Source organism: Astyanax mexicanus, chromosome 13, assembly GCF_023375975.1.
Source record: "Astyanax mexicanus isolate ESR-SI-001 chromosome 13, AstMex3_surface, whole genome shotgun sequence".
Lineage (NCBI taxonomy): Eukaryota > Metazoa > Chordata > Actinopteri > Characiformes > Acestrorhamphidae > Astyanax > Astyanax mexicanus.
The window spans coordinates 1,045,426-1,117,514 of record NC_064420.1 but is presented as its reverse complement, the minus strand read 5'-3'; the positions used below and the strand labels follow the sequence as shown (position 1 = coordinate 1,117,514).

General features: G+C 36.3%; 8 protein-coding genes across 8 annotated transcripts in view; all 8 read left to right on the top strand.

Annotated features, from left to right (window-relative positions):
• The window catches only part of hoxc13a (homeobox C13a), a 3,910-nt gene extending 1,809 nt beyond the window's left edge, over positions 1-2,101 (top strand). The window contains exon 2 of the mRNA XM_007239345.4: positions 810-2,101. Within this exon, the coding sequence (XP_007239407.1) occupies positions 810-1,066 (257 nt within the window). The 3' untranslated portion in view covers positions 1,067-2,101. The remainder of the gene's footprint in view (positions 1-809) is intronic.
• A 9,556-nt stretch (positions 2,102-11,657) lies between these two features.
• On the top strand, positions 11,658-15,283 carry hoxc12a (homeobox C12a). The gene is made up of 2 exons (XM_015603084.3): positions 11,658-12,259; positions 13,132-15,283. Exons 1-2 carry the CDS (start codon positions 11,665-11,667, stop codon positions 13,368-13,370), a joined length of 834 nt encoding a protein of 277 aa, XP_015458570.1. The 5' UTR covers positions 11,658-11,664; the 3' UTR covers positions 13,371-15,283.
• Positions 15,284-22,526: 7,243 nt separating this feature from the next.
• hoxc11a (homeobox C11a) lies at positions 22,527-25,264 on the top strand. The gene is made up of 2 exons (XM_007239346.4): positions 22,527-23,274; positions 24,353-25,264. Exons 1-2 carry the CDS (start codon positions 22,587-22,589, stop codon positions 24,583-24,585), a joined length of 921 nt encoding a protein of 306 aa, XP_007239408.1. The 5' UTR covers positions 22,527-22,586; the 3' UTR covers positions 24,586-25,264.
• Positions 25,265-30,746: 5,482 nt separating this feature from the next.
• Positions 30,747-41,350, top strand: hoxc10a (homeobox C10a). Its single transcript, XM_007239348.4, has 3 exons — positions 30,747-31,628; positions 33,765-35,460; positions 37,600-41,350. Exons 1-2 carry the CDS (start codon positions 30,857-30,859, stop codon positions 34,037-34,039), a joined length of 1,047 nt encoding a protein of 348 aa, XP_007239410.3. The 5' UTR covers positions 30,747-30,856; the 3' UTR covers positions 34,040-35,460; positions 37,600-41,350.
• Positions 41,351-42,064: 714 nt separating this feature from the next.
• hoxc9a (homeobox C9a) lies at positions 42,065-45,660 on the top strand. Its single transcript, XM_007239351.4, has 2 exons — positions 42,065-43,879; positions 44,870-45,660. The coding sequence occupies exons 1-2, from the start codon at positions 43,342-43,344 to the stop codon at positions 45,109-45,111; spliced, it is 780 nt and encodes a 259-aa protein (XP_007239413.1). The 5' UTR covers positions 42,065-43,341; the 3' UTR covers positions 45,112-45,660.
• A 3,820-nt stretch (positions 45,661-49,480) lies between these two features.
• hoxc8a (homeobox C8a) lies at positions 49,481-53,308 on the top strand. Its single transcript, XM_007239350.4, has 2 exons — positions 49,481-50,319; positions 51,613-53,308. The coding sequence occupies exons 1-2, from the start codon at positions 49,884-49,886 to the stop codon at positions 51,939-51,941; spliced, it is 765 nt and encodes a 254-aa protein (XP_007239412.1). The 5' UTR covers positions 49,481-49,883; the 3' UTR covers positions 51,942-53,308.
• An 8,465-nt stretch (positions 53,309-61,773) lies between these two features.
• hoxc6a (homeobox C6a) lies at positions 61,774-65,095 on the top strand. The gene is made up of 2 exons (XM_007239356.4): positions 61,774-63,966; positions 64,339-65,095. The coding sequence occupies exons 1-2, from the start codon at positions 63,567-63,569 to the stop codon at positions 64,638-64,640; spliced, it is 702 nt and encodes a 233-aa protein (XP_007239418.1). The 5' UTR covers positions 61,774-63,566; the 3' UTR covers positions 64,641-65,095.
• A 385-nt stretch (positions 65,096-65,480) lies between these two features.
• Positions 65,481-68,307, top strand: hoxc5a (homeobox C5a). Its single transcript, XM_007239355.4, has 2 exons — positions 65,481-67,162; positions 67,903-68,307. Exons 1-2 carry the CDS (start codon positions 66,556-66,558, stop codon positions 68,115-68,117), a joined length of 822 nt encoding a protein of 273 aa, XP_007239417.3. The 5' UTR covers positions 65,481-66,555; the 3' UTR covers positions 68,118-68,307.
• Positions 68,308-72,089: the final 3,782 nt, after the last annotated feature.

Sequence of the window (72,089 nt, the reverse complement as noted above, 5' to 3'; positions counted from 1 at the left end):
GCACTTTTAGACCACATGAAGGCAAGACACCAACAACTGTTATACAGGCGTGAAAGACTTGCAAAAATAGTCACTATTGGTAAATATTTTAATTACTTTTCCTTTTCCTGTTTCTTTTGAGGAGATATAGATAAAGATGTGTCTGTTTTCTTGTTTCTCACATCCCTTCACATTTTACGACTATCTTTTTCCTCCGTTCCACCACATCCGCGAGACAATACTATATTGTCAACAAGAGGAAATGCCACCAACCCATTATCTATCGTCTTAATGACTAGGAAAGGCTTGCTGTCAAGTTTTGGCTGCATCTCAAGCGGGAATCATGACAGGTGGACTCTGTCCTTTACCTCATTTTACCTCAGTCCGTTTTGTGAAGCAGAGTGCTTTTTTTGTAAAGCAGGACCACTCATTATCAAGAATTATTTCTGAGATTTGATTTTGACTTTGGTCTCCAATAATTATTATTTTACAAAACGTAAATAATCATCTGAAAAAAAAACGTTGTAATTTCAGTACTGTTTGTAACTTGTAAAAATATATAATAATAATAATAATAATAATAATATTAATAATAATAATAATAATAATAATAATAATAATAATAATAATAATAATAATAATTATTATTATTATTATTATTAAACCACCGACAGCAAGAAACAATTCTGGGCAAAACCATTTTCTCAACTAAGCTTAACTTCCCACTAGTAAAATTTAAAGAACTATATTACAAGCAATATAAGGATTTTAAAATAGGAATGTCAAAGAAGCGGTTGACAGTCTACGATTGACGCTCTTGTCTTTTTCAGACGTCGTCCCTCTGCAGCCTGAGGTCAGCAGCTACCGACGAGGACGCAAGAAACGTGTTCCCTACACCAAGATACAGCTCAAGGAGTTGGAAAAAGAATATGCGGCCAGCAAATTTATCACAAAAGACAAAAGACGACGCATCTCGGCTACAACCAACCTTTCGGAGCGCCAGGTCACGATTTGGTTTCAGAATCGCAGGGTGAAAGAGAAGAAATTCGTCAGCAAGTCTAAGTCGAATAACCACATGCACACCTAGTGGAATGTCCATCTGAATTTCTGAATTTTGACACTCTGATTATTTTACCTCTTCTAAAAACACGAATGAAGAACATGCACTCGAGGCCATATCTCATCCCACCCCCTCATTCTCAAGTCTTGTTCCACATTATTTAATTTAAATCCTAAACCATGCACACAACCTGCTCATGCTTAAGCTTTTGGGGACATAGGCAATGCCCCTAAACTGTGAAAAAACAACAACAAAACAAGTCATTTCAACGTTTTTTTTATATGAATGTACATATATAAATATATAATATTTAAAATCTAAGTTTAAAAGGGACACTTGAGTTTCGTGACACCTTCAGATGACACAAAAGGAACCGTGAACTTCCCCCGTGTGTTTATTAATGTCTAAAAAACAGCAGAAAAAAACATGCAAGGACCGAAAACACAAGAACGAATATGAGTAGACTTTACTTCTCAACCCGATGCTGGAGGAGAACTTGAGAACAACCTCAAGTGGCTACAGCAAACGAACATTGTGAGATGTCTCGAAGACGAACGTTCACGGAAGGTCTCAGCTTTGCTCCAAAAGCCTTCAAAAATTCCAAAAAATAACAAAACTAAAGAAAAAAAGCTCAATGTTTTGCTGTGGGATACATTACTTTCAATGCCGAAGGTCAACCAGGCTGCTAATGTTTAACTGTACAGTGCAATGCCTTTATTATTTAATTCATATTCTCGCGAATGATGACAGGGCTGTAAATCGGAATGTCTCATGATAGTCTGTGTGCCACCCCCTCCCCCTTTTCAGCAGTGAATTGTATGTATTTGCCATGCAACTGGAATGATTGTAAGCAGTTCAATTCATGTAGTATTACAGTTAATGCACAATCTTTCTTGTTTTATAAATAGAATTATATACAGTAAAACATCGGAGCTGTTCACACACCTTGTTAGTCTGTACCTCTTTCTGTGCAGTATGTGAACTGTATTGTGATGTTTAATTCCTAAAGTACTGAATGGAGACGTGTTTCTTAAATAAATAATGACAATGGAAAGAATTGGATTTATTGCATCTTGCCTGTGATTGAGTGCCAAATATCATTGGAAATCATGGTCTGTCGCATATCACATGGATACTTCAGATTGAGCGGGGCTGCAAAGGTAGAATATTGAGATAGTATTCTTTATCCCCAAGATAATAAGTAACATATGTCTTACTGAACATTTTAAACTTGTAATTTCTGTCTGTTGGGAATGCACTGGGACAACTATGAGCCCACTGCAAATTCAATGGAAGGCTACACTGTTTTTCTTTAATAATTTATTTATTTGTGATGCGTTTTAAAGAGGATATAAATATATTGTATACAAAACAGTTGATAATAGCTTACTTAACTGCAAGAAGCCCGTGTAACATAATTGTTCTCCCATGTAATCATATTACTGGTACACGGGCACAAGCAGAGCAAAGTATTTTTCAGTTATTTTTAGCAATAATAAAGTAATTGCATGTATTAGAACCACAATTACACATTCACGGTTTTTCCTACATTAATCTGCTCAAACGAGAGTTGTACTCACAGCGTAAAGCCCGGGAAAATGTAGATTTCCTCACAAGAGACAGGCAGGAACTTCAGCGCACTTAAATATAGTGATTTTTGACCTGTCGTGATTTTAGTTTTCCAAATTTTTTTTTTATCATTGCAAGGTTGCACACATCTTCGGAATACAAACTCTTGAATACAATATTTAGTTGTTTGTCACTGAACATCGCCGCTGTAAGGCACAAAACGTATCTCCATTTATGGCTTTCACGTTTTGATATGATCTTGCATTTGTGTATTTAAAATTTTGATTTAGGTGCAATCAGGAATCATTTGAATAAGAACTGGAGTCTGAGTAAAATAGCTTGGCTTCTCTGATGATCAAATGACGTTGTGATGTCCCCGACATATGCAATGTTAAACCAGATCTCTGTTGGTGAGTTATTTGATAGCAAAAAAGTAACTATTTTGAGTTTTAAGTACGTAAAGTGGCTCGGTACCTGAAGTTGCTTCAAAGCAACTTGCATTTAGTAAATAATAATACTTACTAATAAACATCACTGGCCAAAACCGCTTTACCAAATACAGCTAACTTTCCATTAGTAAATTTCAAAGAACTGTACTAATATATATATATATATATATATATATATATATATATATATATATATATATATATATATATATATATATATATATATATATATATATATATATATATATATATATTGTATTTTAAAGCAGAATGCCGAGAAGCATTTTTTCGCTTTTTGCTTTTGCAATTACTGAGATCAGTAGTTGCGGTTAAAAACTAATACGACGGGTTTTCTCTACTCTTTGTCAAAATATGATTATGAATGTAAATTAAAAATGAATTAAATCTGAAAAAATAATAAAACCTTTATAAAGTATCTGACAGTTGAGTAAGTTTTTCCTTATCTGGAAAAGCTGCAATTTAGGAGATAAGAGGATATGACGGCGACGATTTTAATACTTGAAATAGTATTTTGGTATGAACGCTTGAGTGTTCTGCATTAGTCCTATACAGAAACATAGTTGGATTCGAGTTAATAGGGATTTCCTGCTCATAGCTATATAGTATATATTCTTTAGTCAAAACATTGCAGTAAAGACTATTGAAAATAAAATAAACTATTATTATTATTATTATTATTATTATTATTATTATTATTATTATTATTATTATTATGAGCCACATTCCATTCAGCTGACGCAAATATGTATTTGTGTAAATAAGTATTAATTTTCAATGCAACAAATCAATTTTACCATAAGGCTGAAAATAAATAATCCCTCCGAAAGTTCTAAAACAACACAGCTTCAACAAGCATGACATTGGGGATTCTGGTTCATCCAGGGGTACGTTTCCCAAAAGCGTAGTTGCTAACTACGTTAGCAACTTACATAGTCTGGACGATGCAGCTGCGACGCAGGTGTTTCCCAAAAGCGTGGTTGGAACTATGGAGGTAACCACGTTAGTAACTTGCATAGTGCGAACCTTAGTTAAGCTACTCAGGTGTTTCCCAGAACCGTGGTTCCAGCGAATGTTCGCAACTACCGTGGTTCAGCTGCGTCGTTCCAACTACAGCTCTAGACCTGTCGTTAAGAGCTTAGTTGCTGGTGATTAGTGCAGACGGTGGACGGTAGGATACAGAAAGCTGATAAATCACATTAATATTGCTGCACGAGGATTTAAGATATCAAGTGTACCTATTTGTTTAATGTTTGTGTTAATTACATTAATTGAGCCACTTCACTTTTACCCATGTGCGCCCAGGTAAAATAATAAAATTCAGTCCTTTTTTTAATGTATGTCTTTAACATTTAGCTTTATTTGGCAAACATGAATTCAGTGTAGTGAAAAGAGAAGTGCTCTTTAGCTAAAATGTATTTTACAGTCTTGGAAAGATGTATGTTAATTATTCAAGCAGGCATCTCTTGAGTAAAGATAACTTGTGCTGTGAACATTTATGAAATAGTTAATAATTATTTTTTTAAACCCATTGTGCTATATGCACTCTGTGAATAAGATATGCAATAAGCAGGTGTTTTGAATTACCTAATTATCCTCTGGAGGTAACAGGGCCAGACAGAGTGTGAATAAAGAAAATTTATTATTTAGCCAATACAACGTGTTTCTAGGCCTATACAAATGTTATCAATTAGTATTTGTTAAATAATATATTACAGGAAATACGTAGAAATATGTAGGCTACATTAATATATATGTAAAATAATAACATTAATTGCCATTATGAAATAAAACATTAAGAGAATAAAACCACGACTGGGATTCGAACTAGGCTTCCATCCAGTGTCTGTCGAGTTTTGCTACCCTGTCAAACCGTATTATCCTAGTGCATATTTAATTTTTAAATATAAAATTGCTAGAAAAAGCCCCATATTTAAACATGCTTTCGGTAGAATATTTGGAAAGCCTGAATCAAAATATCAGGAGACAGTTTAGGGTTATTAGGGTGATTATAAACCTTATTTTTTTTATTATTGCTAACTTATAATTACTTTCATTATCATCAGCTGTCATTTACGCATTTGTAATACTCTGAAATAATGGCAAGGGGTTTCTGGTTGTTTAATGCAACCAAAATAACAGAATTACCATAAAAAAACAATAAATAAATAAAAAATGTTTCCACATGGGCGCTGGTGTTGAGAAGCACATCTCGATGGGTTGCACAATTCGACAGAACACCGCGCGCTGCACGTCGTAGGCGCTCTGCTGAACCACTGAGTAACACACATTTCTCATGTCTCATTTTAATAAGACTTCTTCAGAATGGTGATTATTTTATTTAAAAAATATATTGCAATAGCAAATATGTGTATGTTTTTTTTAAGTAACACTGTCTGTTACAAATAATAATGAATATATAGCAATTATTGTCTACATTTTACTTGCAGTTCATTGTTATCTTATTAATAGTATTGTTGTCCGTTATGTTCTGGTGATAATTACAATATAAATAGCCTAAATGATACATTAGTAACATATTTTTGGCATAATATTTTAAAGATTGTGTGTTTTGCACGTTTTCTGCTGGGAAAGTCTGGCCGAACACATCTGGAAACACCTTAGTTAAGACCACGGTGGTTCGAACCAACATAGTTCAGACTTCTGTGGTACCAAGAAAGTACGATGGTTTCGGGAAACGGTCGTACTTCAGATGTTAGTTAGTTTAACGATGCATCGTACCACGTTAGTTCAATGCTAGGCTCCGTCGTTGTACGGGAAACGCACCCCAGATCAGCACCACGCCAGACTGCACGAAGGCACACACCCGTGAAGAAAACAGGTACAGTATGAGATTATTTGTTAAAGCCTTGTGCAATGCTTTATAGTACAAAGTATGTTGTAAAATATATTGTTTTAATTTTTTTTCCAAACGTCAAAAAATCCAATCAAATTTCTCCTATTTTTGCATCGAAAACTTACCAAGGTGCTCAAGGTGCATTCTATTTGAAAAATAAAAACACAATTTGGCTGTTATCGCTTTCTAGACGGAGGCGCACCAGTCATACTTAAATATTTTTAAGTGAAAACAAATACATTGATATTTATAATAGATAAACAAACCCATTAAATATGATACAAAAATGCTAAATGTTTCTGTGTCATCTGGGTACATGTATATATACATGTAGAGATATATAAAGTACTCTCAATAGGAAACGTGTTCAAACTACTTCACGAGATATGATGTTATTATTTTCTTATTTGTTAATCTAAAATAGATATTGTTTTGAATACCTGCAAGGGAGCGGGTTTAAGATTAGCCGATATGTTTTTTTTTTTATATATTCCGACGGCATTGTTCATGTTAATTCACCTTCTAGATAAGGAGCACACGCTACTTAAAGCGTACGCATTAAGTAGCACTGACGAATTTAAAATTAATAGCGTAAAACGATTATATATAGTGTAAATTATCTGAAGCTAAGTATTTTTTTTATCTCAACAGTCTCACTCTGTTTGATAGTTTGTTCTTCAATGCCTTGACGTCACGGACTTCTTACCCTTGACCATGACTATGCAGTCACTTTGACCTTGACATCAGAGACTTGTGAATAATAAATAGGGGGTTGGACACTGAATGCCCGCGGTTTGTTTGCAAGCAAACAAGGTGTTATTTCCCTGTCTAGACGCCGCGAGTTAATGACGTGCCATAAATGCATAAAAAGGGGGAAATGGATATATACTATGCCTTTGCCATTTCTGACCACCTAAAGTAGATCTTTGCGGTTCCCTTCTTTTTTCTTTCTCTCTCTCTGGGACTTGCTCAACGCGCAATAGCTCTTCCGCAGTTCTCAGCTCATATAATTCAAAAACCGCCAATGGTTGAATTCTCTCATAGTGAGTCGCACATTATACTGACCACGACGGCAGGTAGAGCCTTTACGTCTCCAAAAGACAGTTCGGGAGACAGGAGACTGTGTCCCTTCATGTTATGGCCACAGGTACAGGATGCAACGTGTCTCTAAAAGCGAGGTATTACAGTTTTCTACAGGGTCATGTTGGAAGGTAGGGCTTGTTTCTTTATTTATAGCGCGGAAAAAGTCTGCATTGCTGAATATGGATGACTGGTTGGGTCTCTTTGATTTCATGAGTATGTGAATCGCAAGTTCATGAACACAGATCTGTGACTTTATTCCACTGTACGGCTTCCAAATATCTTGCGCGAACAAGAAACCATCCTCAGTTTTCAGGCTAAACATTTCTCAATACGGTTTCGTGAATCATGTCTAGTGTAATTAGCACTGCGTAGATATATCGCAAAATATTAGATAATATACTATGATAATTATATGACATATATTTCAGAATAAACATAAGACACGTTCAACATTTCAGGCCTACTTGCTCTAAAGAATGAATGCGACAGAAAATAAATACATTGTTATTATTATTATTATTATTATTATTATTATTATTATTATTATTATTATAGCAGTTGAATTATAGTAGTAGTAGTAGCAGGAAAGCAGAAGGAAAGTAGTAGGAAATAATTCAGCTCTGCGCTATGCTGTAGACAAATAGTGTTATTCAGTATTCAGTAGTATTTTAGCACACATGCATAAGTAACCACACACACATATATAAACACACACACACACACACACACACAAATCACACACACGCACGCACATATAGACGTTATGTGTATGTAATGTATATGTAATATGTGCTATCATTCGATACAGGAGAGAATATAAAAAACGTTAAAGAATAAAAAAACAATATTACAATGGTTGTATATTACCGATTAGATATTGAATTAACATATATATGAAAATCTATAAGGGTATAAAAATAAACAGTCCCGTCCTTTCCTTTCCACTGAAAAGAATAATTTTATATGCTATTGTCCACGTCACTGAAAATCTGATACAGGAGTAAATTAAAATTAACGTTTAAACCCTCGAATAACGAATTATATATATATAGTCATATCTTATGAATAGTTATAGTTATATACAAAGTACATATTCTATACGAACAAAAACACAAAACTGCAAAAAAATCCAACAAACAGTATAAAAGATAAAGGACCCAAAACCTTGTTTAAGTTGCTGCACTATCCTCAAAACTTAAATATTTATAATACATTAAATATAAATGTTTATTTAAAATCCGTTCGCCCCTCGTAGCTCAGATGGAGTGGTATTGGTGGTTTGTATTGTGTAAAGAGTGTAAAGAGTGTGCAGAGCGTTGAAGAGAAAGGGGGCTGATATCCTCTGGTGGTCGTATGGTGGAAATATCAGGAAGTGAGCAGTTTAGCATCTACATAGCTTCCTCGTGCTCACAAGTCTGCAGTCATTAAACATGCTTTTGCTTTTTCATTAAAGCACAGCGTTTGAAATGATTTTCCTGCAATTCATTGAAAAAAAACTAATTCTTGCACATGTAAAAGAAGATAAATACACAATTGGCTACATAACTGAGAAAAATACACTGTGTATTGATGGGTGAGTTAGAAAAAAACTATACTGCACTAACTGCTTAAACGAAAATAATTGAAAAAGCAACAATAATAGTTAGATTATAGTTTAAATTTAATATAATAAAATATTTGTGACATTATGTTTGATGTGCTATTATGAGAACATCAGAAATAATATTAAAAAAAACTGAGCACAGAGCATGAACACTATTATAGTTTTTTTTGTATTTGTACTACTGTACTTGTACTGTGTTGTACTGTGTGGTACTGTTTCCATATAGCAATTTTTTGGGGGACTTTAAAGCAACATTAGATCACATTTTAGACACAATGCGTACACTATGTATAATATAAGTATAATATTATTTGACATATTAAAGATCCTACCCTACGTTATACGCTTGAATTACGAAAATAAAATAGGAAAACCTAGTTTTAGTATTAGATGACGCGAACATTAAAACAGCAAGTTTTGTCTAATATAATATACTGTTTTTTAGAAAATTGTCCAATAGCCATTGCTTATTTAAAGCATACCGGCGCTACTATTATGTAGGGAAAAATATTTAAGCAAATCAAAGATGCGCATATGCATCATCATTGTTGTTATTATTATTATTATTATTATTATTATTATTATTATTATTATTATTATTATTATTATTATTATTATTATAACATTTCCCATGTATAACTACTAAAAAGTTAATATGCAAATTCAGATTTAAGTTTTTTAAATATATATATATATATATATATATATATATATATATATATATATATATATATATATATTAAGAAGCCTGTTAATGTCTATTGCTATTGTATTTAGCCTTTTAAAAAATGTATTAATTCTGATGATGAGCAACTGTAAACTTACTGTAAACTGTAAACTGTTTACCAACATAATTACACCTAATAATTCTAATAATTGAAGGGGTTTACTTACACGTCACATGCGCAAGTGATTCATAAAAAAAAAAACAATTTAAAGCACACGAAGCATCTATAATGAACTACTTCTGTTCCCCACATATTATATATGCATTTATTTATACTGTTGCGGTTATTTCCATTGTGAGTTCACTGTATTTTGGAAAATACTGCAGTAAAAATAGTGCAGGGCCTGAAAGTGAGAGAACATGTGCCTTTGGGAAACCAAAAAGGCCTTTGTTTATGCTATATTGCCCTGTCTGGACGGGAAGGGGTTTCCAAGACAATTTGCTCAGTACGACACAGACGGTGCACTAGACACTGACCTTGAACTGACAACCAATACTTTCTACGTGTTTTTTTTATTCTGGACACGTTTTCCCCATATATGAGGTAAGTCGCATTTCTTAAACAGAATGGTTAGTCTTTTGTTTTAGCAGCTAAATTGTTAAAGCAACTTTGAAGAGCATTTGTGATAATTTAAGGTGGAAACATCGACATGCTAAACAAGTAGCACCAAGTTGTGGCGCTAAATATGCAGGGGCTATGCACGTTTTTTCACGTTTTGCAAAAGAACATTTTTTGCCGATAGCACGCCCTTTAAAAGCTGATTTGCAACGTATTTTACTTAAATTTACGCGACATTAAATATTTTTAAAACTTTCAAACCAAATATTGTAGTAAATATGATGCACGTAGATTATTGCATTTGGCATTTCTATATACCTGTATTGTTGGACTGTATTTGAATAACAATGATAAAGGAAAGCATCTTTCTTGTTTCTTTTTTATTATTATTTCATGTTCGTTCCGGCTGGAAGGAGATAATAGTTTCAAGTTATCCTGTTTCCTTTTGGCAAGTGTATGTTTGCATCATTGTTAATATGCAAGCATTTGAACTTGGCAATATAAATAAGTTTTAATTGGAAAGACAAAATATAAGCAAGTGCCCTAAAATATACAATTGTTGTCAAGTTACGTAACACTACAAAATATTGCTTTAAATGTGTAATTTCCGCAACAACCAAAGATAATCAATCTCACATTCCTACACACACAGGAGCATGCGCACAAACATTATTACAATTTTTATTTTACAATTTTTTAATTATATATTTTGAGTTTTTGCTAAATTAAAATAAATAAATAAATGTTCACATGCATTATTGCATTGCATTGCACTATATATGTAGTGTATAGAAATCAAATATAGTCTGTGCCTTTTTTTACACACACACACACACACACACACATATATAATCTTAAAAAAATTAAAATGGCACAGGCTCTATTTGATTTCTATACACTATCTGCGTATTTGTAATCACACATCAATTAAAACGGTCCAGCGTGGTGCATTGGTGCATTTGGAAGCGTTGAATCATTTAAATACCCTCCTCCAGCTCGTAAAGTTCATATAAAAGAATTGCGAGATGTGTAACAATCTTGCTAGAGTTTGGCTGCGAGTATTTATAGAGGGGTATCTGGTAAAGTTGTTCAAGTGAGGTGTACGAGAGCATATTATTTGAAATATAGGCTACGCTCTTAAAATAACCTTATAGAATATCATCTTATTTTACAGAGCCAACGGTTTCAACCTGCTGACCCCGTTACAGTAAATACGAGTGTAGTGCAGCTCTGAGCATCAGTCTTTAAAACAAGCCTGTAAAAGTGGATCATCACAGCTTTATATGACACTGAATTCAACCGTAATTTGCACGAAAACAAGATGTCATGAGCACGCTCTGAGTAAAGTAAGAATATATTTTTGTGTGTGAAAGCTGTTTTTAAATAATATTTGCTGGCTAATAAATATGTTAAGGCACCTACAGGTACAGTTTTGCATATTTCTGGTAAAAAAAAAAGAGCGAACAGTGGACCAGATTGGAGAAGGCAGAGTCAAAGACTTTAGAAAATCTTCTTTCTTTTTTTTTTTTTTTACATTTTAATAAGATATTTAATAGTATTTTTAAAAAGCATATAAAATCCGTAAAACAGAAGTTAATGTTTTGTTTTGTCTAACGTAGACCAAGTGGGTGGTGCCTTGTAGAGTTCGAGTAGGGTTCCTTCACGTGATGCCGAAATGACCAATCAGGTGCGCCTCCAGGTTTAACTATGTTAAATGTCAGATTGCAATAAACTAGAAGCTGTTGGTCAGGCCCGCGGAAATGGGCGAGCATAATCTCCTTAATCCTGGGTTTGTGGGACCTTTGGTAAACATCCACACTGGAGACACGTTTTACTTCCCCAATTTTAGAGCCTCAGGGGGACAACTGGCGGGGCTACCGTCTCTCTCATACCCAAGAAGGGACAATGTCTGCTCCCTCCCGTGGAACCCATCGGAGTCGTGCAATGGATATCCCCAGTCGTACTTCGGCAGTCCCGTGTCGATTAATCCGTCGTTTAACCGGTCGTGCAGTGAAATAGCTCGTCCGGAGGAGAAGTGTTATTATGGCAACGGCGGCGGCAGCCGAGAGGCTTGCTCGGACGGAGGCAGCCTCAAACGAGAGGAGAGGGCGAGAGAAACATCTGTATCAGTAGCGTCAGATCACGGGGTTCACAATGGGATGGGCAACGGTGCCGCTTTCACAAAGTACGACTACGGCACTGAGCATCTGACCCAAAATCCGCCGTCCTGCCAATCTCTGGAGTCCGATTCCAGCTCTTCAATTCTTAACGATGGGGGGAAAACCTCCGGTAGCGACCCACAGACCCTGGTGTCGCCGGGGAACCACCACACGAGCAATATGTCCACAGGAGGAGGTGGGTGACGTTAAGAGTGCACTGTCAGAAAGTGCTCTGCTTTAAAGCATGAATTTAAGCTTTTCTCTTGGAAAACTTTTGATTTATTTATTTTACTTTGTTGTTGTTGTTGTTGGTGCTGCTGCTGGTGGTGAGGGGCGTCTATTTAAAGGCATTTATTTATCTGCACGATTTACTTGCGTGGTTGATCAGCACCACTAGGGGTTGCCCTAAAATGCTCCACGTTCACCAGCCTTAGCGTTCAGTCATTTACACAACCAGTAAACACACCATCATAAAATCACCCTGTCTCCATGCCAGTGTTTGTTTGTTTGTTTGAAGCACACATTCCCTGTCAGAAACAGTGTATTATAAGTGTAAGCGTTTGACCAAAACCTAAAATAAAAATCCAATAGTTTTACCATGTACCAAAAGAAACTTAGTAGTGTGTAGTTGTTATAACCCGTAAAATGAATTAATATTAATCGTCGCTTTGGAAGAAGGCTTTTAATGTGTCAGGAAAGTGCTAAGAACGTGTGACTAGTGTGTAAGCAAGCTTTAATTGTCGTGTTTTACGTGGATTTAACTGAAACAATAAAACTTCACAGGACGCGTGTAAACTGCTCTCTCTCTCTCTCCCTTCTCAGGGAAGGTAGTAGTATGAAAGCCTTCACGCCGGTTGTAATGTAGGCTAGGCCTGTGTACTCTAAATGAAACCTCAATTTACCAAAGTCCGTAATTTGACTGCTACGGAGGCGTTATACAGTCATGGACAAGTAATACAGTGATACAGTGATGATTCTGGAGATGTGGTGTCATTCTTTTAACCAGAGGTCTACCTCCCTCTCCCCAATCCCCCACCCCCCTACACACACCTACCCTATTCTCTATAGGTGCCCCGTGGTACCCGATGCACACCAGGACCCGCAAGAAACGCAAGCCTTATTCCAAGCTGCAACTGGCCGAGCTGGAGGGCGAGTTCATGATGAACGAGTTTATCACCAGGCAGAGACGGAGGGAGCTGTCTGACCGCCTAAACCTCAGCGACCAACAGGTCAAGATCTGGTTTCAGAACCGGCGTATGAAGAAGAAGAGACTTTTGCTGAGGGAACAGGCGCTATCCTTTTTTTAAGGGGCCCTGAGCATCGATAAGCAGTTAGCCTCCATCTACACCACTGCTCCAACGAGCGTAATGTGGCACCAGTCGCAGTGTGGTTTAACAACTAAAGTTCTCATTTGCTCCAGTTACGTTGCATTTATTTGCGTCGAAATGCAAAAGTGCATAAGCATGCAAAAAAAAATAAATCAGGGGCAAAGTGACCAAATGACAACAGAGGGGAATTCAAGAGATACCCGCTTATGTCACAATTTCACTGTAGGTACAAAAAAATAGTGGCTGCGGCGTCCAGCGAGTAATGCTGTCTAACGCTATGTATGTTGTTGATTTGTTGTGGTTATCTGTTATATGTTCCTCTCGTTCCTTTCTCAGCCACGTCACTTTCTATTTTCGCTATTGCAAATATATAAGTAATACGTTTAGTCAAAAAAAAAATAACAAGCTGTGAGATATTCCATCAATTCGAGATGACAAACCTGTGTTCGTTTTTACTGGCAGTTAAACCTACTTCGTGAGATGTCCTCATGAAAATAAACTATTTATTATCTGCAGTATTTTAGTTGGAAGTGAACATATAGCCTAATTTGAGAGCGCCAGTAATGGCTGGCCCCGACAACTATCACATGGTGTTAAGCAATGCAGTATTTTTCATGAGCTATATTGGAGCCACATGGCTATTCCTCACTAAAAGCAGATATTTGCTATTAGGAAGGGAAGCAGCGCACAGAAGAAAAGCCGTGAAATCATTATCTCTCTTCTTCAGTGTTCGCCACGTGTTCTTGGGCACGTTCACGGTCACGGGCACGAAGTCATTCCTGTCAATCGGGCCGCGCTTTAGATCGAAAGAAACTTGAAAACCAATGTCAAAGTTTGGCTCACCGAAATCGAAATGTTATTTTTCACCCTGACAATGCTTAGATCAGTGCGATATTTTTTTCTCCACCCTTTAGCTTTTACGCACGGCCTACAGACAGGTCAAGACTCAAAACTGCTGATCACTCTACTGTTATTTTTAAAGCAACGCTGGAGGATAATTTATTTCCTAATTGCACGTCCCTTGACCCGAGTTTTGACAGCGCGTTTAGGCCTACTTAATTAAGCCAGTAAAATGCGTTTGGGAGGGAAGTGCATGATTAAATTTCAATTGCGATTAATAGATTACGTCGTCGAAAAGTGAAAGAAAACGTACCTATTGAAAAAGGTACTGTGAGAATGTTGCAAATATGTGGAAAATGTTTCCCTCATTGTCTCTGAGATGTTATTTGTTATATAAAACGGAAAAAATAATAGAATTCTATATTTGCTGCATGTTGATTATGGCTCTAGTTAGCTTATACTGAAATTACTATTTTTTTCTCCGACATGGTTTATGTTTTTAGTGTTGCGCATGCATTGTTTTAAGACACTTTATTCAAAGTAAAAAAAAAAACAAAAACAATAAGAATGTCCTAAACATGTAGACAAAGAAGTGGTTTATAAAACATATTTATGAGCTATTTTATTTAATGCTTATTATTATTATTATTATTATTATTATTATTATTATTATTATTATTATTATTAAGAATACAAGAGCATTCAAAGTATAATTACATAGTTATGACAATTCCAAATCGGTGCTGCCTTTTTGTTGTCATGCAACTACAGCTTTGATCTTTGTCATTTAATTTCATTCATAATTGTATTTCTTTTTTGTGAATCTGTGGAAAATGTGTAATGTCAATATCGTCCAAATGGTCTGGTATAACTGTGTTCTGTTACATAATATTCATCTTTGTCAACGTTTATCCTGTTTTTATGTGTTCCAAAAGAGTCGCATTTCTCACGTGGTTATCTAAACCTAATCCTGTACATAACGTTACGAATTCATGAATGTATTGATGTACGTATAACCTAAGGTTTCTGATAAATAAAGACTATAAACTACACTCTAAACCACAACTTTTTAACCTTCCTGTCTGACAATACAATGACTATACTTACACCATAAACAGCTTTCTATCTGCCGTTATCAACAGGAATCTGGAATGAATATAGATCTATGCCTCGCAGATCATATTCCGTGGCTGATGTTTCCATTTAACCTTAGTCGCAAACTATAAGGGTTTTAACTTGCAGAACCAGGCACTATTTGATCTATGATCAAAACATTACTGCTACTTTTGTACTTCTACTTACCTTACAGGGCGCGCTCGCTGTCCATTCTTCGAAGAAAAGGTATTCATTCACACACACACATATAGGGTCACATTTTTCGATCGGTTTTCACACGTTTAGCTGCTTAAGATATTTTATTTATATAAATATTTCCCATATAACAATATAACAGACATACACATGTGGAACGTAATTAGAATGACTTGCTGTTATCACCATTTACACTGATAAATGTCAGCGTTATGATCTGCTTTAATAATAACGGTCTATGGGTTTGGAATTGGAGGCCCCGTGGTACTCCACCACACACTGGCTGAGTGCAGACATATCCACCTAGTGGATACTCGGACATAGCGTCCAAACCCAGGACCCAAGCCCCAGGCACACACAGCGGTTCTGCTTTGATTCATTAAAAGGCACTTTTGAGCCTGGATTTCGCTACTGTATATTAAGGAAGTTTCTGAATGACTGCGAAAAACAACCCACTTTTTTAGTATTCAGTACATTATTTATAAAAGACTGCATTCTTAGAAACTATAGGCTAATCAAGACAAACTAGGCTGGATTGTCGTTTCCTGAAAGCGAAAAACTCCTATTAATCCTTATAGGCAACATACATCCAAACGTTCTCATTGCAGCCAGCAACAATATTTAAGAAATGTTTAAAAACATTACAGAGCTTTATCTTTCATCTTGGGCCATCTAGATGAATGTCGTTTTTAGTGCAAAATTGTGTTACTGTGGGTATAAAACCTAGAAGTACTTTTAAGTTAACTGTGTAGGTCTCTGTCAAGTAGACCTATATGGGCCTGGAAGTCTTTGAAAGTGCAAAGGCTTCAAACGTAACAATGACATTTTATGCGCTGCGGCGCTTTTGACTTTGAGACCGGCTCAATCTGTTTATGGGGGCTTGTCTCCCCGGCTCAGAGGTCATTGAGTTCCGCCATGCCCTTCACACAGAACTTGTGTTGTCATGTGCTCTAGCAAGCCCTTGGTCGATCTCCACCCCACTTCACGACTAGTATGTTTCTGTATCAAGTTGTGTGTTGGCGAAAAGCGAAAGGGTGATCATTATATGGCCTGTAATTAGCAACGTACGGTTCATTTTTCGTTATTGGCGAACGCGATGTTCAAAACTTCTGAATAAAGGTCTAAATAAAAAATTAACACAATTTACCATTTTAAATGCTAACAGTCTCATACGCAAAAGTTTGTATTCGAAATATTTATTTTAGCTTTGGAAGTTGCAGATAAATTAATTTGTTAATTAGTTTGATGGATCTACAATTTAAACGAGGCACCGTAGCATTTTAGAGAAAAAAACAATATTAGCAACAAAAGTATCAAACGTAATGGTAATATTTGTAATAACAATAGTAATATTACAATTAGTAGTATTATCATTATTAGTAAATGTATTAGAAGTAACAATAAGAGCATCAGTAATAAGTCTGTAATAATGGTAGTAGTAGTAGCAATTATATCGCTGGCTAAGTCAATGTCATTTTTTTGTTTTCTGCCACGTGTGCATATTAATATATAAAATGCATTTTAATATTTATTTTTATTAACAAAATAACACACCTTAAGAATTTCACCATAAAACAGTCAGAGTTACCATACCCTGTCTTTCAGTTGAGAGAAACGTTCTGCTGGAATACTACTGTGCATAAAGTCCAGTGAAACACTTGGTTTTTGTCTACGCATATTTAAACCCTTGCTTTTTCATATGCCTTAAATGTATTTTTATTCCATCGAACAATATAGAGTGAATTCTAGTTGTGTGATTATCACTATATATCTTAAGGAGTGATTGAGAGTGCTGAGATTTTGTAAAAAAAAATGGCACAGCATTCCAGAGCTTCGATATAAAACCTACATTCTTTGAACAGTGCATAAAAGGTTTAAAATAATCGGCTATTTGCAACTGTGGGTTATTCATATACTGTTTTTTAGGGTTCTTCGGACTGGAATCCACTGCCTTGACATTCAGGGCATAATATATTCAAACCAATATGATGTGTAGCGAATGAATAAATGTATCACATTTTATTCGGAACTGTTAAAAATATCATGTACTGTGCCAATTTCAACGATCCTTTATGGGTTATGGATCAAACATGACCTTATAGACTCGGCAAAAACAATTCCAGAAATAGCTGGAAATAATTCGGAACGGAATTAAAATAGGAACATTTAGTACAAACAACAAACTAAGCAGCCTAAACACTCAGACATTTTCAAATGTACCTACCACGTTTACACAAGTTTCATTATAAACATATGCGACTTTTCAGGATAATCAGGAATAGGATGGGCCTGCTTCTTTGTCCCACCCCTGATGTTTAGGTCCGTCCTGGTGGGCGGGAACAAAACACAAATTGAAGGTCAAGTTAGTATGCACCATATATGGGTTCTACGTATCCAATACCGTAGTGTTGACACAATTCACTTTTAGAAATTCAGTGTTAAATATATACACCGTTGCATATAGTTGGTTTGTAAATGTAGTTTACAGACACGAAATGTAGTTTTTCAGTATACGATCTTTTGTTTGTACAATTTTGAAAACGTTTGGGTTTTTATATATTTTTTTCTTCAATTAGGGTGGATGCTAGATAAATATTGTCTTTTCATTATTTTATAACATTGAAATTTTACACAACAACTTTGTATTCTGCATATGCTTTCCTGATAACTATGTGAAGTAATGAATATCATGTGGATAGTTCTGACTTCAAATTCAGCAAGGCAATTGTAAACGACACCATATCCTGACAGACACTCACAGTGTTTTAAGAGGCACAAAGTATTAGTCTAGGATTAACGCGGATGTGCATGGTTACTGTTTCAGTTCTAAACAACAGACCAATGACAGAAAAGAATTTATCACCCAACAATTAACTGCGATATTCCTTATATTAGTCTTGGGCTGAATAAAAGTATATTTTGATTATATAAAAGGCTACGTGTAGATGTGTAGATTATTAAGCACAACTTTCTCTCTCAGTATATATATATCTCAAATATATATGTTACAATAACAAAACAGGTATGAAAAATAATCTTTAAACCCTAAAAGATAAGAATAAAAGAAGAATAAAATAATAAAATCTTGGATTTGCAGTGTTTGTGACCGCTGATTGTGTTTCAACACCGAAAATATCCCCGAGGCGCGTCTTCGGAACTAAACGCAAATATTATTGAAAGCAGCCACGGAAACTCCTTGCACAGTCAAGCAACATTGCTGGTGAATCAGTCGTATCTTCGTCTGATCACTTGCGTCAAATAGCCTTTCTTTTACCAGTTTCTCTCTGTAGGTCTGCGATAACGCTAGTGTAAGTCGCTGCTACCATGGAGTGCAACGCCATGATCATCGGCTCTACTTAGAACAATGAACGTTCTTTTTAAATTCCCTTTGACAACAAATTCAACACAAAACCCCACAGTGGATATTCTACTAAATAAAATAAAGTATACTAAATAGCGCAATGCAATACGTTGTGTTAGTGATATAATATTAATGTAATTCAATATTTGTGCGTATAAACAGTTTAAAGTTTAAACGTCATATTACTTTAATGTTTTTTGCATGTTATATACATGTCAGTTACAACAAGAAAGATAGCACACGTTGTGCTGCAAAGCACTTTATTAGCATGTTTAATACATTTTATGTTTTGTAAAAGCAGAACAAAAACTAAATTAATATGTTGCAATTATTTACCATGATGAATTGGTCATTTAAACAGAAAAAACAACATAGATAAAATAGCAAATTGGTATGTTGCAATGTTTTTAAAAAATCACAGCCTATGAAAAAAGCACAAAAGTAAAATGATTGACACACGCATTTATAATAAAATAAAATATAGTATAGTATAGCCTAAATTTAAGGCTAGGAATATGAGGACTAAAACTCTACTTTCCTTGCAAGTTTAATTAAAACATTTGGGACACAATTGAACGAACATTTAAAATGACTGTAGCTAAACATTTGCGTAAAACAATAATAAATGTATAATGTGATGTGCATTTTTTAAATACCGGTGGCATATGTTAACTCTGGCTGTACGCTTCAGCTGGGTGCACTCCTCAAGACCTCAGTAAAAAAGGAAAAGGGGCCATTTTTGTTGTTGCTTGAAACTATTCACAACTCATACAAGCGGGTTTAACAGCCCGACTTACATCCAATTAAATTTATCTAGGCCATGAGGGGACAGTAATATTATTACACTGCTTCCCATTCAGCCTCGTTTTCAAATGCAGACTGTGTTAGCCAGCACTGAGCTTACGCTAAAATAGGTCATTATTTAAAGCACGAAAGCTCTAAATTTGTTAAACTTATTTTGGTATAGTTCTCCTCACAACGTGGATTTGAGTGTTATGGAAATTCATGATAGTATAGAACACTTCTAAACAGTAAACACTAAATTATTATTACAATACGCATTCTGTTGCTTTTCGACGAAGGTGATTTTAAAAGACGTGTTTTTCAAGACTATCCATACATGTAAACTTTATAATTATAGACCGAAGTGGACATTGTTTAGATTCCACAGACAGCAGTAAAGCCTTTGCCTTGCCGTGGTGATGGTTCTAGGCATTACCTAACTGCATTTACAGCGCCTATGTCCTCGGCAGAGCTCTGAATATTTAAACGCATTCCTACATTGCCTTTTTCATGGACGTTGTACATTTGCTCGATGCAAATCGTGAGTCCACAATAGTCAAAATCTCCAGCAGGGGCTGACCATTTGCGAAGAAATGGTGCTTGTTTTGAGAGGGAATGAGCAGTGTCTTTGTTTGAACTTCAGGGTCCTACTGCGAGTGGGACACTTGGAAGTGCAATGTTAAATAATGTTTAGATAGGATACACAGATTTCAAACAAAACATCCAGGGATGCAACACTACCCAAGTGGTGAGATCAGCGATGCGCCCTGTATTGGGATAATAGTGAGAGCAGTCTAATTCGGGTACTTCAAACTAGGCTAGTTCGCTAGACGAAATCGAATACTTCATTCATAGTTTTTTAACTATTTTGCCTAAAGGAAAGTTATACTGCTATATCTTGCACATCTTTTTTTGTATAGTGCAAATAACTACTACGCAGATATATGTTGTGGTCGCTGTATGGACCCGTATATAAGCATGTTAACAAGAATAAAATATATGCTAATATAAAACTATTTCCGCCTTTAATTCAAAAGTAAATCCGTGTAATACTATTATTTTATTTAACCATTAAGTGTAAACTTTTTTTTCTTGGAACAAAGGCTTTTTAGTATTTTCTTCGGCCATTACGCGCTTTTATGGTGGCTGCAGTGAGAATTTTAGTGGTCAAATTCAAGTGCTGTGTCTGGACAGCTGTCTGGTTTCTTTGTACTTGGTTGTAGGCAACTTGCACGACAACCTTTTGTCTGTGTATATGGTGCTCTAAACAAACTAAAACTACCACATAACTTTCTTAAAATATGCGTGGACGTTTCTCTAAACAAAACATTCTGTATTGTCTTAATTGTTTCTGTGACCAATTGTGAAGTAAAGCGTCAATATTATAATATATTAATTAGCCAACACAGAGTAAATCAGAAATATAATCTTACCTTTACAACATCCTGATTTTCATTTTAAGTTTCATTTTAAGATTTTCATTTCAACTTTAAGTCGGCAGGAAATGTAATAATAAAGTAATTATTTAGTAAATTAAAACACACTCTCTATCTATCTATCTATCTATCTATCTATCTATCTATCTATCTATCTATCTATCTATCTATCTATCTATCTATCTACGTTTGTGTGTGTGTGTGTGTATGTATGAATGAATGTTTGTATGTATGCATGCATGTATGCATAAAGGAAGAAAGCGAGACAGTCCTCTATATTATTACCTATTATTCCTGTCATGTCAAAAGGAGAATTAAAATCCAGGATTTTTTTTTATTGAAAAATTATCGTCTGCAAAATAAATAAATAGATAATAAATCCACGTGTTTATATTGCAACAATAGGTTGGCTCTTAAAACACATTTTCAACAGTATGCACACAGTTATAAGAGTAAACAGTGTTAACACTCGTTCTTAGCTGTCATGATTTGTAAAAGGTCAGTAGGCAAATATGCATGAACTTTGCCGCAGTGATTGCTGAGAGGAGTAAGGTGAAGTGCAGTGAAAAGAGGGCCAAACACACATACGTTGTTTATTATTGTTTTATTTTTATTTTATATTTCACTTTCATTTGGAAACGACATGTGGCACGCAGAGACCAAGGCTTATATCATTAACATGTGAACACAATACATTATTTTCAATAACGAATATTTCTGTTTCATGTAATTGTTTTATTGCGTTTGTAAAACGTAGTAAATAGAATTTCACTCTTTCCTAAAATCTTAAAAAATATATATATTTAACTGTCAGCTTCATGTTGATGAACGTTCGTCCGCTGTACTGAATACATTTCAGTTTAGTAGTCAACATCTACATATGGGTAAATATATCTGAGTAAAATCTGACATATGTAGGTACCACGTTTCTTCGAAACTTTAGCTAATTACAAAACGTATCACCTTACTCTTAGTCAGAGTTAAAGAAATTATAGCACTTAAACTGTTCGCAAAAGTTGAAATTCTCCAAATATAAATTTACGTTTAAAGCTCATCAAAAAGTATAGAAACGTGTAAGAATGTTAAAACGTCTTACCTCATAAAATCACAAAGCCATCGCTAGATATAGTCTATAGGCTCTCAGAGCTTTCTATAAATAGGAAAGAAATGCTTCCTGCCATTCTCATAAAAAGTGAGCAAAGACAACAAACCTAAATGTGTTACTCATTTCTGTCGTACTCCTGTGGTGTTTTGCAAATTAATCGGTCCAATCTCTTAGATCGTACCTAAGTGAACCACTCCTACGCATCCAAGTGTTCCAAATTGATATATGACAATATCTACTTTCGATCACGTGTTACGGGGCGACTTAGACGGATTGCGCGTCATCTCGCCTTCCCAAATTTTCTCCTTCTGCAGCTCGAATCCAAAACATCTATCTATAGCTCGGGGTATAGGGGAAAGATGTTTAACTCGGTGAATCTGAGCAACTTCTGCTCTCAGACGCGTAAAGACCGGACATCCGAGTTCGGGGACAGGACGGGCTGTGCCTCTAACATCTACCTCCCCAGCTGCACTTACTACGTCCCAGAATTTTCTACCGTCTCGTCGTTCCTTCCGCAGGGGCCTTCGCGGCAAATAACCTACCCTTATTCCACAAATTTGTCTCAAGTGCAGCCGGTACGAGACGTCTCCTACGGTCTGGACCCCTCCAGCAAATGGCACCACAGAAGCAACTATGCGTCTTGCTACTCAGGAGAGGATCTGGTGCACAGGGACTGCCTTCCGCCATCCACCATGACAGAAATGCTCATGAAAAACGAGAGTGTGTACAGCCACCACCACCACCATCCCAGCTCTAATCACCCATCGACCGGCTTCTATTCTGGCGTGGGGAAAAACAACGTGCTTCCACAAGGTTTTGACCGCTTCTTTGAGACGGCATATTGTGGCTCGGACAATCAGTCAGACCATTGTTTACAAAAGAGCGAGTCGGCTAAGCTGGACAACGCGTCCCAACAGCCCAGCGACGTGTCTGGCGTGGAAGAAACGGAAAAGGAGCCGGAGGATGAGGAGCAACGTACAAATTCTGCCTCGTGTACCTCGTCGGCTACAAAGGACGCCAATGCAGGCAAGATCATCAGCCACTCGAGTAGGTACCGAAGCTGTAAATGGGGAAAGGTTAAGGGACTAGCCCGGTGTTTTGTCGGTCAGATTTTATGTGGAGTTTTATAAGCATTCAAAGGATTTTATTATAACCTACAAAGCTCTTTCCTCCAACGAAAAGAATTTTTACGATGGGAAAGCGCTTTGAAAAAAAGGGATGTTATACACAGACGCTGCTATCCCAGAGTCTGTGAAAATTTAAGAGCGCGCTATTGTGACAAATGCTAACTTTGATCATGAACTTGCGTTGGGCATTTTAGGGGGTTTTCGCGTTGGGCTGTCGAGAGTAAAAATCAATTGGGCAGAACACTGCTTTTGGCGTCCTGTGATTTTTTTTAGCAGCTTGCATGCAAACTAGGTAAGGCTTTGCAGTCCAATTTATTGTGTAATTACATATTATATCTATCTATCTATCTATCTATCTATCTATCTATCTATCTATCTATCTATCTATCTATCTAGTTATATGCTGTTAGCTGAAGAATTACTAACAGAATAAAAAGCCGTTAACTTTAAAATAAGTAAAGTGAATAATAAAATTTCAAAATATTAGGACGTTTCAGTGTTGCTTTATAATGCTAGTCGCACTAGAGCCATTTTGCTACCAGGCAATAGCGAACTGTTTAAGTGCAGATTTAACAACAACGTGTCCTTGAAATGAGATGATACTAGAGGCCCACTGCAGGGTATTTTCGCTGCTGTTAGAATAATGTAGCTTTGTAAAAAATCAATGGTATCGGCTCATGGAATCAAACCTACAACGGAAGACCCTTTAACTAAAATATACTTTGCAAATATATCGTGTATAATCGCTTGTTATAAATGTGGTTTCATATCTCCATTTCGTTTTTATTTATGTCTCATTCACATACTATGTTCAGAGACTTAAACTTAATTTAATAAAAAAAAATACAGAAAAGCATAGATTCGCTTCATGTGAACGTCAACTTCCAAGTTCACTTCGCACTTATGTGACTAGAATACAGGGGCGCAGAACAACTGTGATTTTTTGTTTGTTTTGTTTTAACTTGATTTATTAAAACTGTCCTTTCGATATTTCCTAGGTACACCTCGCCAGAGGAAGAAGAGATGCCCGTACTCCAAATTTCAAATCCGTGAACTGGAACGAGAGTTTTTTTTTAATGTTTACATCAACAAGGAGAAAAGGCTGCAGCTCTCCAGAATGTTAAACCTGACAGATAGACAAGTAAAAATATGGTTTCAAAATAGGAGAATGAAAGAAAAGAAGCTGAGCAGAGACCGCTTACAGTATTTTTCTGGAAACCCGTTGTTATGAATCTTGAACTGGTATCAGCAGACTAACAGTTAACTTTACTTGATATTTCCGTAAACCGTGGCTGGTCAAATCCAACTTTGTTTAGCACATTTGTGATAAACCTATACGTCATGCAATTTCAGACAACATTTGTGGAAACTACAATTATATAAATTTAAATAATCCAAGTTCAAATTTACGTTTCCGCTTTTGCCGTCGGTAATAAACGGCAGTATTCGACATTTGCTATTGTCATATTAACCGTAGTTGAACAATAGCAAATCAAAACTGTTGTAAATATGTAACCTATAAGAAACATTTGGGGGCTTGAGTCTCCCTTTTCTTTGTTTTTTTATTTTTTTTTTACATTTTGTTTTCTTAAACTGTGACTTGTACAATCAGTAATAATGTATTCCTTGTACAGAGACTATGCAATGTGCATTTGTGACTGTAAATATAATATCAATTTAACTTTGTTTTTCATAACCTTGCTGCTATTTTCTTTATATTGCCCGAGCAACCTCGCGCGCTTTAGCCTATTGTTCGTTTTCTTAAATTATTTGCTTTATGCTGGTGGCAAGTGATTGAGTCTTTTCTTGTCTTGTACATAAACGAGTGATAAAGATTAGACTACACTTGGTCTATGTACGATATATTATAAGTCTTCAATTAAGAAATAAATAGAAATAATGTCAAAGCCTTTGCAAGAGTATCGTGATTTCATTTCAGAGGGGCGGGGTGCTTAGTGGGTTGCATTGTATTTACCGTTTCAGCAATTTGGAAAGTGTGTGCAACAGAGCTGAGAAAACAGTGACATCACTCGAAAGAAATAACCATTCACAATCACACAAAAAATGGAAACTTTTTGAAAAAGCATTTATTTGATCATCTTGCAATTAAAACGCGTTTTTTTTGCATTTGCTTTTTTGATAAGAGGCATGCTCTTGCAACAAAAAATTAAATTGTATTTCATTGAAATGCAGAAAAGAAAGACAGGGGAAAAAGATAACCTCCTTTAGTACCTACTAAATGGAATCGCCACTCTTCTAGTCTAGACACTGCCATAAAAACAGAGGCCCTAAATGGCTATTTTCTTCTCTTAATTGCACCGTCTGTTCATAGGGAATGGCATTCACTTCCGCAGTAAACAGTAAACAAGAAAGTCTGACTATTGGAACAAAGAACTTGAAAGAAGTAAGAAAATGAACACTGCTTGGCCTGCACATACAAGTAACTGTGCTATCGCCCCTAACCTAAAGTGTAGTCGCCTCACATGCAGACTGAATCCCTTTTTTAAGAGTGGACATCTTGTATTGTCCCCGCCTCCCTTTCATTTGCTTCTGAGGAGACTTTCCTTCTCTCTGCCTCTCTCTCATTCTATCTCTCCAGTCCTCTCTCTCTCGCTCTCTTTTTCTCTCTCCAGCATTGAAATGTACAAGTGCATTACACACTGGTACTAAATGTTACGTCAGCATGATGCTTGCAACGATAAATACATTTAAAAATAAATGAATGAACTAAAAATGTGTTGATCCCCTATGTATTTAATTTATTTCAACCCACTAACACTTATATTGATAAGCTGTTTCTCTAGAGATATGCTTGTGAACAATACAGAGAAAGGGGCGCGGCCTTCTAAGATATGTCTGCACACATAGGCCTACTTCTGCAATCATTTTTTGTGGTTCTGAACATATGGTCTTCTACATGTGTTTGCAGTGTGTGCGAGGGAAAGAATAATTAAAAAAAAGTTTGTCTTTGAACTTCAATAATGTCAAGGCCTTCACCTTTAACCCGTTGCAATAAAGTGGAATCAAGGACCCCCTTTAGCCAGGAAATGTGTAGACCAGGACGCAGAACCAATGAGAGCAAGTGCGAAAGCAAAAAGGAATGTTTAAGGAGCCAAACTTTGACCCTTCACATTAAAACTACACCAGGTACCTTGGCCAGCTTTAGCACACCCAGTAAATACACTTTATTGTCCCTGTAAAATGTGCTATTATCATGCATGAAATGTGTTAGAACGGCTTGGCGTGTACTTTTGCCGTTTGGATTTTGATGCTTCCTAGTGCGATGTAGGCCCTATATTGAGCTTTTAAAAGTTATTTTAGTGGTGTTTTGAACACAGTCATGGGATTTTCGTGAAACCTGAAGGGGCGCGTGAGGCCACCCCATTTACGCAGATATATACTATTTGCAGGTATGCTATGTTACACTGATTTAATTAATATAATTGATACGTTTGTTTGTGCACATGCATGAATTCCTTCCAGCGTGAATCCACATAAAGAACCTGGCATGTACTTGTGATTGTGCGTGAGAGAGAAGATGTTAGCAGAGCTTTCATTGCTAGTGTACTTTACCCACAGATTTAAGAGAGAGAAAGAGAGAGAGAGAGAGAATAAAAGAGAGAGAGAAAGAGAGAGCAGAGGGTATGGGTGGGCGGCCCATAGCCAAGGATCAAGGCTAAGAGCTTTCTCTTGTCACACCCACCAACCTTGGCCCTGGTTGGTGACGTCGAAAAGTTGTCCACTTCCTCTTTCTCGCGCCGTGGTCATGCTGGCTGAAGATGAGGCCCTTGGCCTGTCCGCCTATCAGACCAGGGACACGATGGGTCGTCCCTGCCTCTTAGAAAGCAACATTTACGTATTTGCGCGCGTAAAATTGTGTGGTGCTGTGCAATCCCGTGAATACGGGCCACTATGCAAAAATAGCCTGCAGCTGACGTGATCGATTCATTTGACCTACATTTAAATTTTAAATTAGATTTAACACAAACATTAGTTTTGATTTAGGAGTTTATTCGCCAAAGTCCGTCAAGATAGCTACATTATGGGGTGCTGGCCGAACAAAAGTGAAATATTTAATAAATGCGTTTACATCGGTGTGTCTCTTTTCTGTATTAAAAAAGCTTTGCAGTTAATTTCCACTATTAAAACGTGGTCGAGAACAACTGTGCTGGTATAACATTTTATTTGTGTTAATCCAGTCAAGTCAACACAACAGTTCAAATTCCATTATATAAGGTGTGTAGAACAATGTGTTCAAATTCATGGGTGTGTTTCTAGCGTTGCTGCTTTAAAAGCTCTGGTGATTGGCTTTGCAGTTTCTACCGATTATCCCTGCTTGTAGAGCTATACCGACTTCCTTTCCTATGCAAGTGATGAAAAGCTGTAAATATCCACGTCACTGGTGCTCAAAAGTCATTTGTGTGGTCTTTTATGATATTAAAATTTAATAAAATGCTGATGTGGTTTCCGATTACCACTCACTGATTTATAATTGTCTTTAAGACGTTACATGAAGTAACCATAAATTCCCATTCGGCGCAGTGGGTGGACGCCGCTTTGGAGAAAGGAAAAAAAAAACTAAAAGTTCGTTTCTCTAAATTGGAAATATATTTCAAAGTAGTTGCAGTGGACAGAAAGCCTCACATACTGCTGTGTGTGGGTATGGTGTTGAAGTACACACATACACACCTATTACACATCCACACACACACACACACAGACACAGACACACACACACAAGTAAATGTACGAACCAAATAGCAAACAGATTTTTGCAAGATTTTATTAGAAGAACATTACTATGGACAATGACAATAAGGACAAAGAGCGAGAAGAAAAAAAAGAGAAAGCTTTATTCCAATAAATGAATTTTATTGAATTGTATTTCTCAAAATACACAATACAACATTAGCTTGTTTTTCAACGTGCTTTAAAAAATAAGTATTAAGCAATAAACATTAAGAAAAAAAATATTTCACAAGAATTTTACATACAATTTAAATACATTTCACAAGACCAAAGCTTAATTTTTTTTACCAATTATCTAAAATATCTATAAATATCTTTCTATACCTCTTTAGAGCATGCAAATAGAAACAAATAATAGCAGTGTCAATTAAGATACTTCACCATCTATATTTTAATAGAAACATTTAATTAAGGCATAAAAACATTTTTCAACGACTGGAATTGCAGTTTAGTATTGCGTTAGGACGCCTATAAAAAAAAACTGAAAATCACTCCTTCTGAATTACCTCTTAAATATACTTTTAGAATATATTTAGTAATTAATTGCAGGAGCATAAACCAACCGTCAAATAAGTGTATCGGTACTGGCACTGGGCATTAGTGCACGGGCACAAGATTTGACTATATTAAATCTAGGAAGAAACGATGTGCCGAATAATTTGTCGACCTAACCATTATTTTGATGCATCTATTTTGCTATAATCACTATAATCACACAGGACTTAAATTTATCAGGCAAAAATAGTGGACAGTGTGAATGACAGACAGAAAAATCGACAAATGAAAATAATCCACTGGGTCTCTTGAAAGGCCAATGGCAGTGACCTCTCAGTCGGCCGTGAGCGGGACAAGAGCGAGCAAATGCACGCTGCTCACCAAGCAAGAAAGGGAGGCTTTTGTTTTCAAATGCAAACGAAAAGCACTGTGAGAATATTAGTCAGAAGAAAATGTATTGCTATATATTTGTTGTAGTTTTACAGTTTTATAGCAAAATGTGTAACCAATAGTGAGTTTCGTGGGACAATATCATTTTGTTTTAGTCCAGAAATCCTAACCACTAAGTATCTAGATAGGAATGCATTAACACGACTTTAAAACTGATACTTTTAGATTTCACCTTTAAATTCAGAAGCACTGATTTCGATTCGCTGTGTTTGCAGTCATGGGCAAGCCCTGATAAGGCACAATAGCGTACATTACGTCGCGCGATAATAAAAACAAATGCACTCCTGCGTTTGGTTTAAATTCATTTGACATTAAAGTATAATAGGTCCTATATATATATATATATATATATATATATATATATATATATATATATATATATATATATATATATATATATATATATATATACTCAAATTACAATAAACATAAACTTAAAAACAAGCACAATATACAAACAAAAAAACTAAAAAAAGTAGCAGTAGGTTTAGTTAAATAAATGTATTGATTCAGCAATTGCCCATAATATGCAACATAATACTGCATAATACAAAAAAACGGGAATAATGTAAACGAAACCAGCCCTACCCATGACGTTGGAATTTCGTTTAAACGCAATATTAGAAAATAAAAAGCAGACAGAAAATAATCTATGTAATTACAAAAGGTACTGCTTCAGTATACCTCCAGACAATATTACAGAAAACACATGTTACAATCTTTCTCTCGTAATGGTGGATACTGTCGAATTGTCATCGGATTTTAGACAAATTCAGAGTAAAAGTAAATAAAACTAATCCCCTTAATTGCAAAACAAAACATTTAATGCATTTTGTAATTAGTTTAATTAGTCAATGCAATTTTTCGAGGCAAAAATATTTTAATGTGTACTAAATTCAATAGAATTAAATATAATATCTGCAGGACTAATGCAGCAATATATATATATATATATATATATATATATATATATATATATATATATATATATATATATATATATATATATATATATATATATATATATATATATTATAAGCTTTTAGACCTGCACAGCAATGTTTGTTTGGACCGTGTAATTAACAAAGGCTAAATTTAAAACTCACCAGCTGTCAGAATGCCCTTACCTAAACTGCTAGAAAATTGTAACTGCAGTACTTGCAAAAATTAGCTCCTTTAAATAGGAATGACTACAACCGTTTCAACTAACATACCGACGACATGACAAGCAGCCAACTGGATGACAAATATCGAGTAGTGATAAGAAGAAACATACCTCCGTAATGCGCAATAAGATAATGAGGTTCTTTCTCCAAAAACTGTATAGACTGATGAACAACCGAAGCCCGGATAGTTAAACAGGCAAAGCTGCAGTATTGTGTTGTGATCATTTCCCACCTTTATCAAGTTCGTCACTTTATTTACCTGCTTTTCTCGCTTTACCTTCTCATGCTCGCCCAAGTCACGTAACTGGAGGTCTCGCCCAGTCGACAGCAACTCTTTGTTGTCTGTGATGGGCTGTGTCTTTACTCGAGCGCGTCGACTAGATGGCGCCATTGCTCCACGCCGCAGCTCACACCCTCACTAACTTGACCCCGGTGACGTCAGCCCCGTCTAGAGCATCAAGGCCACTTCCAAAAGCCTATTGGTCTGAAAATCACATGACAAGGGCGCCTTGAATCCATAATTATGTTGCTGATATTTTCTCGCCCCCCCAAAATATGTCAGCGTCGTACTGTCCTAACCCTCTTAGACGTAAGCGGGATTGCTTTAAAACATAAAAAAAAAACACGCGCCCTCCGGCAAATATGTCATGCCCGAACAACGTGGCAGCCGGGTCCTTTCTGATGGACTCGCTGGTCGGGGGAACATCGCCGTACAGGGGTGAGGGCTATTCCACCACCAACCCCGGGATGTATATGCAAGCGCCCGCAGAATATGGCTGTCAGATGATGAGGAATGTGGGCATCGTAGGTGCAACACCTCTCTCCAAGCGGGACGAGTTGCCGCCGAGCACGCTGCCGGTGAACGTCTATCACCACCATCACCAGCAGCAGCCGCACGCACATTACCTGTCGCAGCGGGACGCCTGGACAGCGGGCTCCAAAACTTACAGGGGCGCGCAACCTGTTGCCCAGCCCCTGCACCCTTGCTCGTTCCCGGCCAGTCACGTCAAGGAGGAGGCTCTGCCCTGCCTGTACCAGGCAGACATTGATAGTCCCAAGGAATCTGCAGAGGAGCCGTCTACGACTTACATCCGCCTGGGGGACAATGGCAGCCACTCGGATAAAAGTGGCGTCTCCGCCTCCGATTATTTCCGAGGGAACCAGGTGTACGCCAGCGAGCAGGGGCAGCACGGAGACGGCTTTGCCTCGGACTTTAACCCGCTGCCCAGTTTAACGACACCAGTAGAGCCTCAGGCTACAGATGTCTATGGCAAAGACGGCAAAGCAAAAGAGGACGGAGCCAGGGAGGAGACCACCGCGGAGGAACAAGGCGCGGAAAAGAGGCAGCTCAGGAAGGAAGAGAGTGGGCCTAAGACAGACAGCTGTACAGATGAATCTGAGAGTGAACTGAAAGGTGATCCAACTAACGAGGTTTTCACACACACATACACACACACATATATATATATATGTATGTATACACAAACCGATACACACGGACACTTGTACACACTTGTTTTTATACATTGGTAGGACTTGTGCACACGTTAGTTATGATGTTAGTTAATGATAACAGACATACATGCAAAATACAAACACAAAATACTTTGCTACCATTTAAGAAATCTGCTCAGCGTCCAGTTAAATTTAACCTTTTATTGAAAGTCACGGTGAAGCAAAATGTAAATTTCTGGTCCATTCTTAAAACTTTGACACAACTTTTTGAAAGGCTAATATAATGCAATTAGAGTATAAATATTTATTTGTGTGCCTGATCAATTGTCGGTGTAAATTGTTACTTTTTGAATTATTTGTTACAAAATGTGGCATATTCAAAACCCTGTTTTTTTGTTTGTTTGTTTTTTTTTTTTAATTAGAATGTGCTTAAAACATTTAAAAAAGACATAGTTTACGCTTACTCTCTCTCTTTCTATATATATATATATATATATATATATATATATATATATATATATATATATATATATATATAATATTTAATTAACTGCAACGATTTTTTTTTAGTTTATCCATCCTTGTTTACTTAGTAGCCGACCAGGAAAAATACATATCCCGAAGATAAATGAAAACATCAGAAACAAACACACAGACACAAAGAAAATCTTTAAACATTCAAACATATAGTATTCTAAACTGAAACCTGAAGCCATCGCACTGACTGCAGGTTCAAGGTTCCAGACTGCAACGCCATTTATGGAATTAGAAGAATTAAACATCGGATTAGTTAAGAGTTTTGTTGGGCTTCCAGCCTCAGAAATGTTCTTCGTAAATTGCCGTGTAAACAGACGCAATCAGACATCTAAACGTCCCTCTGAACTGGTGTTTACGATTGCAACTGTGCTTAACATGGCCACATAAAGACACAAAATGCGCTAGGGGCACTTAGCATCTAAATAAACAGGATCACACAAGCACGCAACAAACACACGAACATACACACACACACACACACACACACACACACACACACAAACAAATCCTATATTAATTAAATGGGTGCGGAATGCCCACAGTGGCTGTTCAAATGCAATGTTGCGCACAATCCTTTAATGTTTAAGGAAGTAATGTGCAATAGACCCCGGGGCTAAGTGTGCTTCCCATGGTATTGTAAAAATAAAAAGGTGTTTCCAACAGCGACACAAATGACTTTCTTGGCTGCTGACTGTTCTAAATATAGTATTACTAGAAGTTATGTAGTTGTAATGTAATTTTATGTAGCCTTATATGTTCTAGTGTGTTGCAGTGAATTATTAAGGTAAATATTCATTCTGGAATGAAAATAAATGTATTATATTTAAAAATGTCATCAAGGCCCAGACTATAAATATCAGTACAATTGTTATAATTTAGTTACTTTCAAAAATGGAAAAAGTCACTGGCTGTAAAATCGAATGTTTATTGATTATTTGCTCGCCTCCATTTCACGTTTGGTGTGGAGATAGACAGAAATAGAAAAATACAAAAAAGAAGGAAAAGTGTAAATAAATTCTTAACATTGCTTTTGATTTCTCAAAAATATCCAAGATCAAATGAAAGATTTTCCGTTATTGCTACCTTTGTCCGTTGCGTAAATCGGATATTTTTAGCGCCGTAATTCCAACACGTTTGTTGTAATATTTTAAAAAATTGTCTAATTTATAAACTACATATACTACTTAAACACTACTTAACACTATTTTACTAATATTATTTGCCTGTACGTGGTTACAATAAACAATACTTTTAGCATGCTGATAGAAACAGCCCGGGTGCAAAATATGTTTTAGAAAACGTTTTGGTTGGATTTGTGTACAGTTTTAAATGTTAAAACAGCTAAAATTTAAAATGAATTGCTTATTGCATGTACTTATTAATTACTAAAATATATAATATATTTTAATTTAATCATATCACGTTGTTTTTTATTCCAAATAAGGAATAGGAAACGTGCATAAGAGGAATGTCATATTAAGGTTTCATACATACTGTTCCTTTCCCAGTGTACATTAAGTCACAATCTGAATATGAACACTATAATCTGTCATTGCAGATGAAGTAAAGCTGGAAAACACTACGGGAAACTGGCTGAAAGCTAAAAGTGGACGCAAGAAAAGGTGTCCCTACACAAAGCATCAGACACTTGAGCTGGAGAAGGAGTTCTTGTTCAACATGTACTTGACTCGAGAGCGCCGTCTGGAGATCAGCAAGAGTATCAACCTGACAGACAGACAGGTCAAGATCTGGTTTCAGAACAGAAGGATGAAACTGAAGAAGCTCAACAGAGAAAGTCGAGTCCGGGAGCTAACTGGCTATAACTTCAACTAAAGCCAGAATAAAACAAACAAACAAACAAACAAACAAACAAACAAACAAACAATCAAGCAACAACAAACACAAAAAATGAGCAACATTTGGCGTTACCTGCAAGTTACCTCCACACTGAAACAAATGGCGCTTGAAACAAATTAAAAACATTTATCTGGTTCAGATGTGAATTTACACGTGAATAAAAATGGATTGCAATCAGGTTTAGCTTGATGTTACACATACGTGTTATCTTATAAGACTCAAAATCACGTAAATCCAAGTATTTTTTTTTTCAGTGCATTATTTATACATCGCTCTCTCTGTCTCTCTTTCTTACTCTCTCTGTCCTTCTCTCTCTCATACACATAAAGTCCATTACAGCACAAGACGGGGACTTGAAAAGCAACCTGGAATTTGACATTAAGGAACTCTTTTGAACGCAGAATTAACAGAATTGTTTTTTCAGCACCTCAGCACAGGCCTACCTGCACAAAGCCACATAGTAAAAAAAGTCTAAATATGATACCGGTGCATAATTGGTGCAAAATGGTAGCTACCGGGAGTGTCTTGCTAAAAGCAGAAGTTGCTTTCTTATTAGCCTGCCCAACATGAGTTGTCCTTATGTCTTAGATTGCCGTGTTTGTCAGTTACGTGTGCCCTCATCATGGCGTATTCTGTATTTTGCATGCCTATTTGATGTTTTGTCCATTTGATTTCTAATCCGAGATATGAATAAAAAGGGGGTTGGGAAATCTAATGTCCTGGTATCTCCTTCCCCTTGGACATCATCTTTGGCATTTCTATTGAGAAAGAGAAATAACGGTAAGGAGAGAAAGAGAGAGAGAAAGAGAGATAGAAAGAGAGAGAGAGAAAGAGAGAGAGAAATATAGAACGTGTGTGAGAGAAGGAGAGCAAGAAAGAAAGAAAGAAGGAGAGAGAGATAAAGAGTGAGAGAGAAAGAAAGAGAGAGAAAGTAGTTTGCGTGCGAGAGTGAGAGAAAGATTGTAGCACTTCCAATAAGAGTGGGAGACCCATAACGTTGATTTAAATATTATCCAGGTGACCACAGTAAGTCAAGGTCATAAAATTGTAATGTCATGACGGTCCTGGAACAGCGCTGGGGGTGGATTTTATGATCTGCAAATATAATGTGCTGGTGCAGTAAAGATGCATTAAAAGCGCAGTGGAGGAGGGCTAATCCACATAACCGGGACTGCAACGCACCGGCCTCACTGGTGCGCTCTGCGGGCTGTCTGGCTGCTGTTGGAGGTTGTAAGCTTCCACAATGGCTACTGAGAAGCACACGAAGCTAAGAGCTGTATGGATATATGATAACGACAGTGACAATAACAACAATGACAGCGACGACGTCGACGGCCATGATAAATGTGGGAATCATACTACAGATAAACAGAACGTTTTGAGAGAAGAATGAAAAGGTAAGACACCGTATTTTGTTACTCTCCCTTGTGCTTTGATGGGAGTTATTGTGTTTACACGTTGAAATAATGCAACGGGTTGGAGAAACATGTTTTTTTATCTAACGCTGGGAAATACTTTTGAGAGATATTGATGTGATGGAACCCTTGTTGTTATATTAAGTGGTGAGTCTTAAGGCTTTTGTATGGGTCTTATGATGATTGATACATTTACTAGTGATTTTTGGGTGTATTGATGTATTTGAAACAAATATGGCTAATGTTATCTGATTTTCCTATGCTTGTAGCTACAATGAGGATTAAATTTATTTGTTTATATTTTACTTTGGTGTATTTGAACATATAGATTAAAAGACATGCATATTAAACACGTAGACATGTTTTTACAGGCTAAAGTAAAAGTTAATTTAAGTGCTAGCCTCTTAAAAGTTCAGGAGGTTGATTGAAGCTGGAAAAGAGAAAGTGGAAAAGAAAATAAGTCTTGGAGTTGAGAGCTGCTTCTAAGGCATCAAAATGTTTTTTTTTAATACTTACTCGCTGTAGAACGTCTTGTTTGTCTTCCACAGTGGATAACAGCGTTACGCGCAGCTGGTGCGTGGTTTAGGTAGTTTCATGTTGTTGGGGTTGGCTTCCTGGCTCGACAACAAGAAACTGCCTTGATTACGTCAGTTTGTCTTCATCAAGGGCGACAATTGCCGTTAAATTACACCCTGTGCAGTGAAGTCTTCGCAAATGGCATTGTAAATGAACTGAACGGTTATAGCCATGGTGGGCTCTTTTTTCTTCTTTGCTGGCCTTTTAAGTGCCCCGCTGTAAAAGGAAGAAAACGATTGTAAACCTCACGGAGTAAACTTCGGCTGGCTTAGCTTTTGAGTTCAGGTTTTGGTTTAGCTCTGGAGTCGTGTTACTAAGAACTTGCGTCATTGCGGAATTAAGATGGCATTTACATTGGAAAATACAACAAAAAAATGGAATAGTGGAGCAGGGTGCATGGGATGATCATACAGATAAATACATTGGTGGACGGATAAATGGGTGAATAGGTATATTAGTGGATGTATAAGAGGGTGTATGGATGTTACGAAAATAAGACAAAGCAAATGTATTTTTTGGCTGCATTTTGGTTTTCATTAGCAGGATAATGGTTCTAATAAAAATGCATAAATGCAACAAATGTTATGTTTTGAAAGGAAAATGTGTGTATGCGTGTGGAACATGAGCGTGAATCAATGACAACACAAAAATGTAGCTGCTTAATTGTTTAAAATCTCAACAACACAAGATATAATACAAGATACAAGTATATATAAAATACAAGATGTGGACAGAAAAAACTCCAAACTTCAATCCTAATATTACCAGCCACTGGCACAACAAATTGTGCACAAAAAGGCAAAACGTAACTTGTAAGTGACTTCCATATTAAATGTTTTCAACGATGATAATAGGCCTGTGATGTGCATGCTTTTTGAGTGAATACCATCCGTTAGTTTTTATTTTAAATATGTAACCAACCTTTATAGTATTATTATTTCTTTTTTTACTCTTTGTTTGGGCCACGTTGCTTAAAGGTAATTACAAGAAAGAAGCCCGAAATCAGACTTGGGTAATTAGCAATTGTAGCATTTGACAAAACAAGGACTTTTACAGAATACGTTGTCTATTGCCACTAAAAAGGTTGTCTTATTTGCTTAAAAATGATCATGCTAGGATGCAACTGAATTATCTTAAAATGAATTAGAAAAGGAAAACAGGTATAGACCTTATGGTTAATCAATTATAATGAAAGGTAGTATGAAATCATTTTTAGTTTAAATCGGATGCGTGGTAGAGCATCACAACTTGTGTGCTCGTTAATTTAACAATTAAGCAATTTTCCAATCACAAGATGCATTCTTTACCAGCCTACACCATAATTTCCATTGTTTGTTGTCAAACAATAATACATGCAAATACTGAATGAAATGGTGAAAGATCGTATGATATCATTTTGCCTATATTAAATATTTAAACAAAATACGATTTTCTTATTATGTAACGCCAAATTAGCATGCCTACATGGCAAAAACTACATGTTTTGCGTATGGTTTTGCGTATGGTTTTAACTATTGTTTTCTTAACCCCCTCCTCTCTGTTCAGCTGTTTTGCGACGGGAGGAGACAGTCTGGAATCCAAAGTCATTTTCATTCAGTTGAGTGAATGGGGGTCTTCTCTGGAATGCGTCACCAACAAAGAGTTTACAGCACACAAAATGACTCCCACAGGACACTGCCGCGTAGCACACGGATATAGATGCAATTTCCTTCCAATAGCCTGAGGCTTTGTAGCTCCCAAACACTGTATATTTTTTTGTCAGTGTGTGATATCACAGTGCATGGTCAAGGCATTAGCCTACTGATCGTGACTTGGCAAAATCTTAGCACTAGCTTTGGCCTAGTCGCGGAAGAAGCCAGTGCATTACAATACAAAGAGAAGAACGAGGTAAAAATTATTAACATATTATATGCATCTTTTGCAAAAACATTGTAAGTTTAAATGTTTTTTGCAAAAACATTTAAACTTAAGCATAAACATATGCCAAACGATTATACATATTGCCATGCAGTCAGGCTTATATTTACATATTATATTTGTGCCTGCACGACGCCATGTTTTAATATCGAAAAAAATATTCCAAGATTGTGTGTGTGTGTGTAAGCACACTAAAAAAAAGTAAAAAAAGAGTTAAAAACAAAGTACTTTCTTGTACTCAAAGGTACAGTTTTCCTTATTGTACCTTCAACAGTATAATATTGGTCTTTGCAGGATCAGATTTTCCCTCTAAAGTAAAAAGTCTTTCTAAACAGCAGGAAGTACAGATTTGTACCATTTATCAGCCAAAAGGTACATTCGGTAATCTGTTTCACTGTACTAATAAACATGCATATTTTAATTATACGTTTTTCATTTGAAAGCCAGACAATTTTGAATCATAAAGTTCTTGATACATGTTTAATTTATGATAATGTTTATAATGTTTATAATCTTTATTGGTGCAAAAAACATAGGTACCAAAAATGACTTACTTTGTTGTAGCTCAATATAAGGTACAGCCCCAGCGACACGCTCTGTACTCTTTTAAGTACAAATCTGTACTTATTTTTCTTAGTGTGTGTGTGTGTGTGTGTTAAACTATTATATTTTCGGTAAAGAGGTCAAATAAAATCTGTTAACACAGATATATCATACAGTGGTATAACAAACGGAGAATTCTGGGTCATACATGTTTATATAATTTGTGTTTCAGTTTGTGTATTGCAAATACAATCTGAATTAAAGAGACAGAATTTCATTTAGGATTTTTTTTGTAGTGTTTATTTGGCATGGACGCACTATTTGTATTTTGAATAGTCAATGGCGTGACCTAACCTAAGTTTCTCAGGTCAAATAACCTGAAGAAATGTAGGGCCAAACGCAATACGTTGTTCAACGTCTATTTTGGAATTGGAAACGAAGTAAGGAATACATTTATGTGGTTAAGTATACCTATTTTGGACTATACCAATGTGTACTATACCAATCGTAAACAGTGCCTTAAAACGTGCTAGATTAGACATAGGGTTAAGGCCTAAGGACCATCATACACTTTCGTTTATTTGTTTATTCCTGTTACACACAAACTACAATTGAGGTCAAAAAAATGCAGGAAATTGCATGATTAATGTTGCACAGTTTTCCCCTCCCTCACAATACACGAATAGGTTGTTTATTCCTACAAGCCTACACATGCAACATGTAACTATGACATAAAACCTCGTCCACTGAATGTTACTTTCCCATATATGGTTGTAGGTGCATATTTGAACGTGGCCCCTGCGCAGTTTTAGGTTAGGCTTATTGTGCTATTCTTATGTCAATTTAGTACAATCTAGATTCCTAGTGTCGCTTTTACTCAAAGGATTGTTACTGGCCCTTGAAATACGTACATTGATATAAGTGTATGTAACTGTATGTGTGTCGTCTACTATTAAACAGCATTGTTTGATATTATTCTGGTACTTCATCAACTTTATTTAATTAAATAATAATAATTATCCTGATTAAGAATAAGTGGACAAACCTAATTATATGCTAATTCTAAATAATATGCGGAACGGTATTTTACTTCTTCCTACTTTAAGTAGAACCAATCTAGTATTAACTGATCTTAATACCACGCAGCTTTACTTAATAGCAAGTAACAAATTAATTATCATATTTCATAAATTTCAGGAAAAAAAAAACAATAAATGTTATAACCCAAATGCAGATCTTCAGGCCTTTCTCACGTGGAGATTGATTGTTAAACACCATCCTATTACTACTCGATGTCTCGAAGCTAACATTTCTTAATAAGCAATAGATTTATTTTAAGAAAAAGAGAGAAATCAAATTGAATATATTGTATCAAGGACAATAATGCTGAGTTAATCAAGCCGCGCGTGTAGTAATGTTGACACATAAAGGGAGGTGCCGTGGTGTTTAACGACCTTTTTAATCATCGTCACCGTCGACTGGCATCTGAAGGGTAAGCCATGCTAAAGTGAGGAAAGTGTGAATGCGCATAAAACATTTTTGTTTTGACTTTTTTTTAGCATTTACAGAAAATTATTTCGTTTAACGTGTGTTAATTACCTTGTACCGCTTTCATATTATTAGCAGTATGGGTATATATTGCTGCTTTGAGTTAACAAAGAGCCAACAGCGTAGCCTGAGCAACCGGTCTTGCACATAATGTGCACAAACTTATTCTTAATCTTAAAAACAAAATCAAAATTTCTTGCTGTTGACGTCACTGTAAAATGGCCGCTAGATTAAATATGTTTGTGAAGCACAAGCAAACTTACCTACAGCTTTATTAGTTATGTAACCCAGTAGTTCTTATGTGAAGTAAAATAAAAAATGTAATACTTACTTTTCCTACATTGAAGTTTGAATAAACTCTACTGCATGCTGTATAAGTATATTACCTTTTAGCCATGCATTTTTTGGTAAAAGTGATTTATAATTTCTTAAATCTCAAACAAAAAACAGCTACCGAAGTTACAGTAAAGACTTTCCAAAAATGTGTGCAGAACAGTAGCGATAAACGTGCCGTTAACTTTGCTTACACAGAAGAAGACTGTCTAGCCGCACATACGCTTGTGCATGGCAATGAGACGAGACTGCACAGAGAATTGTCAACACTGCACCCACTTTATGGCCTCCGTTTGAAACTCTACCTCACCATAAATATTTATTCTTAAAAATGTTTTCTGTAAAATACACACTCACGCTAGTTTAGGTGGTTCACAACACCGGCAGATATAAAAATCACAAAATAAAGTGCAAAATTAATATGCATTTAAAATGAATTTAAATTAAATTAGGCTGCAATTCAATGCAAGTAATACCACATTCGCTCTTGTACACATTGACATTTAAGTAGTGCGCCTAGCATATTTTTCACATATATGATTCAAATAATTGACGACGTAGCGTCACAAAATTAAGCATTCTGAAAATAATCTAATTGTGATATAGATACACACATATATATTAATGAATCAATTTAATCAATCTTTGTTCTGTTATTTATTATGGCACAGTATACAAATAACGTACACATTTTTGCATTATGAATTTTTTATTTGTCTAATACCCAACATAAATCCACTAAGCAAATCGTTACACAGGAAAATGAGAAACAACATAATATTCGCCACTTCGTACAGACAACCAGAAGGTGAGGTTAAAAAAAACCCAAAAACATTAGGATTAAATTTGGAAGGCATGTGTAAATCTGTACAGATTCTGAGAACTCATTAAAACCTTAAATATTATAGGAAATATATTTCTATTAAATATCAGTCGCACTGACATCCACGGTGTCGTTCTACTAGGCTCTGATTTGGTACAGACTAAAGAAACATAAGTGTTGCTAATAACAGTGAGTTCTTTTTAGACAAAAATGCATTATGTTTACTCCGTTTAATGTGTTTTCATTTTTAATTGAACTTATTTAAAATGTAAAACAGTGTCTGTCTCCAAATTCTGATATCACAGAAAAATATATATTATATTGGAAACCTCAGGCAAATTAAAGATGCATAATCATTTGAAATAATAAAGTGATACATTTGTTAGTAGAGTTTGCTATTATTTTGGCAAGTCTGTATTTTGATACTATCTGGAATGTTATAGGAAAATAGAAAAGAAGCCTGACCTCATGTGGCCAGCTCGAGGTGGGGCCCGAAATTGACTGTTGACTGCTGACCAAAATCAACACGTTACAATGTAAAAAAAATACATTTGGAAGCAAACGATGCAAAACATTTTTTGTCATAAAAACTCCTTCTTTAAATCTTTAAAGGATTATTTATACAGCTTGTAGCTTCTCACAAGCGTTAGTTTTGCCCTACAAGTGTACACCGATTAGTTAAATCCGAACAGAAACAAAATCAAATTAAACGTACTATTACACAAACTATGTATGTATTATTGCATAAATGATTTAATAATCACAAGATGTTTTTGAATACTACGCTATTAACGACACTATGTCAAATATGCGTATGAATATGAACATGCCTTTATTTTTTTTTATAAAGATTTAACATGAAGTTTACCATAAATGTGTTTTTGTTCAATTGTAGAAGTTATCTTAACAACACACGGGAGGTAAATATCGGTTTCATCTTAATATAAGTTCACTCTGTATCTGTTAGTATATTTGGTTTCAATTCCTAATTATGTCTCTTAAAAAAAATTACCCTGAAAATACTTTATTTTTCCTAATGTGATTGAGTTTACGCGCAGACCTACTGCTCAAATAAGCAAGCATAAAATGCTTAGAATTGTTTTACAGACGAATCCCAGCTTTTAGTATACAACACAGCACTACCCTCCCACCCCCACTCCCCGTCCTCCATGCTGTCTTCGACGTTTAGGTTTGATGAGACTTGTTTCACAAGCGCGGTGTTGGTTTTATGTTAAGCTAGAAACTCAACTGCAGTTTTATTAACGACACGTTTATGAACAATCAAATGGTCCCCATAAAAATTTATTGAAGGACATAAAAGCATGCACGACCACTTGCCGAATATAGCCGCTGTAGTGGCCAAGTTTGCAAGCGTCGTTCTATTCCCACCTCTGCGATTTTTTTTAAGTCCATTTTATGAGGGACATCCCGAATTGTGTTTATTTGAAACTGGTGGAAACCGAGGCCTCCAGTGCGTAACAGAGAGCCAAAAGTCCCACATCTGCACCGTAGATAAGTCAATTCCATTTATATTTCAGCATGGTTTGTCTCTATTAGTGTAATCAGTGGCAACGTTTATGGTAATAAAACCATCAGAACAAAAACAATCAGTTTATGTCCACCTGCAGAGGTGAAAGTGATTAATATGAAAACATAATACGGAAAATGATGCGCAAAACCCAGGGCAGACCAGAAAGCAGTACGACCAATCTTGTTCGACCAAGATTAATTACACCAAAAAATAGTGCCTCGAAAAGACCTTGCACAGTCTTTAAACAAACACCAATGGGTGTTTTAGTTAAGAAATAAACGTCAACGACACTCGAATGCTACGTTTTACCTCTTCGTATGCAAATAACCTTAAGAAAAACAAACATTAGAAACATTATTAGCAACCTACTGCAATCCCGAAGTACAATGCTATCCCAAGACAACCCGCGCATTGATCTTCTGTGCGCTTTTTTCACGGGGTAAATGTGATCACGTGCTCCGTAGTCGTCCAATCACAGCTAGAGGGGCTTTCAGAAATAATTACCTGGCTTGATTGTTCTATGGGCAGATAAAAAGTACACATACACGCCATATAATAATCGGATGCATGTAAAAGAGACGGCAGCATCGTCATGTCGACTACGGGTCCCATAAGCAGTTATTATGTGGATTCCTTGATCAACCACGAGAGCGAGGATGTTTTGGCGACTCGTTTTTCCACCTCGGCACCGATATCCTCCGGTTCACGCCCGACGACTCTGGTACCGGAATGCGTGGATTATCCGTCCTGCAGCTTTGCCCCGAAACCCCCAGTTTTCACTACCTCTTGGGCCCCCGGTCACTCGCAGTCGTCAGTGGTTTACCACCCGTACACTCACCAGCCTCATTTAGGAACAGACTCAAGGTACGTCCGCTCGTGGCTAGAGCCAATCCCTGGTACCGTGTCCTTTCCAGGCTACCCAGCTAACAACAGGCACTATGGACTGAAGCCTGACGCCTTCCAGGACCCCCGAACTGGAGACTGCTTGGCTTCAAACGGACGCACCTATTCGGATTATCTCTATTGCTCCGCCGTGGACATCAGAGAAAAGCAGCCGAATACACCTTCGCCAGAGTCGGAGACGCTATCTTCCGGGAAGCACAAAGACGAGAAGACTGAATTAGACCCGAGTAAGTGAAAACCATTCTTGTTTACAACTGGGTTTGAGGTGCAGTTCGCTTTATTGCCCTCTCTTTGCTTGTTGGCTGTCGTCCGTCGTAAAAACCAAGTTCTATACCCTTTCATCTAACCCCTGCCGTTCTCGGCTGGCTCAAGTCTGCTTTGGGGGCTATCCATTGAGGAAAAACGCCATAACACAGGGCTGTAAAACGGGTAACGGGTTGTAAAATTGGTCCCATTGAAGGACAGGTCTGGCGAGACAGTACATTCTGAAGAACTAGTGCGTATCACTGGGCGTTATATAATATACCATTAACAGGGCACAACCTGCAATATGTGAAATTATAAGCGTTTTTGCTCACTACTGTGTGTATGGGGTGGTTCGTAGTGCTACCAACGACAGAAGATGTTTTGGTATGGCGACATTTAGAATGCTTGCCCGCCCTCAAAATAAGAATTAGTACTGTTATAAAAAATACAACTGACACGTTACCCCAACCCTAAATTAAAACAAAACTGCCAAAACTGTAAATGTATATAATTTTGAAATTATTAAAAAAATCAGTTGGATGTTAACTGAGTTATTTAAAAAAGCTAAATGCACTTTATAAAGTCTTTAGCATTTGAGAACTTCAAGAATAAATAAAAATAAAACGCAATGTAAGCAGTGCGTTCAGTGCATAGTAGGACGTTTTGACTGCAGACTTGAGCCACAAGGCGTATTAGGCTTTTATGGGCCTATAAAGCGAATAGATGTATTCACTACTTTACGACGCCAGTTCTCGCGGCGAGTAAGCACTTTAAGAGCTATGGGGAGTCTAGGCTTTTTGTGCATTATCATTTCGTTTCAGCTACTGTCTATCAGTATTATATGTAATATGATCAAGCTGAAAAGTATGCTTTTTTTTATTTACAAACATGTCCCAACATACTCCAACTGAAAATGTATAGACGTTACTAGGCTGCAGTCTAATTGTTTTCTTTTTCACTTTGTTTTGCAGACAATCCTGTTGCAAACTGGATCCATGCGCGCTCCACAAGAAAGAAGCGATGTCCATACACAAAATACCAAACGCTGGAACTCGAAAAGGAGTTTTTATTCAATATGTATCTAACAAGAGACCGGCGATATGAGGTGGCCAGAGTGTTAAACCTAACGGAGAGGCAGGTCAAAATCTGGTTCCAGAACCGACGGATGAAGATGAAGAAAATGAACAAGGAAAAGAGCGACAGTAAAGAATAGTCGACCAAAAATTGTTTCACGGAAAAGAGACTGTACGAAAAACGTAGAAGATTGTTCTCCAATGTCTTAACAGTTACCGCCTCTCTTCGTTGTAACAGGAATAGACTAAACGCATTGGCAGTTTATTTTGTTATGGTATCATTTTAGTTTCTAGTAACTGTGATTTTACCAATCTAGGTTTATATTAACTCTACATTTACTTGCACATTAGATATCTGTTCGGATTTAGATGAGAGAATGTAAGGACATTGTATGCCGTAGAGAAGCTGCCCCGAAGTGTAAGCAAGAAAATACTTGAACTACTACTCTATTTTCAATTTCGTAATTTATGATTTTGATGTTTGTGTGTGTTCAGTTTATTTGTAACAGGTGTAAAACTCCAATATATTTTGTAAGGAATAACACTTACATTGTTTATGTTTCCGTGTGATGTCCCTGTTGTTGTTTTTTGTATCTGTTTGTGCATTCTACGTTGTTTCAATTGTTGAAATAATCTTCTGTATGGATTGTAAATATGTCAAAATATATACGACCACTACCTTAATATTACAGCGAATGACTTTTCTTATTTCGAATCACTACTGAAAAAAGAACAAAGAAGCTGCCCCAAAAAGAAACTTTGGACTACGCATTAAAAGTGTCCGCATCCGGAAAGTAGCGAGTTTGGGCTAAGCAGGGAAAGCCATGCACGAAGAGAAATTACACTGCAAAGTGTAAGACGACGTGCATGTCAGTATGTCAACATTTGTCCTTAAACATGCAACAAATATTAGATTTTAAATAGCTGAATGTAATCGTTAATTTTTACCACACAGCACACATACAGTGGCCACGGTGTGTAATTATTTACCCGAGAAGGCCTCGGTGCGTTGGCCATTTTCAGAAAAGTTGCATGTTTTCCTAACCCTGACCAAGTAACTGAGTTTGATGGAAGGTCCAGGACCCCTGTGGTGTTCAAGGCGTCAGACTGTTTTGGAATTTCTATTAGGAAGCAAATAATAACAACAAGAAAGCCAACAACAAATTTAACCAACATACTTTTGTAATGAGATTTGTTTCAGTTATACGTTTTATTATTATTATTTTCTTCTTCTTCTTCTTCTTCTTCTTCTTCTTCTTCTTCTTCTTCTTCTTCTTCTTCTTCTTCTTCTTCTTATTATTATTATTATTAATAAACAACAGCAAATAATAAGAATAAGAATAATAATTATATATACTAATGCAAATATTACAAATAATATTAATACTTCTACTGTTAATTAAGTGTTATCATTCTTTACACACAACAATTAATTTGCTTTTGCACAGACAGACTTGTTTTTTTTATCTAAAAGATTACAACAAGAAAACAACAAACAAACCGGTCTTGATGCCCCCAAGGAGTTGCTTTAAATAAACTTTCAAATTTAAAGCAATAACGTGTAAAATGTAGATTTTAAATAAATATTTTTGAATATTTTCGCCAACATCCAACTTAGATGTGATCCAATTGTTTTAAATAAATGATGTGTGATGAGACATGCTTGTAAATACATGTAATAATGCATTGATGCCACATTTTCCTTTAAATTTGTCGTAAGGGTAATTGTTATAATGGTATTTTCAAGCCGTGCTTAGACCGATGTACAAAGGCCGTGCAGTGAATTTAGCTGAAGTAATGAGACATGTCTGGCTTTAGTTTCCTGAGCACATTCGAAATTGCCTTTTTGTGGCTGTTAACAATACGCACAGGATGCAGAGATTTCAAAGCTCAATGCTGCGAATTTCCGCACAGGACAAAAAAATGCTAGTTTTACAACCCTATTGGAGTTTGCGTTGTTTGTCGCAGATGCAGACGAACAAAGCAAACCTGGCTAACCGGCTAGACGTCTGGGCTAAATTACTTTATGACTTAGGCCTAGTGTGCTGGTGGAGGTCCTGTTAAAGAAAATTACCCACTTGTTTCTACCACCACCCTTACGATGCATTCAGAGTAGTTCACAGAACTTTAGGTTTATAAACATAACGTATTAGGATTTTTGTGTACCGTAAAACGTTATGTATTTTCATACACATAAAACACACATAACATTTTATATGCATATAAAACATATATACAGATATCGACAGCAACATAATTAAATGATTCATATATGCCGATGTAAGCTGTCAGTGGTTTAAATTTAGATATCAGTACTCAGCAGTGCGTTTTTAAAGCCCGTTTGAACGACTTATGTGGGACGTAGAAAGCCTGGATTATTATTTTTATTAAGCGAAGTTAACACTAGATGGTGCTGTTGGCTCACACTTGGCGCACAGTTCCCACCGAGCCGTCTGTGAGGAGCACTGGAAAAACAATGCTGAAAGAATTGTGTCCTTCGCCATTAATCACTTTTTTCTAGTGAAATAAAACTAAAATGTCAACACCCTAATGTATTAAACTCCCTTCCATTTTATCATTGGCTTAAATATCGCTTTTTTTACCGTCCACAATTGTTTCAATGGACTCTCGAACAAACGATGTCCCGTTATTTCACGCTACTCCCCAAGACTTTTTCTTTGCCGTTCAAAAGTCGCATCAGTTACTGACGTTTTAAAGACCAGTGTGCCGAACGTTTACGTTCTGGCCTATGTGATGTTCTGTCACATCTGACGAAATTTATCGAAGGCACAATTTTTTCCCAAACGTGTACACAAACAGCAATGCCGTAAATCTGTTTTTTTAATATACCGTAGAAATTAATAAATAAATAAATATTCATAATTTGTATGAAAAAATAAAACAGTAGAAAATAATTTCAACACCGGATACTATGCTACTACTGCCACTAGTTTTACTGACGGAGGTTAATTGCATGAGTAAGCGATGACACGATCATGTTTTAAAAGAAATTCACACAGACATAATAATAATAATAATAATAATAATAATAATAATAATAATAATAATAATAATAATAATAATAATTATTATTATTATTATTATTATTATTATTATTACTGCTGCTACTACTACTTCTATTAATAATAATAATAATAATAATAATAATAATAATAATAATAATAATAATAATAATAATAATAATAATAATAATAATGTAGTTGTCATTGTTAATAGTTGTAGTATTAGTAGCGGTATTAGTAATATTGTTAATATTACAATTACTACTACTATGACTACAATATAGGCATCGTTACACGTCAAGGGACCTCTTTCAGGCAGCGATGGGCCTCCACCAGTAAAACCTTACTACCGAAATAAAGTGACCAACAATCTGCATCTTTATAGACTGTGTGAGGTCTATAAATTTCCAGTGTGTGCCTTTCATTTTAACGACGACGTGTAAAAATCGTCAGTTACGCCACAAAACCACATGCTTATGTTTTTGGGGTAGGCCCTACACCGACCTCATTCGTACTAAACAACAACGGATACATGTGTATAAATGTGCCTACTAACATAACTAAAGCATCCAACGCGCAATTTTATTGGCTAGGGGAGGCAGATTTACAGCTTCTTTACTACAATATATGCGGAGTAGTCAGCGTGTTCACACAGGTGTGTGTGTGTGTGTGCATGCGTCCGTGCGTGTGTGTGTATGTTGTGTGGTGGAGTCGCAACGTAATAAAACTTACCAAGTAACATTTTCGTGTAATTACAGTTGCTCTATTGTTGTTACTACTTTCATGCTCGTAGTTGTTGAATTAGTACAACCAAATAAACGAATGTATGAATGTATGAATAAATGAATGAATTAATTAATAAAGATTATAATAATATGAGTATTATATACATAGTTTTGTAATACAATACTGTGCAGATTTGTGGAGAATGGTTTACCGTCACCTCTCGTTTATCTGTATTAAATGCTCTGGTAGCCTTTTTTACTCCTGGGTCACACAAATGATAAAACACCAGTCTATGCACTTACTAAAACTTATAGACATTTTATTTTTAAAGCTTGTCAAATAGTAGTCTATATGGAATCGTATGTAGCAGCATACAGAGAGTCGAATGTGATTATTACGTCTGTGCCCTTTTTAAACCTGTATCTGCACATTAATGTATCATCCTACAAATCTTTTCAGTGCTTAATTTTATCTTGTTGCATCTGAAATTAATATACAAACTTTAATGTAATAAAATGCATAGAGAAAACAAAATGGCAATAAGGCCGTCGAGAAGCTATATGTATACAAATACATGGGAAGGCTTAAATGTGGAAAATATACATTTTTATTTTTTTATTATTGTTTATTTTTGGAAAGCGGTCAACGGTGTCTCCCTTCTCAATGTAGACGTCTATACACGCTGTGAAAAGGTTAGCCGGGGAGGGTGGGTTGTGGGGAAAAGAGTGTATGTGGAGTGGGGAGGGGGGCACATTGTAGTGGGGGTGGTTGAGGAGGAAGCAAAAAAAGCAAGCGCTTGTGACTGAGCCGGCGGAGCTAGCGTGCTTGCTTTAACCTTAACACACATTCACCATGCACGCCATGATTTGAGGCTGCAAAAGGGAAAAGGTTTGCGATAGCGTGCGCACGAGAGAGAGAGAGTCTCGAGGTGAGGAGAGTCGAAGTGGGAGCTGCCTCAAATTGTCCGAAGGGGCAGCATTTCTCCATCTAGTTCCGGTTGCTCTACGCCGTATGCCATTTGGAACAGCAACAATAGGTTGCCACCGTTTAGACAGGAGGAATATACTTTCAACGGACTATCTCTCTCTCTCTTTCTCTCTCTCTCTTACTTACACACTCTCTGCCTCACATACAAACACTCTCTCTTTTAATGCAAGATAAACATGAGCTCCTATTTTGTTAACCCTCTTTTCTCTAAGTACAAAGGTGGTGAGACGTTAGAGCCAACTTATTACGACTGCAGGTTTCCACAGAGCGTTGCCCGAAGCCACACGCTGGTGTACGGACATGGAGCAGCCGCGACGGGCTTCCAGCACCCGTCCCATCACGTACAGGACTTTTTCCATCACGGAACCACGGGTATCTCCAATCCGGGCTACCAGCAGAACCCCTGCGCCTTGGCGTGTCACGGCGACGCGACAAAATTTTATGGATACGACGCTCTTCCGAGGCAATCACTTTATGGTACCCAGCAAGAGGCGAGCTTAGCGCAGTACCCAGACTGTAAATCGTCCAGTAGCTCTAACCCCGGAGAAGGACAAGGCCACTTAAATCAAAATTCCTCTCCCAGCCTCATGTTCCCATGGATGCGACCCCACGGTTAGAGCACTCGTTATTGTTATTTTTTTATTTATTTTTTATTTTTTTTAACTTTCTTTCTTTTCAAACCAGCCAAGTTTGAATGTTTCCCACTCTTTCTCTTTTGTTTGTGTGCTAAAGCTATTATCCGCTATGAATGCTGTGTTGTTTAACAGTGTCAAGCACCAACAGCAGCCTTAGTATATAACCTTATCAGCACTTACAGAACGCAACCAGATCAGTCGCTGTTATGAGTGTTTTTTCGACTGATCCTGTTAGTTTAATCTAGACAACAGGGAACGACATCGTGTTGCGATTCTGTGTGTCAAAGCAACCAGTCCGGCTCAATGTAGCCCAAGCTCAGGCATGTTAAATTCGAGGTAGTGATGGTTATGCTAGCCACGCTATACCAATTGTGTATGTATACTGTGTGTTTGTTTGGCTGATTTGTATGAGCTCCGAGCGTCAGTTCTTATGCATGACTGTAGATGAAGTACTAGTGTACGATTAAATGATTTCATGAATAGTGAATTAGCTTTAAGCTGTCTTTAGAATTCAACCACAGTCAGTGTATTCAACATAGTGTACCTTTTTATGTAAGGGCTGTTTAACGTATACGCTACATCTATTGGCTTACATTAACCATAACCTTTTAATTCAACTAGGGTTATATAAAAAGTAGTCTTAAAATAAAATTTTTATCTGGCGACTAGCTAAGGTGTGTGTGTGTGTGTGTGTGAGTGTGTATGTGTGTGTGTGCGTGCGTATGCGTTCGTGTTTGTGGGGAGGAAAGCATGTGTGTGTTTGTGGCACTCTATCTAAAGCTGAAATTGATAGGACACTTTATAGTATAGTATAGTATTTTCTGCATATACAACTAAAGCTACTTTGTATAGTAAAGGTTTTGGCTGATGTTTTCCGTCATGTTTGGATTTGCTTGTGACAGTCTGACAGTGATTATATAATTAATTTATAACTGATTGAGAAGAACTTGTTATTCATAGTCTTATCAACTGAATCTACATTTGATATTGACTAAAGCTTTATTTCTGAAACTTTGGCTTTGCGATGACGCAGGCCTACAACGTACAGGTGAATTATGACGTGTGAGTGTGTGTAAGTGTGTGAGGGAAAGAAAGACAGAGATAGAAATCGTTCTAATTACAGGTTATTACACTACACGTGATAACATGCTGCAACTATAGTCATATTATTTCAGACCATCAACAGAAATTTGAGAAAAACACACACAAACACACTTGATTTTCCTTGATCAGTACAATTAATTTTTCCATTTCCCATTTCACCCCAAAGCCCCCGGGAGACGCAATGGACGACAGACGTACAGCCGGTACCAGACTCTAGAGCTGGAGAAGGAGTTTCTCTTCAATCCATATCTCACCCGCAAGCGGCGGATCGAAGTATCCCACGCGCTGAGCTTGACCGAACGGCAGGTGAAGATCTGGTTTCAGAACCGGCGAATGAAGTGGAAAAAGGAAAACAACAAAGACAAGTTTCCGGGCCAAAGAGGCGAGGCAGAGGCAGAGGCAGATGCAGAGGCAGAAGAAGAGGGCAACGAGGACGGGGAGGCGGAAGAAGCAGAAGAAAAGGAAACGGAAGAGAAAGAGGAAAGCAAGGAGTGATTTTATGGTCGTTTTATTGTTATATGGCAGAAATAGAAGCTGTTATAAACATGGCCATTGAAAGAGAAGACATTTGAGACAAAAAGTGAAACGAAGCCCACAGAATTAGTGTCCTAGTTTCCACAAAAAAGCACTCTCAGTCAACCCTGAAAGCTCTTTAATATCAACATTTAAGAAATTGTACTCTTAAGGGGCCTAAAAACTATGCCAAATTACAAACCTATTATTTTAATTGGAAAGATAATGATTTGTGGTTATTGGAGTCAATTGCATTTAATACTTGGCAAGAAGTTGTGATTGTCAGTAATAATATTTGACAAAAAAACGAGTAAAAAATTCACGTCAAGATCGTGTGCAATATGGCATATTATCACGTTTTCCAGACTGTAAAGTCTTGTGTTGATCTTGTACATAGGATTAGTACCAATATTTTAATAATCCCACTGTAATCAAAACGATCGAAGTTTGCAAAATAAAAAAACAGTATTTGGGTAAAACTTTCCATCAGTATTCCTCAGATTTTAGAAATGTGTATCAATAGTGCCATTTAATTTTAAAAAGAAACGGCATTGACAAGTGTTGTGATATTTTTTCTGAATTCCACGTAATTATCAAATAGTACTTGTAGTTGAATCTTATGCTTTGTGGTGGAAATAAGCAAGATTGCGTTTTGTAATTTTTGATTATTTTATTGGGATCATGGAGATTAGCAATCGTTTGAAAAAAATCTCCAGATAAGCTACCTAATCATGGGGGATTTGCAATATAGATTTCTACCTAAAGATTTCGTAAAAAAAATCTTCTTTTCTAGTGTGAACTTAAGTTATATAATTTTGCCCTTTGAAACACTTACGTTTCCCGAGCATTCTTTTTTGGTCTTGGGAAGACTTAGCAAGCTCAGAGCCAAGCTTATAATTTCAAGAGATTGTACCACAGCACTACCTAACTAGACAAAGCTTTGCCTACAAGAAAGGGTTTATCCTGCATATCACAGAGCTGCTTTGTTTATTAACAATAATAATAATAATAATATTAATAATAATAATAATATTAGTAATAATAATAATAACAAACAGATTTCCCCCAACAACTTAAACTGCCTACGGAAACCGCACATTTGTGTGTAGATTACCATACTTGCTACAATTACTACCCTACTTTATTAAAGGAAATGTTATTTTATCGTGCTGGTGTTATAGCGTAGATTTTAAATTGCACTGAGTATAACCTTCATGTACGTCTTGTAATATCTTGCTGTTATCAATATGCTCGTTTTATGCTGTTTCTCATGTGAATATAGACAGAACTGTGTGTGTACATGCCATTGTTGTTGACATAAACAGAAGAATAAAGATGATGGCACCATCTCCTGATTTTCATTCGTCTTTCAGTTTATCCGGTGATTACCAGTTGTAATTACCGCATGCCCAATAATTTTACTACAGAGAAGGTTGATGACTTTAGGGGCTGGCTCAAATAATCATTTAAGGTCCTCTGTGGAATGCCCCAATATTAAAGCCTATATTCAGTTTGAACTTTTACCCCATTCTTTAGCTGTTTCAAGCGCAGTTGCTAGTCCTAAAGACTGATGTCAGACGTTGTAATTATATACGTTTTAAGATTCGATTATTGTGTTTTGATGTGCAATAAAGTGTAATGTAAAGGTATCAGGACGCAAAATTCGTGCATAGCTTACATTTGTTATTAAATAGTTAAAGGATAAAGTTTTTAGAGGATCACAGTTTTAGAGGAGCCACGCATATTCAGGTACCAATACTAATTTGGAATTATGCTTTGACATTAAGGATCAGCAAGGTAGAGGTAAACGACCTAAACGTTTACAAACAGTTAAAATATACGTAATTGAGTGCTTTGCAGAAGAGTTGTAGGGATGCATTTAGTGCACAAGTTTTCTGTATGTTCAGGCCATGTCACAGGCCACTATTTCAAATAGCTAAAAAAGGCTCTTTTTCGTTATCAGAAACATTTTAATATAGAAATATTGTTGGTTCCCAAAAAAGTTAAGACATCCGTTTACAGAGACAAATCCAGCTAATATTACTCCATTTGTAATTTTTCTTTATAAATGTCGAATAATCGGCATTTCGGCATAATGCACAACCGATGGAAGTCCTGCATTCCTTATTGTGTATCCGGACGATTGTAAGTTAACTTACAAATAATACGTTTAGCCTAAAATAAAACCGACATTGTCTTTCCAAATAGTTTGTCATTACTTGAGTAAGAGCTTTCTTAAGAAGTTTTTTAAAAAAATTCACAAATCCGAATGTACCTTTAGGTAACCAATGTGCATTAGACTATTGCAAGGGCAATAGAAATTACTAGTAGTTGTGAACAAGATTTGCGGTAAAGTTGCATTTGACTTTTGTGGGATATTGCAATACCCATAAGAATTTAACTAAGAAGTAGAAATAAAACCTTTAAATTGACCAAAAATATAATTTAAAATGTCATAAAGAATTTATTCTATTCGAATGTTACCTTACTCTCGATCGAATGGAGGTTGAATGTTTAAGACGGTTATTGCTTTGAAAACTATCTCAGGTTATATTGGGGCTCATTAGCCCAGAAGTGCCGTTTTCTTTACGACTAGTAATGGCAGGTTATAACCATAGAATGGTGGATAATAAACCAGATTTAAAAGCAGTTTGTATTGTTAACGAAATAAAGAAAAAGTAAACTTTTTTTAAAACCGATTTTAACTGTGATTTATTCAAAAACTATTCTCTCAAATATTTTAATAATAAAAACAATTATCTCATTAAAAACTGTATATGGATGACAAATAACATAAAGAAGAAGCTAAACAAATAATTTTAGTTAAAAAGTAAAAGGTGCACTTTTGGAAACAAAATGGAAATAAATGAGCGTTGATTTTATTACATACAGTTGATGAGGACGCCAGTTTCGTTTTGTTAATTGAGTTCTTTTCCTATTATAGCCATTTCAATACAGAAAATTCCCTAGCAAGCGTAGAAAATTTCAGGAAGTTCCCAGTAGTGACAATTGTTTGCGAGAATTGTCCAACCGTCTGGCTATTGTATACCGAACTGTTGTTACTTTCCAAATTAGGGCTTTACTATACCTGCAGTAAAGTTTATTGGCGGTGTAAACCCGACAGTGTCGCATCCGGCCAGACGTCTTTCCTTTTGATTTCTGTGCAGTGTGGCTAGACGTGCTGGGACAAGAGACAAGGAAAGCAACATGGACGTGGAGCTGCTGGGGTTAGCGTACGTATATATCTTAAATTTGGTACTGCTGAAAAAGGGATGTTTCGAAAGTTAGTTATTTTAACTAATATAATAACTTATAACTTTATATTGTTAGATAAAATGAGATGGAAACCAGTTTTGAAGTTGTTGAATTGTTTAAGAGATCTTAGTTATATATATCTACGATCTTTATACTTAGTACGTATTTGTGACAACTTTACAGGAGAAATATAAACTTTTATCTGGAGAAGAACATTTTTTAAAACATTATAATTTATAAAAAACGGCTTAAGATATTTTAAGAGAATAGCACTTGCAAATGAACTTATGTCCGCTGTTTTCCAACAATATATATATATTTGTTGGGAATCAGGTCATATAAGACTAAAATGCGGGCTGTGTTTGGCGAGAGGAACCAAAGATAAAATATACTTGATAAAATCTATGAATGAGTTTATTATGTTGTGGTGTTCTTGCTGTGTTCAGGAAATAGTCAGGAGAAAATATTTACTGTAATCATATTTAATTCACAATTTTGGCTGCTGGTGTTACTTTACGTTTATGTTAGCAGGATGAGTTTATGTGTACACTACACATCAGGTATAGTGTGTAGCGACAACACACTCCAAATAGTCTCATGTGTGCTTCCATTTGCTGTTCTTTTGGTTTAGTCACTGAGAAAGGCTGTAAAAGAACGAAAGTGTCTTCTGTCTGAGAATCGTTGGTCTGTGTGTTTGGAATATTGCTTTTAATTGCAGTTTTTAACATGATCCTGGGCTGCAGTTCATCTCGGCTTTCGTTTTAAAAAAAAGAACTTCGTTTGATGTAGGTATTTAAAGTTTTGGTATTTGGCTACAAGATAATTATAAACACATAAAAATAATATATAGTAATAATAATAATAATAATAATAATAATAATAATAATAATAATAATAATAATAATAATAATAATGTATTATTGTAACACAATAATGTACATATGAGTATCAGCAAATAATACGTATTTCATTATGCTAAAATATGTTATATTATATATTTTGTTTAGTAAATGTTTGATACTTACTATAAATTACAAAAATATGTTGAAAGAGATGCAAACGTTCATATGAATAGCACATCAACTTTATAGTTAAATCACAGCATGCTAACAATAAGTTTGTTTTGTTCAGGCGAAGTCTATTGAATAATAATAATAATAATAATAATAATAATAATAATAATAATAATAATAATAATAATAATAATAATAATAATAACAGAAAAGAAGAAAAGTGTGTTATTGGTATATATATATATATATATATATATATATATATATATATATATATATATATATATATATATATATATATATATCTTGACATATGTAAATTATTTTGCTTGGAGTTAACCTGCACTTTAATATACATTGAAATAAAAAATAATAATAATCTAGTAAATTTTCTGTTGATAAGAATGCAGACATGTGCTCCTCATGAACCTTATATAGCTGGAGCTATATTTTAGGAGAGGAAAAAGTCTACTTTTTTCATTGTTTATTGAGGTTACTATGGTCAATGATCACTTTATGCTGGAAGATAAGTAGCTTATTTATTTATTTTAGCTGTAATATAAACACTTGCCAGTGAAAGCTTTTAGTGACTAAAACGCCTCTGTGACTAATTATAAATTGCGAAAACAAACATCATTTGTCGCTCTATAAACTCCATTTCTTATCATTTTTCCTGTCTGTGAATATGACTATGATTATTTTAAATATAAAATAAATACACACTAAGATCATACAAACAGTATTCGAATAAAAGAGGAAAGGGTGAAACAAGAAAGAGGGAGAGAAAACCCAACACATTCCTAGTTGTTTAGAGGGGGAATTTACAGCTAAGTAATAAAACTTTACGACGAAATCCACGACGCCATTGGCTGCGACGAATCACGTGGTTTTCACTCTCTGAACATGAACTTTATGCTGTTGTCTCCCCTTTGAATCTCCCCATCCATCGCCTTGAGAGCTTGTGCCGGTGCACAAATGATCTTAGTAGCAGAGGCGTTTTTCTTTCATTTCTGTTTTGTTTTTTAGCTTTGCTTGTCCAATGCGGCAACATAGAATTTCTCGGAGCATTTCGCTCGCTACCGTCTCGTCGGCAGCAATGACTGTAGTCTACAAAAGTCGCCGCCTCCACTTGCCCCTCTTTCTTGGCTATCTTATACCCAAGAGGGGGGAAGCGACAGCACCGGTGGCTGACGCGTGAGGGTGGTGGTGAAGTGTGCGTAGTTTCTGGGTTAAGAGAGGAAGAGTAAATGCTATTGGGTTTTGATTTCCTGGAGCAGATCGTATCTGGAAGGGTATAGATAGATCCCTGTAAAAGCAGCGACAACACGAGCTGCTCGACCAGCGAACGTGCGTCACGCAGACAACAGCAAGAGTGCGCAGTAAGTAAACCACGCTACGCTTCTTATTGACTTCCTGAAAGATTCTCAATTTCACCTATGCAGAGATTGAGATTTGATAGAGTGCACGCTGTTTGCCTCCGTGGCTGCGCGGATCCTAAGGTGTTTAAGGTTGAATGTTAATGTGGGGAAGATTTGGGGTACAGGGTCCTCTATACATTTACTTATGTTATTGAATGAGTGGCTTGGGTCACTACAGCACTGATTTGATTTACACACCGTGGTCGAAATCTTAGAAGAGGATTTAGGAGATTTTAGGAGAGATACGTAAAATGGCTTAAGTTAAGGTTTCAGTGGGTGTGGTTTGATCGCAATTGAGATTATATTTGAACTGTTAGTATTTTGATGTTAATGCTGTAGTATATCTCATTGTAACTCATTAACAGTAACTCATGGCGAGGTGCACCTTGATGTTGTGTTTTTGTTGCATTGTTGCCCTGTTTCTTTGTGCGGTTTTGTATGAGAGACAACAAGGCCCCGATTTGGAAAGTCATTTAGAAAGAGACTCGTGGCACAACGCTTTATTTTTGCGTCAGAGATGTTCAGAAATTTTCTGAAGGAACTATTTTACTGATGGATGTGGTGACGCGCATGCTCCTGTGTGTGTGGGGGGGTTTGTGTGTGTGTCTGTGAAAGTGTGTGTGTGAGAGAGAGAGAGCGAGAGCGAGAGCGAAAGAGAGAGACAGAGAAATAGAGGGGAGAGAAAGACGCACAAATGTTTCTGTATTTTATGTTCCGTTTTTTATGTTTAATGTAAGATGCATATGTATACAAAAATAGTAGTCTTCTTTGAAAACATGTTCAATTATTATATGATGTAAAATACCTAAAAAGGTTTAAATGATGACAATGTGCACAATGTGTTGATGCCTTTAAACCTTTCTTGCTCCAAGATGCGTCTATTATTGCTGATTTGGCAACACCCTACCATCCAGACACACACACAAACAACACATACACGCTGTACTAAATCTACAAACAACGTCACTGCGTGGGGATTAAATCAACCAATACTGCCACCTTGTGCCCACTCTACATACAAGGCCATTGGAGGAAGTAGCAGATGCTCAGCAAAGGCCGCTGCCTTCTCGGCCATAAATACAGAGCTGAGTGTTTTTCTCCCTTCGCGCTGAAGTGGAAATCATATCTTCGTGTGGTAGCGTGGCAGACATATGGATGTATGTAAAGTCTTAGTTAATGGCGGTAATGTATATGTTGAAGGGATATAGATAATAAAGCCAGAGATTTTAGGATTAATTCACAGGTTTATTCATAGATCAAATTAGTTTATTAATGCAGCACACTGTGATTACATTACATATATATAGGCACAGTTTGATGTAATATGGTAATATGGTGTCACTTTCGTGATGTGAATGTATAGACGAAATATTTTCATTAGTGCAGCACACTGTGCTTAGATAACATATATGGACATGTGCTTAATGTAATATGGTGACACTTATCTAATAATGTAATGCGAAAAAAGGTGTTTTAATTTATATATATATATAAACATTTTTTTACATTGTATATTATATATATATATATATATATATATATATATATATATATATATATATATATATATATATATATATATATATATATATAAATGTGACATTTAAGTCAATATGAGAACCAAAACAGCGGATGAGATGATAATCATGGCTTCTTGGAAATTCCTGGCTGACTGGATTCCACTGCTCCACTGGTTGAAATCTAAAAGAGATTAAAATAGATTAAAGAGATTGAAACCACTTTAAATTACAAATGTACTTTACATAATTATAAACACATGGCATACGCATACGACCACATTATTATACCTTTTATCAGGATTTTGAAACTTTAGAATTTGTTTATAAATGAACGGCTCCATTTTTTAAAAAATAAAAATAAAATAAAAAATTGCCATTGAGTTCCTATTAGATCTACATATTAAAATGAGTAAAATCTGTAAAACAGTAAGCGGTAAATTAGTAAAGCATAAAAGTAGTAAAGCATGGTAAAAGTATGTGTGTGTTTTTGTGTGTGTGTAAGTGTGTGTGATTTATAGTATCAATTGCACTTCTTCACCAAGTCGGATTGTTCTTAAATGTAATACATTTATTTTTCACGTGTTATATAATTTTTATTAAAACTAGGTCCCAAAAAGGAAGAGAGTAACACATTTATAAACACCCACCGAATTTGAAATAAACTCTGAGCCAGTCAGGCGTACAGTAAAAACTGTAGGCCCCACAAATTATAGTAACTACAAATGTCGGACAAAATCCAGGCGAAATTAAGATTCCAACCATATGTTCACGTGCAGAACTGCAGGGTAATGCGGGTTCGTTTTACTACACAGTGTCTCGCTAGCAAGCCATGACACGGCCGCATCGTTTGACCAAATAATCTTTTGCTAGGTAAAACCATAATACTCCTTTGGGGTCATGCGTTGCTAATAAGCGCTTTACAGCATCTGAGAGTATTGTTACAGCTGTCACGTTACAATTATGGATTTTTGTTTTTCATAGATCCATCGACTCTGATGACAGCAAACGCTTGGAAAGTTGGGTCTGGAACATCGAGCTGAGGGATTTGGCGTTTGAATTTCCTGTAGTGAAAAATCCATTACGTGTCAACAGGCCAATACAAATATTCATATGCAGGCCTGGAATATGTGCTGAGCATGCAATTAGCATTGCGGACTCTTTGCAGTTTTTCTCTCCTTTACTCTTGGTTCCACAGTTACCTTTTAAGAAGCCCTATGTCGCAGCCGTTACACACGTTTAATGACAAGATAACGTTTTGCTATAGCACTTCATTTAGTGCATTCTCTGTGAGCGCTTCTCGCTTCTTAAATCAGGCCAAACGGTCTTTCTATTTATTGCCGCTTCCGACGCTGAAACACAGTCATGTGATTTGTTTTAAGGGCGGCAATAAAACACTTACAGCTCTTTCTCCACAGCCACATACCAACAGCTTACTGCGAGCGCGCGGCGTGTTTTACTCTCAGCTCGCGCTCGTGAAGAGGCTAACAGTGGTATAGTGGAATAAGGAGAAGGCTAGGGGAGGGGGGATATTAAATATCCAAACAATGAACGGCTTTCACTTCAAAGCAATTGAGAGTAATTTTGTGGAAGATCAAAGAACCGCAACTTGCAGACACAGGTCACCTACTTTGATTCTTTTCATTTTCGGACAGTATAAGGAGCAGGCCTAGCCCGGGCGCTAAAATACCGCACTTGGGAAGTACTGTTGCTTTCTAATTCGGCGCGTGTTTTTTTATACTTTTTTTTTAGTTGTTTAACTTTTTGCTGATGTGTTTTTATTTCACATTTCACATGTATTTGCTTGACGTGGCGCGTTTGTCTCAAAGGTAAAACACACATTTTTATGTAATTCAAAAAATGCATAATATCTGTTGGTTGAGTTGGTTAACCGCCCTCTACAATGTTGCTCTTAAGGTTTCCCTTCTTTATTTAATTGAATTTCACAAAACATTAACACCTTAGATAAAATGATTCAGTGTAATTTTAGTCATATGTAATCAAACGTTTATTTATATTATGTATATACATATATATGTATTTATTTATACATTTTGATTGTCATTTTTTGTTATATCGCAATAATATTTATATTTATGAAGATCAAGATCAAGTATTAGTAATAAAAACAAATAATATTTACCACACTGAAATATAATAAGATTGTAATTATTGTCAATATTATTTTCATAAAAAAACAACATTTGATAAAATAGAGTTGTTATAATGGACAATGTTATCCAATAATAATAATAATAATAATAATAATAATAATAATAATAATAATAATAATAATAATAATAATAATAATAATAATAATAATTGTTTATTATAGTTCGTTTTTATTATTGCTGTGGTTTGTGGCGTTGCTTATAATTTTATTTTAAGTAATGGAAACAACCAGATACTATAATACACAACTACAATAATAATTGAAAATGAAAAGTTTTCTTTTAAATGTTATAGCTGTAAGAAAAAAAAAACTTGGAATAATATATATATATATATATATATATATATATATATATATATATATATATATATATATATATATATATATATATATATATATTATAACTCAAGCATTGCCTCAAAACTCATTTAATTCATCAGTGTTCACAGTTAGTTAACCTTTTCGTTATTGTCATTCAAGTTGAATTAATGATCAGATTTACATACCTCACTCCTGTTTAGTACTCTTTCCCTGTCAGGAAGGGGCTAAACTCTACTGTTCTGTCAATCTAACGTCGCGCGCACCTCTTTCAGGACCACTAGTTTTGGCCCCACACTTTCCGTCATGTGGACTGCATTATGGTCACTCGCTTTCCAGCACACGCTTTTTTTCAAAACATCCGTCATTCCACATTTAATGGAGAAGGAGGATTTCGTTGCATAATCATTCAACCTGCAACCACATTTGCATAAATCAGGTAATAGGTGGAAATGTCCGCTCACATTTCTTTCAAACGCTCGATTTGTTTTAGTATAATGTGTGAGGGATAAGAGTAACCACAAATGCAACATTAATGTTATTTAAATAAAATATCTCTATAATTTAATATGCATCTTGGTTTAACAACCATAGTCTGGCTGTACAGTGTAAGCCTGTAAGCACAGGATACTGTCTATGAGATAAACGACTCCCTGCACAGCCCCCATACGTAAAGACGGTTAATTACTTTTGAGCTGGAAGCCTTCAGTTGGTTCTTTGACTTTTATGGCACCAAGGCGCGTTTGACGCATTCTTTAGTAAGCTGTTCCCCTCACCCTCCTTCCTACTGTCCCTTTAGCAGCGAAAAGTATCAATACAATACAAATGGGAAAAGGAAAGACTCCTTCCTACGTTTCCTTTTGACAAACAAGTATAGCCAACGCAACGAAAGTAAACGTGTAATGCCTTTAAATAGGCATTCGGTATGTCAATTGTACAGTAGAAAAACAAATCTTTTTTCCAAGTAATTTTGGAACATTTTGCTTTGATGCATGCATAACGAAACTACTAAAATACTAAAATAAACGGGGTATAATGTTATACTGTTATAAACAGCTGACAGGTTTCAGTTTTGTCAAAAAAAAAAAACTAAAACTTTCATGCAATGTTTTGTAGGGTAATGACAAAACAGAAGGTACACAATAAAAATAATAGTTCGTTTTGCGTAGTGAGAAGTTAATTGAGTAATCCAATGTTTTGTATAAAAAGGCAGCAAATACCATTATCTGAGAGACATCTTGTGAATGCTATGCACATTAGTCTTGCAGGTAATTCGATGAGGTAAATTCTTACTCAATTGAACGTGCATAAAACTCAAATATTCCCATAACCACACTCCCTGAAACATGTTTGTTTACCTCCCTTTCTGGCTTTTTGGCGCATTGATTACATTAAGGTAATAGATCAAGAGAGACAAAGACACACACAGAAAGAGAGATGGAGAGAGAAAGAGAGAGAGAGTGAGGGAGGGAGCGAGAGGGAGAGAGAGAGAGACTGTTTTCCTTAAACATTATCAACTGAAACCAGTGGGATATGAAGCTACAAGCTCCATATTCACCCTGTACACAGCGCTCTCAATTGGTGGAAAGTGGTCAGGTGACGTTGTCATATTGTCCTTCCTCAAGCCAAGCCTTGGCTATAACACTTGCTTTGCGCGTCTTAACCAGAGACTAGAAATTAATATTATTGAAATCTTGCTTGAACTTCATTTGAAAGCGAGTTTGGAAGGCAGGAAGGAGCTGGACGCGTGGCTACGTGTGCGCGTATATGGGCGAAGGACACACACACATACACACACTTAGGCGCGCAGAGAGGAAGCGTGAGAGAGATAGACACACAGAGTGAGATACAGAGAAAGATAGCGAGGAAATAAGAAAGAAGGGAGAGTTGATGAGAGGGCAACACGCAAAGGCATGAATTCGTATTTCGCGAACCCGTCGCTCTCATGCCATTTATCCAGCGGTCAAGAGGTTTTACCCAACATGCCACTGAACACTACCACCTATGATCCGGTCAGGCATTTCTCGTCTTACGGCTCCACCGTGACCCAGAACCGGATTTACGCGTCTCCTTTTTACTCCCCACAAGACAATGTCGTGTTCGGGTCAAGCCGGGGACCTTACGAGTACGGATCTAACGTGTTCCTTCAAGATAAGGACGTGCTACCCAGTTGCAGGCAAACGAGCATGGGACTCAATGCGCAGAGCCACGTTGCTCAGGACTACAGTCTGGAACAAGCCCGGAGCGGGACGCAGGACCAAAAAGGAAACATTCAGATCTACCCGTGGATGCAGCGCATGAACTCGCACAGCGGTGAGTTTACGTACGCGAGAATATACCCCTGGTGTAAACGGGGCTCGCTTTTTACGATATGTCCTAGCAACGGAGCGGCTACATTTTATGGCCCCATAAACCACTGCTAAATCGTCAGACTATAAAAGGGCCCTTTTTTCAAAGAGGGGAATCCCATTTGGCCTCATTCTAACCTCCCTCTAATTCAAGCGCCAAAAAGTTTGTTTTTTAAACCCTATATATGTGTTTGGTCTGATAGAGATTTAAATGTTTCCAAACACTATCATTTATAAAAAATAATGATAATAAAAGGTAATAATAAAAGTTGTGTAATATTTGTTGTTGACATTTGATTCCTAACTTTCTTGTTTTCCACCACACTGCTATTAACAGGAGTTGGGTACGGGTCAGACAGAAGGAGAGGTCGACAGATTTACTCCCGATACCAAACCCTGGAGCTGGAAAAGGAATTCCACTTCAATCGCTATTTGACCAGACGCAGACGAATTGAGATTGCCAATGCTCTTTGCTTAACAGAGCGTCAGATCAAGATTTGGTTCCAGAACCGGCGCATGAAATGGAAGAAGGAGTCCAACCTAACCTCGACTGTAACCGGCACGGAATCGGGTGCTACTCAGGAACCCGAGAAACAGAGCATACAGGAGAAGACAGAAGAAGTAAAAAAGAATGACTAATAAAATGTATTTTTGTTCGTTTGTTTGTTTGAACGCCTGTTAAACTGCAACGTAACTACCTAAACTCTCAGAAATGCAATTATAACTGCATGGACTGTATATTCTGCTATACTACCTTTTACACCCTTATTATCTCCACCACTACCACACGAATATTCACGTGGAGAGAGAGAGAGAGAGAGCGAGAGAGATAGAGAGTGAGAGAGACTAAATGCAGCGTTATACAATTTACTATTCTTTGTATTTTTGGTAGCGTGGATATGAAAACATGAAAAAAAAAAAATTAAACATCAGTAGATGCCATAAATTTGTGTGATTACCAGTCCTATTACTATCGTGTTTATTTGGGCTGGAATACAGGTACACTAAGAACGATCTATACACTAATTTGATCAGTGGGCTATGCCTTTTTTCTCTTACTGATGCAAAACGCAGTGCCAATAGCATTCCAAATGTGAAGGAAAAAGAAAATGTAGTCTATGCACATATTGAGTTTTTTTTGTGTTCTCGCTCATTTGTACAAAGCCACCAGCATTGGCGGGATGAACCGTACTACCTAAACTCTTATAAACTTTCTTTTGTGTGTTTATTTCATCTTGTCTAGACCTATATCCCGTCAGTGCATGGATGTGCGAAACGCCGCTGTACTGGCGAAATATGTACTGTTCAGTGAATTTAATAATAAAAAATAAAAATAAAAGCACCTGTAGCCATGCTTATAATGTTGTGTTAAATGAATAAAAGCAGCTATGAATTAAAAAAAAAAAATATTGGATCGCCATTGTAGGTCTGTTTTTTTTTCACAATAAATAAGTATTATTTAATAAAATCTTTTAAAAGACAGAAGTTGGTTTGTCTTCTTTTATTGGTGTCTTGATTGTGCGTGTTTTTGTATATTATCCATAAATGGTAACCCAGTGTAGACTTAACACAAGCACATACATATATAACGCATATAAGAATAGTTTGGAGAAAATTTGCTTTAAAAAGTGGTTTAAATTTAAATAAGCTAGTCTTTATGATATAAACGTTAAATTAACATGAAACTATTTTTAAATGTTAATTAAGTCTTGGAGAAACTATAAATGGTCTAAAATTTATTTAGTTGATTATATTGATTTAATGTGACAAAATGCGGCAAAAGTGAAGTTTTGCTTGGCCAACGTTGGTCAACTAGTTCGTAAACTGGTTTTGGTTAAAATATACAGAAACAAATATGATACGGGCTTACTGTAACTTAACTATAAATTAAAATATGTTTTTGGTTACAAAACCGATCACTGTACAATTATAGACAATGCATCAATTAACAGTTAACAGAATGAACAATTGATATTGTACTGTTTGGGCGTTATGGGTATTGTTGGATCATTTAAAAGTTCAGCTTTATCTGTGGTATTTAAACGCATATCCTTACAAACTATTAAGATGAAGAACTTCCACAATGAATGAAAATACATTTTCAATACAAAGTAAGTGACAGGCGGTTGTTATAACAGCATACCATAGGGCTGGCATGTGTGTGTATGTACTTTTGTGCGTGTGTGCGTGCGTGATACTGTGTCAGCACCCGGTATCAGACACCAGATGACGCTCTTGTCTAACTGTCTCGCCCTTTTTCACCGAGACCCCTAGATGGTCTCCATACCACGAATTTATCGGACAAGTTCCCCTAATTCATCAATAACCTCTAGGGGTTCAAGCCAATTTATGAGTGGCCAACATTTGCACGTGATTCTATTTAAACTTCCCATATTTGGGCATTACACGTTGCACCTCGAAAAAAAAACACTGCAAATGCTATCCCCCCACCTATAAATCCTGCTCTTTTTCAGAACAAACCCCCCTTCAACATCCAAAAAAGAGACTCACCAAATGAAATAAACAGTGCAAAAACAACAACAAAAACTAATGTATGTTTTACGTAAATCTCAGATTTGATGTAAGTGAAGTACGGCGTGCTTCTGGTGCTGAGTCCTCTCTTGGCTTTTGTAAACTGTTTTGTTTCGGAAATAGAATGAGCTCGTACGTAGGAAACTCTTTTTGTAAGTCAACGCACGACGCATCTTCCTTTACAATGAACAATTTTGGCAACTATGGGTCTTTCTCAGAGTTCCAACAGTCCAGTTATGCCTACGGAGGGCTCGATCTGACTGGAGCCATTGCCTCTCAAATGTCCTCCAATTCCCCGAAAAGGGATGCGATGGACGCGCACGATCGCACCAGGATCAACGCACCAACACCACCACCACCACGTCCACCACATCGACAGTCCTGCGCAGCGGTGGGCTCGCCGAGCCCCTCTAACGCACGCGGGTACAGTCTTCTCGGTCACGGACTGCTGAGCCAGAAAGCCGAGGACAATATGGAAGTTACGGACAAGCCCGGCGGCAAGAGCCATGCTGGAGATGTTAAGCTGGAGAGCCCTCCAACTATCAAACAGCAAACTAATTCGACCGAGCACCAGAACCAGTCGCAACCGCAGATCTATCCGTGGATGACCAAGCTACACATTAGCCACGGTAAAGTGACATTTGATATTATTGTTGATGTTATTTTACGGACTGCAAAACCTGTGCTCCTTTAATTTTCGTCATTACTTTCTTCTCAGTGTATTTGTCCCTCCATAGTTTTCCCTCTTGAGTTTTATAGGCCAAAAGCAGGAAATAATAAAACTCGGGGTCGTAAATTTTATGACAAAGGCACCCATTGCTCGTAAACCTGTCCTGTTACTGTGAAGAGGTGATCTGCGGCCAAATTTACTGCACTATAATTGGATAATAGAAACAAAAATAGAGAAAGTGATAAACGCAGATTACAATATTAGCACATATGATTTCTTCATATGAAGCGTTTATTTACCTTTGATTTACATTTGAATGAAAATCTAAGAGAAATCACTAAAATTGACTCCGAAACACGTCCATGTTTTGCGTTTTCAAATTCAACAATAGCATTAATTACTTTGAGTGTATTAAAATTGAATTGTCTGGAAAATGTTTCGGCAGAAAATGTTAAGCCCAGTTCCATTTCTTCACCTGAAGCTCCACTGCAGTTGTATTATAAATGCTTCAAACGCTTCAAAGAAAGCTCCATCAGCCACATTTTTTTTATTTTAATTCATTTTTGTTCATTTGTTGTAAATGTCGTGTATCTTGTGAATCATGTGCTAGGAGGCTTCACCATGGCATTTGTGCAAATATGCATGTGGAAGAACATCACTTCGTGGGTATAACCAATATCTTTCTGATGCCCACCCCAGAATCTGACGGTAAAAGGTCACGAACCAGTTACACCCGCTTCCAGACTTTGGAGTTGGAGAAAGAGTTCCACTTCAACCGGTACCTCACACGGCGCAGGCGAATCGAGATTGCCAATAATCTTTGCCTAAACGAGAGGCAAATTAAAATCTGGTTCCAGAATCGTCGTATGAAGTGGAAGAAGGACTCAAAAATTAAAGTTAAAGGTTCACTATAAGAACATGACATCGCATACACATGATGGGGAATCTTCAGCTTAAGGTTATTACAATACATTGAATGTTTCATATTTTAAATGTCCAAACTCTTTTGTGCCGTTTTAATCAGGCGTTCAGTGTGTATGTAAAATGTCATTTTGTATTATGTATTGTCTTGCCACTTGTTCAGTTCATACGATGGGGGGGGGGGGGGGGGGGACTGCTTATTGGGGGAGAATGCCCTCCAATTTACCTTAAAATGAACCTGCTTCAAGGGGATCCTTGAGCAATGCCATGGTATAAGAATAGTACGACCAATTTGGTTCCATAAAAAAGCATTGCGTGTGAGTATAACCAAAACATTTATGTTAATGTTCTTCCATGGCATTTCTCCAAGAACCTTTTGTAGCAACTTTATTTTTAAATATGTATTTTTCGCTTTTTACAGTTTTGTTTTTGGTTATGGACATGTAATTCTAATGTTTAAAGCTATAGTTTATGGTTTATGTATATAGAATATGTTGCTAAGTTTGTAAATATTTGAGCTTTGATTGCGAAATGGTTTGCATTCTGTATTTTACTTTTGTATGTCTGATGGAACGTGTCTGCATATTGTATTGTCTAACTGTGTAAACACATTACCAAGATGCAATGATGAACTGCACGCATTTCATAAGGATGTCACATTATTTACTGTAAATTATATATTTAATGTAATGTCAAACTGAATATTTGTTTTTTTATTCAGCAGTGGTTAGAGAAGCGTTTGGTGTGCTAATTGGATACTTTCAAATATTAGCAAGATTTTGCTAAACCTGTAAAGAAAGCTATTGGATTCAGTAATAACAACAATAGCATGTTCATAACATAGCTCAAATATTGATTTGTTTTTTAGTAACATTTAAAAAGTAAACACGTGTTACATCATGGCAGATCATGCACTTTTTAATTTATTATTTGTTTGGGAATATAAATGCTTATCCTAAATGACATTTCTGGTTTACATGCTATGTGTACAAATTAATCAATGTGACACGACTTTAAAATTCAAATAAACCTTCGACTTGGTGGTCTTTCATCAATTTTGTAAGTGTGTTCTGATATTTAATGTGCTCTGATATTCAATGTGCTATTTAAACTTTTCCACAAATAAATACAGGTTCAAAGCGATTTTATGTCCCTACATTGTCGGAACTCTACACTTGCAGAGAAACATCCACTAAAATGTTACTTATGTAAAAACAAAACATTATTTGATCGATTTAGTGCTTGGTAGTTGTTGTAGGTATGGAACCCTCATTATCCTGAACAGAACAGGCCTTTACCTAGTGTCAAACGTGGCCAATTACTCGCCTATATGGGATACTTGGCCTATATGGGATAACACAAGTGTTTTAGGCCACAGTTTTTTGAACGCTTATCAACATGCTTCGTTGCAATTAAATAATCCATTACGTAGTGATAATGTTTCAACTGAAGGGACACACTGCTCGTGCACGAAACGACGAAGCACGATAAGGCTTTCCCTTGCTCATATCCCTTGGGCCAATTATTTACAGTAGCCCTCCTTCAGACAGAGGCGCATAAAACTTTATGACCCCAATAAAGTTTTACTGCGTTTCCTCACACCTCTCAAACACTGACAACTGTTTCCTTTTCAACAGTGCAGCGGATGTTTACACGCACATTTCAAAGAGACTGATAGTGACTCAGACGGGCGAAAAGTAGACTTTGCACGCGGAATGGTATTTAAATATTTTAAGAAGTTTCTAAAGGCGGATTCTCTTCAGTAACGCAACGCAAATAAACAAACGATTAAATAAACGACTGAAACAATTTTTGACGTTTGAGCGAATCTAACCAATAATAATAATTTATCTTGCCTTTTTCTGACTTATGCAGTTACTGTTGGAATGCTTGTATAAATCTGTAATTGTGCATTACGTAATAGGTCTTCATATGCTTTGCCTCTGGGCCAAAGTCAAGAAGGCAGCTGTAAAACCTTCGTTGTATAAAACAAAGCACTTGCTTTTTTTGTAAGTGATCAGAATACTTAGATTTAAAAATGTAAATTCAAAGGAATCGTTTACTCATTCGTCTGTACTGCTAATGTATATAATATATGTTACTTTTCTCTCTGTCTTTTACTAAAATAAACTGTTCCCCACACGTAACGCAGAAATATAAAACTTTGCACACACGTCTGTTTTCTCACCGCTCTTACTCACCTACAATGTAGTTTTCACCGAATTTCTTTGCCACCGCACCCCACGTCGACTGCCCCATTTCTTTCACTTTATGCTGAACTGTTGGCTAGTAAGTTGCCTTTTTTAAAGTAAGCCCTCTTTTTAGCTTTCTTGCCACGTATTTTGAAGTTTTGAGGGTTATTTATGCCAATTGCCTTAAGCTGGACCTGCGAGTGGTTCAGGGAGAGCACGTGGGGTCATTAGAGTGGGTTTTATGGCCTGGAAGACCTGACAAACCCTCAATATATTTACATCATATATAATCTTAACTGTCCGGAATCGCAGCTGTTGGGTTGCCTTATCTCCGAGAGAGAGGCTTTAAGGCAAGTTAGTGTGGCTCAATCTCGCGCTGGGCTCCGTAGTCCGGTAAAGTTGGACCCGCGTAAATGGATCCCAGGCGGTCGCAGTAAGTTAATAAGCTCGTTTCTCTCGTTTTAAATTAAATATGTACTTTCCTTCGTAACACTCTCGGGAATTAAGCAGCGCTGTAATTCAATTGCTCTTTGAGAAATCGTTTTTAGGAGTGCCTAACGCGTTCTTCTTGTGTTGTTCTGTTTCAATTCGTGATCTGCTTAAATTGTACTAATTCCTGCCAGGGTTAGGGCGATAAGATTTAGAGGAATTCGAGCTGCTGTAGCAGTTACTGTTGTTACTGTTATTATGATGTTTCATGTTACATTGCTTCAGATAATCTGTGATCTCCTCAAAAAGATATTGTGTCAAAAAACGTATGTATAATGTGTGTGTGTGTGTGTGTGTGTGTTTGTGTATTTAGGTTTGCGCATGTACGTTTGAATTTTACATTTTCGCATTATAAAATAATTAGGCTAAGTCAAACTCTGTGTTAGTTGAAGGGAAGCTGGTGAAGCAGAGAGGACTCTAAGTGATCTCGTATTGGGTTGCAGATGAAAGCCCATAGTGCAGCGCATAGATCTTTAGATGAGACATTATGGGGGTCATGTGCAGGGCAGAGCTGCGATGTTGTGCAGTGGGGTCATGTACAGGGCAACATGGACAACAATGAATGCACAGCAACATGCTTAAACACACAAAAGCCAAACCATTTTACTCTTAATAAGCCAATACATTTGAATTTTATAACTATGTATTTGGTGTAAAAATACATCTGAACATCGAAGATGATTTAATGTGGATATTGTTATGTTTTGTAGCATTCTACAGCATTTCACCCTTCAGACTGGGCCTATCTTAATTATTATAAATTTCTATTAAAAATAGCTATTTTGAAAGCTCCCTCACTTCCTTTGCGCATCATTGGATTTACACGTTGATGCTTTTGATGGCTCATTAAACACGTAGTACAGTTAAGCACATGGACAATAGCAAATATTTTAAAAAATAACTTATCAGCCAGCCTTTTACTTTAGCATCATGTGATACATTTAGTAATCTGAAAGCTGCCACACCTTTGTTTTTTTATATAAATTAATGGTCACTGCTTTTTTTGTTAACATATTTTTTACTTAATCTTTCCACTGCACTGCCCTGAAGGAAAGTCTTTGACTTTATATATATATATATATATATATATATATATATATATATATATATATATATATATATATATATATATATATATATATATATACATTTATCGGTTAATCAAGTGGGATATGTTAACATGAAAAATGTAAAGCCATCCTAAGTAAGTCTAAAGCAATGTTCTATGTCAAATAGAGACTTTTCAACCTACAAACCTACAAACCATTCGGATGGTTAATCAGG

What these genes read in the sequence shown, in the direction of transcription:
- hoxc12a (XM_015603084.3), top strand. Translation starts at nt 11,665, where the DNA reads ATGGGCGAGCATAATCTCCTTAATCCTGGGTTTGTGGGACCTTTGGTA. An exon ending in CAATATGTCCACAGGAGGAG is followed by an intron (nt 12,260 to 13,131) that starts GTGGGTGACGTT and finishes TATTCTCTATAG; the next exon opens with GTGCCCCGTGGTACCCGATG.
- hoxc11a (XM_007239346.4), top strand. Translation starts at nt 22,587, where the DNA reads ATGTTTAACTCGGTGAATCTGAGCAACTTCTGCTCTCAGACGCGTAAA. An exon ending in CAAGATCATCAGCCACTCGA is followed by an intron (nt 23,275 to 24,352) that starts GTAGGTACCGAA and finishes GATATTTCCTAG; the next exon opens with GTACACCTCGCCAGAGGAAG.
- hoxc10a (XM_007239348.4), top strand. Translation starts at nt 30,857, where the DNA reads ATGTCATGCCCGAACAACGTGGCAGCCGGGTCCTTTCTGATGGACTCG. An exon ending in ATCTGAGAGTGAACTGAAAG is followed by an intron (nt 31,629 to 33,764) that starts GTGATCCAACTA and finishes CTGTCATTGCAG; the next exon opens with ATGAAGTAAAGCTGGAAAAC.
- hoxc9a (XM_007239351.4), top strand. Translation starts at nt 43,342, where the DNA reads ATGTCGACTACGGGTCCCATAAGCAGTTATTATGTGGATTCCTTGATC. An exon ending in GAAGACTGAATTAGACCCGA is followed by an intron (nt 43,880 to 44,869) that starts GTAAGTGAAAAC and finishes TTTGTTTTGCAG; the next exon opens with ACAATCCTGTTGCAAACTGG.
- hoxc8a (XM_007239350.4), top strand. Translation starts at nt 49,884, where the DNA reads ATGAGCTCCTATTTTGTTAACCCTCTTTTCTCTAAGTACAAAGGTGGT. An exon ending in CCCATGGATGCGACCCCACG is followed by an intron (nt 50,320 to 51,612) that starts GTTAGAGCACTC and finishes TTCACCCCAAAG; the next exon opens with CCCCCGGGAGACGCAATGGA.
- hoxc6a (XM_007239356.4), top strand. Translation starts at nt 63,567, where the DNA reads ATGAATTCGTATTTCGCGAACCCGTCGCTCTCATGCCATTTATCCAGC. An exon ending in GCGCATGAACTCGCACAGCG is followed by an intron (nt 63,967 to 64,338) that starts GTGAGTTTACGT and finishes TGCTATTAACAG; the next exon opens with GAGTTGGGTACGGGTCAGAC.
- hoxc5a (XM_007239355.4), top strand. Translation starts at nt 66,556, where the DNA reads ATGTTTTACGTAAATCTCAGATTTGATGTAAGTGAAGTACGGCGTGCT. An exon ending in CAAGCTACACATTAGCCACG is followed by an intron (nt 67,163 to 67,902) that starts GTAAAGTGACAT and finishes TGCCCACCCCAG; the next exon opens with AATCTGACGGTAAAAGGTCA.